Below are 70,866 nucleotides of genomic sequence, written 5' to 3' on the forward strand. Positions count from 1 at the left end.
TGAGCCAGCCAGGTGCCCGTCAGTGCTGTTTAATCTAGGTTATAATTGCCATCCGGGAAGTCAAGATTACCAGTTAATTGGAAATTGCCAGGTTATTTCACATTGACATTTCCTTGATAATGAAGTAATTGTATGCTTACTGTGTGCGTATTTTTGAAAGTGTCTGAAAGGCACAGACAGATCAGCATGGGAGAACATTTGATTTGAGCCCCAAGTGGAGTTTGAACTTCCTAGCCACACAGCTTCCCCCCTTTGCCCTCAGTATCCTGTTGATAGTTCTCTCCTACGGATTATTAAGCATGGGCCTATTGAAACCCAATATCTGATATTTTAGGAATCTGTGACCTTCAAAGATGTAGCCATAGACTTAACCCAGGAGGAGTGGACCCTGATGGACAGGTCCCAGAGGAAGCTGTACATTGATGTGATGCTGGAGAACATCACTCATCTGGTCTCCGTGGGTGAGTCTGCCACCGTCTGTTCGTGCGTCCATTCATCCATTCTTTCATTCATCTTTTTATTTATGAACCACGTAGGGTGTCCAGCTTCCATGTAGTCTAACAGCTCTGCCCTAACTCATGTTCTTTTAGCCCTTCTGTTCTGACTAGATGATATTTATAACTTTCTTTATTTTCATTAAGTGTGTCACATAATAATTTGAATATAGTCGTCTTGCCTACAGTTGTGTATCTTTCTACTGCACTTTCTCCAAGACCCAGGACAATGCTGGGAATACAATGAATTTTTTCTGGATGAATAAGTAAATATCTTAAATGTTTTCTGCTCTGGGCACTATGGTGAAGTCTGAGCACAGTAGAAAATTGAACACCTCGTATCACTTTCCACATAAACTCCACAGAATATTCTAGTGGAGCGTATGTTTATTGTCTCCCTTTGGAAATAGTGTTAACGGCCCCGTGAGGACATTTATCTCTTTCGTTCTGGACGCACACACTGAGCCTCCTGCACTCGTTCAGCCTGGGCAGGAGCATCAGCAGCGAGGGGTCTGGACTGATGTGGGTGCGGCGTCAGGCTGAGAACTTTACTGATGTTTCCAGTGTTGAAGGCGTTACTCTCTGGGCGGTTGTGCAGCGCTCACACTGTTCTTCCTCTGTAGCCTGCAGAGTAGAATATCATGCAAGGTTCTGAGCGCAGAACTGTGAAATCACGTACTGTTCTCCCACTGATCTAGGCTGTCAGTTCTTCCAGTCAGATGTGATTTCCCAGTGGGAGCAAGGAGGCGAGCTGTGGAGGGAAGACAGAGGATTTGCCCAAGGCTGGAATCCAGGTGAGCTGTGGACATACGCGCTCAGTGCGAGAAGTCGAGTGAGTGAGCGAGTGAGTGAGCAGGATTTTATTGATGTCAGCACATGTTTCCTTGAGTGAATGATAGCTTCAGAGGACTGAGTGGCCAGTGACCCCACGTTCCTCAGACTGGGTCATTACTTGTCACACATCAGTTTCTCTGCATGTGTCTGTACTTCCGTTTGACCTCAGAGAAGCAATGCTCTTGTCCTCATAGGAGGTAAGATTTCACATTGTGGTCTTTGTCATGATTTCTGCTCTCTCACTCTCTCTCTCTTTTTTAATGATTTCCATTCATTTTCTGCAACAGCCCATCATTTTTCTTTGTTGAGTTTTTTTCTCATTGATGGTATTCTGATTGATAGTATTCTAAAGTGTATGTCTATTCACCAGTATAATCCTCAGTTTCACATTATTTGGTCATGGCAGCAGTTAGTGTTTGGAACACACATGGGTCTTGTGTATTTTTCAACACTTTAATTCTCTACTCAAGATATTTGTTAGGTTTATTTCTTATTATCTTCAATTATTTCAGGCTTGGAAAACAGCCATAAGAAGGAAGAAACAATATCTATGCAAGATATCTTCAAGGAGGACCCGTCTAACTACAACATAATAGTAAGTTTCATGAGGACAAACGTTTCCTGTGTGTGTTGCAGGCCTGGGAGTCTGATGAGTTAATAATGCAGGAGAACCACACATTGTCACAGAATGTGGTTGAAAATTTAATTTGGGGAAGAAATTAGCCTGGATTTAAACTTTAACGGCTCTGATAAAAGGATAATTGTATAACCGTGGTTTATTTGCACGCAACATAATTATGTCGTCAGAAACACTTTGCCGTCCAATAAAGATGCTACCGAGGTGTTCTGTAACAAGATTCACGGCAGCCGAGCTCTCTATTTCAAAGGGGAAAAAACCTCCATTGATATTGTAAAAATCTAATAGAAACAGAAAGAAGAAAAGGGAGATCCGCGCATAGATGAGGCAGTAGTACGCAGTAAAGGAGAACAAGGCAAAGTTACATCAACTCAGGTACTTAGAACACCATCCTCATCAGCTGGGGAAGCCCCGTCGAGACAGCCAGGCTGGAGTCCCGATGGAGAGGCCTGGGCAGAGTGTCCTCTCCTCAGGCGGGATTTCCCACTGACCATCTCCATAAGGACTGTATTTAGAGGGCACATGACAGGGTCTGAAGTTAAACATTCGTTCGCCTACATGCAGTTTGGAGTGAGCTGCATTTCTGTGTGATCATGTCTTTACATTTTCAAGGAGCCTGGGCTATGTGTGTTTGCCTCCTCTTCCGGATTCCATTCCGGGGGGCCAGCCCAGCCTGGAGCAGGAGGGGATGCAAGGCAGGACTGACAGCTCTCGGCGTCCAGACCAGAAGGGCCAGTTCTGACCTGGAGGCAGCTAATGTCCACTAGCCAGTCTCCCGAGGTCACTCATGCAGCACGAGTCTCACACACAACATTGTTTAGCCTGCATTTGTGCAGGTTGAGGTGGAAGGTTATGCAGGACAAATCACAGAAACCCCCATCCATACAGTGCATTTGGTCCTTGAGTTGTCATGCATGATAAGACACCATATGTACCTGCAAGGCACTTTTGATACATCCACAAAGCCTAACAACGTATAAATAGTATAGTGAATGTAATTATGAGTACAGCATCCTTTAGAAACCCTCCCCAACAGGGTAACCAGTCCAATAAACTAGGGGAAGTATTGATTGGATTAATTAACAGTTGGTAATGGAAAATAAGCACAGGCACAAGCATAGGTTCTCATTTAAAACTGACATCATTGGGAGTTTGCTTTCTCAGTTTTACACATATATTTACCATCATCGGAGAGATGACAGCTATTAGTCCTATAGTGAAATTAGTTTTCTTGACGAGTTTGGTCAGTGAGGTCAAGAAGACGCCCGACATGTTTTTGGGAATAAATCTCATGTCCATCATGACGCCAGCATGTGGGTCCTACATGTAAAGAGTGGTGGGCCCCACAGGGCAGGATCAGCGGTTGTCCTGCTTTGGTGGAGAGAGCCTCGGCTTGAGTGCAGGCGATGGGACAGCATAGAATCCAAATATGATAACGATGTTTTGTGATCAGCATACATGAGGACTGTAGCATCCCCTCCTCGAGCAGTACTTCAGCAGAAGTGGGAATGTTGTCAAGTGCCTCTAAGGTCATTTAGCACCTGAACTAATATTCTAGCATATTAATATTGGCTAGAAGGTTTTGTCATATGGCTTATTTGTAAATTAGGGGACTTCATCTGCCCTAATGGAGTTGCATTTTGACCAATAGGTCTGTTGTTTAGGATTTTTAAAGCCTCCATTAAGTATAACTTCCATTTTGATAAAGAGCCATCCCCTAATTTTTTAAATTGTTGTTTAAACAGTGTGTTTATGTGTGTCATCAGTTCAATCGCCTGGGGGTAATAGGGAATATGATAAATCCATTCAATGTTATAGGAGGAGGCAAAAGCTCTTTTTTTTTTTTTTTTTAAAGATTTTATTTATTTATTCGACAGAGAGAGAGACAGCCAGCGAGAGAGGGAACACAAGCAGGGGGAGTGGGAGAGGAAGGAGCAGGCTCATAGCAGAAGAGCCTGATGTGGGGCTCGATCCCACAACGCCGGGATCACGTCCTGAGCTGAAGGCAGACGCTTAACCGCTGTGCCACCCAGGCGCCCCGGCAAAAGCTCTTTTTAAGTTACCTCTCAAGTGGGAGCCATTATCGTTCTGGATCTGAGTAGGCACATCATAATAGAATAGTCTCTAAGATTTTGATAGTTTTCTTTTGGGTGGCATGGGCAAATGGGCCAACTATTAAATACCCAGAGTAAGTGTCCACTGCCACACAAATATATCGACAGCCTTGGAAGCAGGGTAATGGCCCCACATAATCTGTTTGCCAAATTTGGGCAGGGAGTCTTCGCTGCTGTATCTGCCCTTTGTACCATTGTGGAATTTCTTGCTTTTGCCAAATCTGACAAGTTGGACCTTTTAATATGGTTTCTTTTATTGCATCCTGAGTGAGGGGTATCCCACAGTTCCTGGGCCCACCTGTGAGTAGCCTGCCTTCCCAAGTGTCTGCTTTTGTCGTGTGCTTGTTGCCCCAGTTTTTTGTCGGTCACAGGCTCAGCTGTTTGCCATGATCGGACTAGTGAGTTAGCAACTCTGTTGAAGGTCTGTTCTGTGGAGGTAAGCACACTGTGGGCGTGTACATGGAAAAAAGTAATTTTAGTATTTGAGGCCCATTGCCAAATGTCTTCCTGTAGGCATCTTCAATAAAAACTAGTAACCAGTTGTGAACTGTCACACCAGAATTCTTTGGATGACAGCTTTATGAATCAATTAAACACAAAGCATGTTTATCAGAAGACTCAAATATCCTTAGTTTCTCTGTAATAAGAAGCAGAAGTACACGCCTGTTTCAGTAATCAGTGCTTTAGCACTTTATCCTATTTGAATAGACGTCCAACGAATTCAATCCCAGTTTATCATCCAAGCAAAACTTGAAAGTTCCAGGTTACCAAAGACTTTGAAAGCTGTCTTAACAATTATTGATGAAAACTTTGCGACACTAAATTAACCATTATTTTAAGTCATCCTTTTGATAACAAATTGCAACTGAGATAGCATGGGCTTATTTGACCTTTATTAAAACGTTAGGAATTGCATACAATCTCTAGAATAATTATAGCATTTACCCAAACAACGTAACATAAGGCTTAACATCATTTGTTTGACAGTGCCTTCCAAGTAACTTAACACACTGAATAAAAAGGCCTAGTTGGTGAAAAAGACTTTGTTTGCGATTGAAATCTTGGGATGTTTGTTAAAACCCTAGAAAGTTTTAAAGCACATGCCTTAAATAGGGTTACCGATCCTTAAAGACCCGGTAAAGACAACTCATAGAAACTGGTTTTTCTGAGCAACTGTTTACATCTTCTTATTAGCAAGAGCAAACCAATAATTTGAGAAACTTGGTCTTTTGAACAGAGAAAAAGCAGAATTTTAATCTTACACCATGTACTTTTAAAATCCATTCACTCAAGTTTGTCCTTACCATACTTAAAATTCCAAAGATCTTCACAAATCTTCTACAGCTTTACTTTGCATTCACATTTTGTCCCAAGCCATTACTCTCCAAACAACCTGTCTCATCCAGGACAAAATTACCTTCTTTTACCTTCAACAAAAATACATTCCCATTCCTTATCTTTTTTACATATCTCCTGCTTTTCTGCATACAGGGTTGCTTCCCTTATTTCCATCCATCATAAGGTAAAATGTCTTTGAAACTGCCACAGACGATAGCAGTGTATTCAGAATCCACCTTTTTTTAAACCTTATATAACACAGTATCTTGTATTTGTAACATCTCTTCATGAGGAATTCTTTTCCCAGAGTCCTCAGAATATCTCTTCTCACTCTTGCCAGGTGATTCCCCTGCTGCTCTAGATGGCTCCTTCTGAGAGGCTGGGTCTGTACCCCTCTCATCGTCATCCCAGATGTTGCCATCCCAGGGGTCAGGGCCCCACTCACACCCAGCAGAAGCCATAGTTACGCACACTTTCTTAGTGTCCATCTTCCCTCTTTTATTTCTACCTGGCCACTCATATGGCTGCTTTTTCTGCCACATGCTGATAGGTGTTGACTTGGTAAGTCTGATATTGAAGCATAGCCATTCTAGATTATAAATCTGCTACTTCCTTTTCTAGTTTTAGTTTTTCCTTCTGGCACTTATCACAATGTGATCATTTGTCTATACACTGTTAATGAACACCATCCCCAGCGAGCTAGGAATGACATATCATCAATCCCAGTTACAGTTTGTAAGGTGTCTATGAGCAGTAGCGGCTCAACCGACTTCAGTTTACCTTCCCATTGTTCATGCAGACTGACCTGCTTAGACCGTTCTTTTGCAAGTGAGCAAAACTGGATCTACCTACTCAGGAATATCAACATCAGGGCGGGGGTTTCCTCTTCGAAGCAGAAAAGGCATGTCATGAATCCTGCGTACTACACCAGTTACGTTTTACATAAAAGATTCACAGCAGTCTCGTACTCTCCATTTCAAAGGGGAAAAAACACTCCATTGATATCGTAAAAATCTAATAGAAACAGAAAGAAGAAAAGGGAGATCCGCACATAGATGAGGCAGTAGTAAGCAGTAAAGGAGAACAAGGCAAAGTTACATCAGCTCGGGTACTTGGAACATCCAGCCTCATCAGCTGGGAAAGCCCCGTCGAGACAGCCAGGCTGGAGTCCCGATGGAGAGGCCTGGGCAGTGTCCTCTCCTCAGGCGGGATTTCCCACTGACCATCCCCATAAGGACTGTATTTAGAGGGCACGTGACAGGGTCTGAAGTTAAACATTCGTTCGCCTACATGCAGTTTGGAGTGAGCTACATTTCTGTGTTATCACGTCTTTACATTTTCAAGGAGCCTGGGCTATGTGTGTTTGCCTCCTCTTCCGGATTCCATTCCGGGGGGCCAGCCCAGCCTGGAGCAGGAGGGGATGCAAGGCAGGACTGACAGCTCTCGGCGTCCAGACCAGAAGGGCCAGTTCTGACCTGGAGGCAGCTAATGTCCACTAGCCAGTCTCCCGAGGTCACTCATGCAGCACAAGTCTCACACACAACATTGTTTAGCCTGCGTTTGTGCAGGTTGAGGTGGAAGGTTACACAGGACAAATCACAGAAACGTGCATCCATATAATACACAACGGTAAAAATGTTTGTGCATGCAGGAGGTAAATATCCCATGTGCATGTAAGGAAACTGGGGAAGGTTTTAACTGGATATTGTCACTGAACGGTCAGCCTAGAATTCACATATAGAGAACTGAATGGATGTGTGTTTCTGAGAAGTCCTGTAACAGTCTCATCTCTTTCTCAACAGCAAAAATACCACTCAGGAGAAGACCCCTTTGAACATATTGGGTATGGTGAAGTTTTCACTCAAACGTACACATTGACTCCGCATGTCTTAACTCACACTGGACAGAGACCCTATAAATGGAGTGAATGTGGAAAACATTTCAATCATAGAAGCGACCTTTATAGACACCAGAAAACGTACATGGAAGCAAAACCTTATAAATGTAATCAATGTGAGAAGTGCTTCCATAATAGAAGGAAGCTTTGCATACACCAGAGAATTCACACGGGAGAGAAACCCTATAAATGTGATGAATGTGGAAAAAACTTCAGTCGAAACTCTCACCTTCGTTCCCATAAAATAACTCACACAGGAGAGAATCCGTTTGTCTGTAATCAGTGTGGGAGTCACTTCAGGTATTTTTCATCTTTAACTAGACATAAGCATATTCATTCTGGACAGAAGCCTTATGAATGTCATCTGTGTGGGAAAGCCTTTGTTCAGAGTTCTTACCTTAAACAACATGAGAGAACTCACACTGGAGAGAAACCATATAAATGTCTTCTGTGTGGAAAAGCCTTTGTTACAAGCTCTAATCTTAGAGAACACGAGAGAACTCACACTGGAGAGAAACCATATAAATGTCACCTATGTGGAAAAGCCTTTGTTCAAAGCTCTTGTTTTAGACAACATGAGAGAACTCACACTGGAGAGAAACCATATAAATGTCATCTATGTGGAAAAGCCTTTATTACAAGCTCTTGTCTTAAAAAACATGAGAGAACCCACACTGGAGAGAAACCATATAAATGTCTTCTATGTGGAAAGGCCTTTGTTACAAGCTCTAATCTTAGAGAACATGAGAGAACTCACACTGGAGAGAAACCATATAAATGTCCTCTATGTGAAAAAGCCTTTGTTACAAGCTCTAATCTTAGAGAACATGAAAGAACTCATACTGGAGAGAAACCATATAAATGTCATCTGTGTGGAAAAGCCTTTGTTACGAGCTCTTGTCTTAGAGAACATGAGAGAACTCACACTGGAGAGAAACCATATAAATGTCCTTTATGTGGAAAAGGCTTTGTTACAAGCTCTTGTCTTAGAAAACATGAGAGAACCCACACTGGAGAGAAACCATATAAATGTCCTCTATGTGGAAAAGCCTTCGTTACAAGTTCTAATCTTAGAGAACATGAGAGAACTCATACTGGAGAGAACCCCTACAAATGTCCTCTGTGTGGAAAAGCTTTTGTTGAGAGCTCTAATCTTAAAGAACTTGAGAGAACTCATGCTGGAGAGAACCCATATAAATGTCCTCTATGTGGAAAAGCCTTTGTTACGAGCTCTTGCCTTTGAAGACACGACAGAATTTACTCTTAATGTACTGAAAGAAGATGGGAGAGCCTTCAGCCACAGCTCTAATCTAAAAGAAATCCAAGAACTCATAAGTGGGGGAAATTTATGGCCATATTTATTATGGAAATGCCTTCATTTTAGATTTATCCTTACGCAACATGAGTGAACTCCATTTGAAGGAACCCTGTATTTGTAATCAAGGAGGAAGAGACATTAGCTGATCTCCGATTGTAGGGTGCACAAGAAAATTCAGTATGAATGATAATCTAATCTCCCTAGAATGGGAATTACACAGGAAAATCTTTACAGAAGGAGGTCACTCTAGGAGAATAACAGAAAAATTGATGCTGGGGGAGCTTATTCATTGTAATATGCATGGAAAAAAACCTTTACTAGTAGAAAAACTATCGTAGGCATGTGAAGTTTCTCACTCTGTAGAATAGTGAATGAATGGAAGTCTTCAGTGATTTTTAATTCCTTAGTCAACATGCAATTTCTCACACTGTATATATGCCATTGCTAAAATCAGATGAGAGGTTAGAGTTTGCATCAGAAATCCCTGACTAGGAAAAACATCTATCGAGAATGTCTAATCACACAGTTTAGACATTAATTTATATTTTTGCCTAATGGCCTATTATGAAAATGTAAGAAACATATGTAGGATTGTGACATCATCTGGGAATTCTAAATGCAGAATTTTATGACAATAAACAATGAGTTTTTTTCTTAATGGACTAGTATGTAGAACTGCGTATGAAGCAAAGTTGTCGCTAAAAAATCCATTATGTTGGTCAGGTCTTATTTTTCATACAGCAATAATTACGATGATTGGGTTCAACTAGAAAGTAACTTTGAATATTAACTGAAAAACAGAACACAAGATGATGTATCATTACTACATATTGTTAACCATGTATGTAGATCATAACGATGAATTAAAGATTGATACATAGTTTGTGACTGAATTCTGCATTAATTTTCATTTTAGAAAGCTATTATTGAGACAGTGAAGGGTATTACATGACAATAAGGGGGGGTCAGTTCAACAGCAGGATATAACCTCTAAATGTTTGTGCATCCAATATAGGAACACCTACAGATAGGGGCACCTGGGTGGCTCAGTAGGTTAAGCATCTCACTTCGGCCCAGGTATTGATCCCAGGATCCTGGGATTGAGCCCCTCTTCTGGCTACCTGCTCAGTGGGGAGCCTGCTTCTCTCTCCCTCTGCCCCTTCTTCCCCTGCTTGTGCTCTGTCTCACTCTCCTTGACTCTTAAAATCTTTTAAAAATGAACATCTACATATATAAAAGATAACACGTAAAGGGAGAAACAGTAATACTGTGATAGGTGGAGCGTTTAACACATGTTTTCATCAATGGATAATCATCATTCAGACAAAATCTGTAAGAAAACATGAGCCTTCAATGACACAGTAGATCAGGTGGATCCTGAACACTCCAGCCACAGGCAGCACAATGCATCCTTTTCTCAAGTGCACACGAAAACTCTCCAGGATTGGTCATATGACCCCAGCCATGTAGTTGCCCTTCTATTTCTCATAAAAACCCCTTGCTTTCACCCCCTACGTGGGACACTTCTGGTTACTGCTGGAATCTGTGCTCCCCAACCCGCGATTCTTTAATCCCAAATAAACACTCATCTGTCTCTTGTTGCAGCTCTTGTTTTCAGGTTGGCAGATGTTTGCCTGCCTTTCTTGGCCAGGCGCTACCGAGCGAGAGCTGGGGGAGCTGACTTTGGGAGGAAGTCACCCATTTTCAGGATCCCAGTTGCAGCCCCAGAAGGAGTGTGCTCACTGTGACTGCCCCAGAAGGTCCCATCATTGAGCGCCCAACCTTCAAAGAGAAAGAATGCCCCCTCATCCCTTCTAGGTTCTTGGCTCAGATACCCCACTCCAGATGGGATCAAGGCCATGGAAGGACAACAGGATGGCTGGGGAAGGTTAGGACCCCCGGACAGGAGCTGAGGAAGAATGTTGGAGCAGAGGGGACTGTGGGGCGAAGAGCAGCACCTAGGGGTACAGCACAGAACTGGCCAGTGTTGGGGGCACAGTCAGGGGGAAGGGTAGGGTGGGTGGGGAGGAAGAAGGACTATGGGAAGTTCCTGCGCTGGCGGGAGCAGATGCTCCCATTGGGTGGGGTTGGGCTAGGGGAGCCTGAGATTGTTACCCTTTGAAACCAGTTCAGAGGAATTGAGGGCAAGAGAGGAGAAGAGCCTAGGCAGGGTGAGGGAAGGAATCAACCAGGCAAAACACATTCCCAGAAGACACCAAACAGCAGGATTCTAAGAGAAGTGGGCAAAATAACCAGATGGCCCCCCTTGGGTGCCAGGCCTGTGGAGGGGAGGAGGGCATGGGATGATGTGAGCAGGGGGAAGATGAAGCCCTCGGACGAGAGTTAAGGAGAGGCTGCTGGTTTGTACGTGAAGCAGCTAGCAAGTACTTCGGGGCCAGTACGCTAAAATAAAACTTACAGCGACAAGACACGTGACCTCCCATTTCTGACCTGGGATTGTAGGTCTTTGTTCCTGGTGGAGAACAACGTGGCCCAAGTCACTATAGAAGCTCACACAACTTCCATCACAGTCCCCCCAGGTTTTATATTTTTATGCCTTTGTAAATGCTTCTATTTTAATTTACATTTATTCATTGCTAACAGATAAGTATAATTGATTTATATGACCTTGAATTCTCTGAACTTGATAAGTTTAATAATTTCCCAGCACTTAGTTGGGGTTTCTGCATACAGTCACTTTACGTACAGTCTTTCCCAATTTTTCTGTTCTTTCTATTTTAGCGTTATCGCAGAGCGTAGCTACTGCACTGTAGGTCAGATGTAGAGAGAGCAGGCCATTCCAAGTGGCAATAAGGGTACTGGGGAAAGCAGATGGTCTTGTGGCCCTGATTCTCGTCGGAAAACAGTTTTTCATTACGACTTATGATGTAAGTGAAAGGTTTTCTCATGCACTTTCCAAATGAAGATTTTCTAACATGTCTTCAGTCAGGAGTTGGTCAGGTCTCTCAGGCTGGCAGTGAAGACGGGTCTTGTAAATTTGGGGACATTGGTACTTGCTTGTTTTTTAAGGTTTTATTTACTAATTTTAGAGCTTGTGAGCCAGGGGAGGGGCAGGGAGAGGTACAACCAGAGTGCGGAGCGTGACACGGGGCTCGATCCCACAACCCTGAGATTGTGACCTGAGCCCAAACCTAGAGTCTGCCACTGAACTGACTGTGCCACCCATGCCCTCCTACTTGTTCGATGTGACCCATGCAGGGTTTTTTGTCTGGCATGCGCTCTACAGGCAGTGAGTGAGGAACGGTGGCACCAACGGGGCTTTAGCATGGCTCAGTGACTGCAGAGGGCAAGGCGCTCTCCTGTGGCAGGAGACGTGTCTCCCATATCAGACCACACAAGGATGTCTGCGTTTGTCCCTCACAGGTTTGGTGACTGACCCATAGGACATCAGTTGCTGACCCCTTGGAGGCATTCAAACTGCTGTTCCCATGATCACTGACCCTACAAGACCCCTAAATCACAAACTCTTCAGATCATAATCCCAAACTTACAGGATTTCCACTACACATTTCAATAACTCTTCCCCCAAAGTTCTGTCCAAACTCCCCCACTCAGAGCCCCCATCCGTGGTGCCCACAGCTCCTACATCTCTGAACCATTCAGATCCTGGGTTCTAGTCTTCTCCAGAGCCCCCACGAGTCCCATGGGCCTGACCCCACAATGCTGGTTTCACTTTTCTCAGGCTCCCCAGTGGGTTGTGCTCCGTGGGCCTTGACTGTTGAGCTCTTCCACCTCCTGTGCTCTCTGAAACACAGTCCTCACACACACAAGCCCTAACACGTGCATGTGCACACACAGGATCTGATAACACGTGTCTGTGTTCTGTCACGGATGCACCTCCCACCCTGACCACACTCAACAGACAAGTAATGGCCAACACTCTTCAAGTCAGACCAACCAGGGGAACAACTGTGTGCAGATCCATATACTGGATGCAGATCCAGACAGGACCATATACTGTCTGGCCACACAGATGCACGTAGTCCTTACATGCAGGGAATCTGGCTGTGCATGTGTGTCTTGATCATGAGGCATTTCACATTTGGAGATCAACACAAAAACCCAGGGCTTGGAGGGGAGAGGCTCGAGGCACGGGGACAGACGCATGCTGGCTGCCATCAGAGCCTGGCAGGCTCATTCTTGGCAGATGGTGTAAGAGACAGGTGCAGCCTAAGGATCTGCATACTAGGTGTTTGATACAAACATATCAGCAAAAGATTAATGGAAAAAATGCAGAAAGGGGCCCCTGGGTGGCTCAGTCAGCTGAGCGTCTGTCTGCCTTAAGCTCAGGTCATGATCCTGGGGTCCTGGGATCCAGTCCCGTGTCAGGCTCTCTCCTCAGGGTGGATCTGCTTCTCCCTCTGCCTCTGTCCCTCCCCTCCTCCTGCTCCTGCTCACTCTGTGTCAAATAGATAAATAAAATCTTTTGAAAAAATGCAGAAAATGTAACCAGGATCCCCTGAGAATGCCTTAAGGATTCAGTATGATCGAAATGGTCAATTAGTAGGATTTGTCCTCAGAACAGTCATATTGCTCTTAAAATGTGGGTATAAGAGTTTTGTACATAAAAATATTAAAGCATTCTTTGCTTGAAAATACGAAGTAAAAGAATGTCAGTTTCTACCATGAGTGAGTAGATTTTATTGGTCCAGGCCATACAAAGCAACAGCAAAACCTGGTTAAAATACACAAATCTTTGAAGACCTTGTTATGTAGCTTGTTTAAACAGGAGTTTCTGAAGTATGCTTCCCCGAGACAAGGAAAGTCCAGAGGAAGAGGATTGCCTCATCCACCCTGGTGTTTCTACTGGGGCAATGGAAAATCAGCAGGGAGGGAGAATGAAGTCCCAGAAGAAAAGTGGAGCCTTTCTGGGGTTAGTAGAAATAAGGTGGAATTTTGTGCCAGCAAAATATTGGGGCTTCTGCTTCCTGCTAAGATGTGGTAAGTAGAAGTGAGATGAGAGTAGGAAGTATTCACTTAAAGGGTGTATTTGTGAAACTTTAGAGAGTTGTGCGGCCAGAAAGGATTACCTGAACTAAGATTCCACGCAGGTAAAAAGCCCTCACTGGGGGTGGCATTTCCACACCTGAAGAACTTGCTTAATATGGACGCTGATAATCTTAGGGAGAAAGACTTCATGAGTGAGTGAGTAAAAACAGGCTGATGGCACAGTCCCCCCAAACAGAGCTGCAGGCTACGAGGTGGGCACTGGCAAGAAAGATGGTATAATACCATCCCATGGTTTTTTGGGGATTGCTTCCAACTGCAGGAAGACATAAGCAGTGACTATTTTTTTTAAAGATTTCATTTAGTTCAGGGAGAGGGAGAGAGCACGAGTAGGGGGAAGGGAAGAGGGAGAAGCAGACTCCCCGCTGAGCAGGGAACCCGATGTGGGGCTCGATCCCAGGACCTTGGGATCATGACCTGAGCTGAAGGCAGATGCTTAAGTGACTGAGCCACCCAGGCGCCCCTTTTTACTTTTAAAGCTTTGATGACACTGCTAACTGTCCTTTTAAAGGAAGATAATTGACGTACCATCAGACTTTACTTGATCTTTTAATAAAGAATTTCTGACGAGTTTTCATAAAATAACTTTTCCAGCATGAATTATCTTATGTTCATAGAAGATTTTATCCTTCTGGTGATTTCTTTTTCACTTATTTCCTGTTTTAGCAGTTACCCTACACTAAATTTTCTTGTGCCCACCAAGGTGACATTTAGCCGAATGAGCATGCAGATTGAGTACAAACTTATAGTTTCTGTTCTGTGGAGTTTACTTATTTGTTTGACTAGAACACATTTCTGTAGAATTCTTCCAATATTGTTTTTGCATCTATGAACATGAGCACATAATTTTCTCATTTCTATTAATATGATTGTTTTAATGGATATCCTAAATCTGAATCACATTTGCATCCTGACATAAAGGTCACTTGATCATGGTACAATATTTTGTTAGGTTAATGCAATGTTTACTTATATTTTGTGTAATATTTTAACATTTCTTTGCTTATGTCATATTTGTCTGACATGTATTATATGGGACAATTTATGGAAAGACGTAGGATCAACCTTGTATACACTCTATAAAAACCATTGGGAAAGATCGACTAAAGCAATACTCTGAAATAGTTGAATTGAATTGCTTTTTCAAATAGCTCATTAGCAGAAGTTCCCTCTTGGAGTAGTGCTCTGTGTGTGTTCCCTTTTGTTAATTTCTCCGTTTCTTTTACATAGAACACAAATTCATCCTTTTACTGTTCTGCAATAAGAACAGTAAATCCAAAATGAATCCTTTTTTTTTTTAAGGTCTTATTTATTTATTTGTCAGAGAGAGAGGGAGGGAGAGCACAAGCAGGGGGAGCAGCAGAGGGAGAGGGAGAAGCAGACTCCCTGCTGAGCAGAGAGCCCGATGCGGGACTTGATCCCAGGACCCTGGGGTCATGACTGAACTGAAGGCAGACACTTCACCGACTGAGCCACCCAGGTGTCCCTGACATTAAGTTCTTGTGTACATTCTAAACCCTTGACAAATTCTAACGTTCTTCATGGGATCCCATTTCTTCATTCATCATTAAATGATGGTGCCACTTGGGAATTTGGTGCTTAACAGATAATTGGATTTCGGCATAAGAAACCTCATGGAGGGGTGCCCAGGTGGCTCAGTTGTTAAGTGTCTGCCTTCAGCTGGGGTCATGATCCCAGCGTCCCAGGATCAAGCCCGGCATCGGGCTCCCTGCTCAGCGGGAAACCTGCTTCTCCCTCTCCCACTCCCCCTGCAAGTGTTCCCTCTCTCACTGCCTCTCTCTCTCTCTCTGTCAAAATAAATAAATAAAATCTTAAAAAAAAAATAAAAAAAGAAACCTCATAGAAACAAGCATTTCCTGAAACAGACATGCTTCTTTTCATCTGGGTCTTGGGTTGAGGTCCTCCCCAGATGCTTCTGCTGAGATACCCTTGTAGGGAGAGAAGAAGGGGAAACCTGGAAAACACTTTTCCAGCTCTGACACAGTGCTCAGGACCCTCCTGCCCCTAGTGCTTCTCACTCTCCCTCCAGCCCAGGGGGTCTATGAGAGCGCCATTACCTTTTGTTTGGGGTTTCCTCAACAGTGAGACCAGCCCCACGTTCCTGTTCACCTGCTCCGTGATCTGTACAACGTTCCATGGGGAATCCAGCAGGGGGAGAACTTCTTCTAAGGCTAAGGCTCTTGCTTGTGGTACTACACTAAGTGATTATAGGAATCACGCTTTTGTTTTTGACTTGGTGCTTTGTCTGCTGCTCTGACACCTGGCAACTCAGATCTCGCTCTGCCGGGAGGGCTGAGCTCCTGCATGTGCTGTGTGGGCATGCAGGGAAATGGTGAAGCGAGCTCCATGATGTGGTTGTAGAAAAAGGATGATTAACCATGTTGGCTGGCACAGGGTGCAGGCACAAGGGATGTAGACTTTGGAGTCCTGGCAAGAACTCCTGGCAGAGGGATCAGAAACATGCGATGACAGACACGGGTCACGGGCACAGGGGTTGGAGATGTACAGTGGAAAACATGGCATGGTCATCCTGGAGAGCAGACACGGCTGCGGGCACAGGATTTGAGAAGACGAGAGGGAAGACGTGAGACCCAGCATGATCAGTGCTTAGGGGCAAATCTGTTGACTTACATGCACACCTGTGAATAGAAGAAAGACTGAAATCAGTCACCTCTGTGTCCTCAGGAAGTAAAAAAGGACACAAACACTGGAAGCAGAGAGAAGGAAGAAAATAATAAAGATAAGAGTATGAGATAATGCCATAGAAAAAGACTATAAAAATCAACCATGATAAACGTTGTTATTGATAATAATACCAGTAGTAAACATGCTGAGGAAAAGAAATGGAGAGTAGACCGAAGCGCTGACGTTGGGTGGTGGCCTGCACTCACGGATCAGACGCTGACGGGGCTTCGTGATGCACGTAGGACACATCCTGCCCATAACCTCCCGTGCCCCACTGCCTCTTCCCAGGCCCCAAGCCCACGGTCCCCACGTAACTGAGAAGGTACATCTTTGCCAAGTCCCAGATCTCAGTGGGAAAGCATTCTTTTTCCTTTGCACCACTAAGTGTCCTGTTAGCTAGAGGTTTTTTATTTTTTTTGTAGATGCACTTTTCAGATTACAGGAATTCCCTTCCCGTCTTGGTGTACTCGGGGTATGCACGATGACTGGATTGAAAGGTGCCCTGTGCTTTCCCTGCGTCTCTTGAGAGAATCATATTGATTTTCACTGTTGTGCTAATATGGTGAATTATATTCATTTACAAGTATTGATTGAAAAAAGAAGTACTGGGGCGCCTGGGTAGCGCAGTCGTTAAACGTCTGCCTTCGGCTCAGGGCGTGATCCTGGCGTTTCGGGATCGAGTCCCACATCGGGCTTCTCGGCTGGGAGCCTGCTTCTTCCTCTCCCTCTCCCCTGCTGTGTTCCCTCTCTCACTGGCTGTCTCTCTGTCACATAAATAAATAAAATCTTAAAAAAAAAAAAAAAAGAAAAGAAAAAAAAAAGAAAAAAGAAGTACTGATTCAGCCTTTCTTTCCTGGGAAGATCTCTACATTGTCTTACTGTCTTACCCTTTTTATATATTACTGAACTTTTTTGCTTGTATGTGTGGATATATATGTATATGTAATGTATGTGTACATAATATATATATGTAATATTCATATGTTTTATTTTTTCGCTTTTACTGTAGTATAATTAACAAATTGCATGGAATGTACTTAAATTATAGAACACAATGATTTGATATACATGTACATACATATGCATACATAGTGGTGGATTCCAACAGTCAAGTTAATTAACACATATATCACCAATTGGAAATCCAGGTATAACTTCTGACTTCCCCCAGAACTGAGCTAATAGCCTACTGTTGCCCGGATGCCTTACCGATAATGTAGTTAATTATCACATATTTGGTTTTTAAAAAATGTTTTATTGTTTTTGGTGCAATTATAAACGGGATTGCTTTCTTTCTTTCTTTTTTTTTTTTTTTTTAAGATTTTATTTATTTATTTGACGGAGAGAGAGAGACAGCCAGTGAGAGAGGGAACACCACAAGCAGGGGGAGTGGGAGAGGAAGAAGCAGGCTCCCAGCAGAGGAGGGAGCCCGATGCAGGGCTCGATCCCACTGGGACCACACCCTGAGCTGAAGGCAGATGCTAACGACTAAGCCACCCAGGTGCCCGAATTATCACATATTTGTATGTTGTATGTGTTAGACACTGTACTTTTACAATGAAGTAAGCCAGAGAAAATAAATTATTGACATTCAGAACACATAAGGAAAATACATTTACAGTGTGCTACAGTATTGAAAACAAGGCATGTGTAAGTGTCCTGTGCAATTCAACTGTGTGTACGTATGTACATAAAATACAGACATACGTGTGTACATATATACATTATACATATGTACATAATAATACGTGTGTGTGTGTGTGTGTGTGTGTGTGTGTGTGTGTGTGGTGTCTTCTCCCACAGCATCCAGTCAGGCCTATGCTTGTCTACACAAGCAAGGGGACATGGACCCTGGACCCTCTTCTCACAAGTCAGCTGCTGGGAAAGAAACCCGCTGTGAGATCCATGTGCCTTATAGGGTCTCCCATCAAAAGAAGTGAGCATCACCTCACCTCACAGAGAGAAGATCAGATCGGCTGTCACGAACACTCCTCTGCCAGCATCCAAGCACTTTGGCCAGGACGCTGCCCTCATCATCACCTTGACAGACAGGTCTGAACTTTGCCCCTGGGGTGCTCCCTAGGCCCCCTCTACAACACAGGGCCTGAGCCTGGTCCTAATCCATCAGGCACAAATCAAGTGTCATAATGTGAACTCAAAACTGAACTCACAGCCGGCCACGGGTACATCGGGCCAGGACTTCGAGCTCAGCCTCAAGGCATCGGGCAAGAGATCTGACCGGATGCCCATCCAAGTGCCGCATAAGCCCCCAAATAAACTCAGACCCAGTCCCTTCCAGATCACCCAGGAGAGCACTCAGACACCTGATTTGGAGGCTGTCCAGACTCTCCAGTTTCGGTCCATTGCAACTGCACTTGGACCAGAAGCAACCCCTACGTGATGGGAAGATGCCAGCTGAGATGCTGAGCGCTGACCTCACCTGAGGGCCGTCCATCCCTGCATCGGTCTTCCTCCTTCACCTTCCAGCCGTGTTCTAGGCCAGTCCCTCAGAATGGTTTTCACCAGGTTAGACAATGTGTAATGGAGCTCCAGACCCATGGCAGCTCCCATTCCATCCTCTGGAGAAGCTTACACCTCAATTTCAGAGCCCTCTGTTTTCCGAGACTGTCCCTGTGGCCCCTTGAGCGTCCTCTGTGAAGACCTCTGAGAAGAATGGCTGGGGGCGAGACCCCCTGCAGGAACTGAGCTCGCGTCCAGTCTCCCGTGACGTGAGGTGACTGTTGCTTCCCCGCGGGGAAGGGTAGGAAGTCGCCGTTTCTGGCTCTGTAGTGCTTCCCAGCTACAGCGTCTGTGCAGGTGGTGGGGTCCCAGACAGTGCTCGGGAGACACACGTGCAGACACTGTGTATTTAGTTACGTCAACTTAAATTGTATTTAAAATGGAACTTATTAAACTGGCATATAAACTATTTTTAAATTAATGAATTTTATTAGAAATGAGTGAATTTGTGTGAGTTGGTTTTAAACTATAATGTAAATAGAATACTATGAAATTAACCTGCATTTGGTCTGCAAATGATTAAATTTTGATAAAATCCAGGAAAAGGACCCACCTATCTGGTGTGCATCTTTTAAGCAGTGTCCCATCCAGAGAGAAGAGTTTTTGGCTCTGTTGAAGTGTTTCTGTGGGAACCATTATGGGGAATATTCTATTGTCTTGTATATTTTGGTTATTAAATGTCATTATAAATATGTCTTTTACTTTATTTTTTATTTTTAAAAATATTTTATTTAGTTATTTGAGAGAGAGTGCACACAGGCAGGGGGAACAGCAGAGGGAGAAGGAAAAGAGGACTTTCCACTGAGCAAGGAGCTGGACACGGGGCTCGATCCCACGACCCTGAAATCATGACCTGAGCTGAAGGCAGACACTTCACTGACTGAGCCACCCAGGCGCCCTAAACTAATTTTTGAAAGACTTATTTTCCTGAGCCGAAGGCTCAGGTCATGATCTCAGGGTCCTGGGATCAAGCCCCATGTCGGGCTCCCTGCTCAGCAGAGAGTCTGCTTCTCCCCCTTCCTCTGCTGCTCCCCCTGCTTGTGCTCCCTCTCTCAAATTGCTCTCTCTCAAATAACTGAACAAAATATTTTTTAAAAAAGGGGGGAGTCTGCTTCTCCCTCTCTGTCAAATAAAATCTTTAAAATAAATAAATAAATAAATAAAATTATTTCAATATTAATAAAATTCTCCCAAAGATGATATATAGGTATGTTAACTTTTAAGCAGTGAAGATCATTTTGTAAATTAGTTTTATTCATCAAAATTTATTTATCTGGGAATAAAAAGGAGCTTGATAGGACCTGTGTCTTATTAAAAACACGAAATCTTAGGCACAATTCAGCCCCCCTGCATGAAGATATGCATATAGACAATGTTCTTAAGTGGATCTTATGTATATTAAATTGTGGAAAGCACTGCCTACAGACTGAATCTCTGTTTTTCTCACATTGGAAACAGTTGTTGAGTTTTTGTTTTTGTTTCATAACAGGTGTTGAGTTTTAAGAAATTTTTGATCTCTAGGCCCTACCCCGAAGACACCAATTATGTGTTGTTGTCGCTGTTGTGGTTCGTCGGTTTTGAGGCCTGCGCTTGCGTCTTTAAACACTCTCCAGATGGTGGTAACGGGCAGCAGAATTTGAGAACCACGGAGCTGGTGGCGAAGAGATCACAGTATGCACATGTTGTCTCCATTTTCTAACTTTGGAAAAACTGTATCATCCAGATAGAGTTGGAGGGGAAGGGTTTCCTTCTGAAGAGCACATAACTTCTTCCTCCCGGTCTAGCACTCACCTCAACGGTGTTTCTGTCGACAGGAGTCTGTCCCTTAAGGGCAGGCTGCTCCTTCCTATAGAGCCAGAAAAGGTCCTAGGTTGGACCAGTCCTCCGTGACCATGACATGATCCAGTCTCCATGTAGCTTGGGTCACAGGCTGTTTAGTTTTAGTACTCGGCTCTGGTCTCATGGTCTAAATCCTCCCTCATTACTCTAGCATGGCTCTTCATTTCTGGTAATATTCAAAGGGTCCAGAGAAGCATAGAGAATTCCTCTCCCTTCTGGAATCTTTAACAATGATGGGAGTTAAAAGAATTTTAAGGTCAACCATAAATAGCAATTTGAATTATGGGGTGGGGGGTGAGGAGCGTGCCACATCTCATTTGAAATGTAAACATAGAGATCAGGGTCAGGAGGGGTGAAGGTACTGCTAAAACAGCATTGACGCTAGCTGGGCTCCACTCCAGAACACTGGCAATAATGTCCAGGGTGATTGTATTTCTTACAGCCACCCAAGGGATCCCAATAGGAAGTCAGTACTGAGAGCCATTTAGCTAAATATTGCTTCTTAAACCCTAACATGCTTACAGATCTCTTGGAGATCCAGGACTCAACACCAGGAAATTATAATTCAAGAAGTTTGGGATGGAACCATGAAATTTCACTTTTCAAGTCACTGCTGGTGCTGATGTTGGTCCCCCCAGGCACCACCCCAAGTAGCACGAAACTAAGGACAGTGAGCACAGCACACACCGTCCCTTACGCTCAACCATCATTTCTCAGCACACGCAGATGTGGTTCCAGTGACATCACCTATTACTCCCACTGCCGTTATCTTTTTTGCTGACCTTATTAAATTGAGAGAAGTCGGTAGTGTCTGAGCAAGGCAGTGTTTGAGAAACAACATGCATGCATTCATTAAAGCAAACATGATTGAGCATTTACCATGTGCTCTCAGGTTTGCCAGGATACGCTGTGTGCGAGGCGATGTGCTTTGGACCTCAGTGCGTGGTGTCATTTAACCCACTGTATACCCTGGGCGGACACGGTGGAGAGCCACCGCCATCTGGGTTTAGTGGGTGACTCTGTGTTGCCCAGTGCATGAAGGTCTATCTTTGGAAATGGCTTGAGATCCCCCATGAGGCCAGGGCCTCTGAAGGGTGTGTCTAAGTCTGGACGTGAGGGTCATTCGACAAGTTTTGATCACACACTCATTGTGTTTGTGTTCACCATCCCGCACTTTCTTCTTCTGGGTTGTTGTGTTTCCTTCATTTCCAACATGGCGTTGTTGGAGTGTTAATGAGCGTCCCGATGATCTCAGCACACGCGCAGGACACAGCACAGAGAAACGATTTTAGCACCGGGAAACAGCATAGACACTAACTTAGGGCCTTCTGTCCCCTCATGTGCTTTATGTTCTCATGAGGGGGAATGGGAACCTCCCTTTTTGAGTCATTCTAAGCCAAACACATGAACTGCTTTATTTCACCGGCGTTCTGTACTTTGACTTGAAGCGAGATCTCAGCAAATCTCCGCTCTCTTAACGGGAGGTTCCCTTAGATGTGAGGACACTAAAGTCATGTGATGGGCACGGGTACTAGGACAGGGAGGGACACCTCAACAAGGAGGAATTTTCCCCTCTCAGGGATTGATGTGGACATAAGTTCCCTTATATGCACTGCATTTTTTGGTAAGATTTGATTTGTCAGAGAGGGAGCAAGCACGAGCAGTGGGGAGGGCAGAGGGAGAAGCAGACTCCCCGCTGAGCAGGGGGCCAACACGGGGCTTGATCCATCGTGACCTGAGCCGAAGGCAGACGCTTCACTGACTGAGCCACCCAGGCACCCGTGCATTTTTTTTTTTTTTTTTGCATTGCGTTTTGGAGAGACCACCTCTTCATCAAGGCCGTGTGCACGACCCTCATCAAACTGCCATATCATAACTACTGTGCTGAGGTAGGACTGAACTGCTCTGGAAAAAGAGTTCTTTAGGGAGCTCTTCAAAGGAATGCCTGGAAATTATTTTTAAATTGTAATAATAACAAAAACAATTAAATTACACTTCAGTGTCCTGTCACTTCTTTTTACCCACCAGTTTTCATTGGCTTTAACTCCAGTTAAGTAAATGGACACTCAGAGGTGTGGTGGAGGGACCCTGGCTTTCTCAGACACACGTGTGTGTACCTGTGAACACAGATTTGAGGTAGAGGTGGGCTGGATGGTTTACACAGTCAGAAGAATATCTTCAGTGAAAAGAGAGAAGAATCTGAAGTAAACTTAAATTAGAGGGTTTGGAAACCTGGATTCCTTGACCATCAAGTAATGCACAGACCTCAGTCCTTAATTTGTGTCTACTTTGCTGCAGGTCTGAGCGGAAGTGAACTCGGTCCTGGAGGCCTGGGGCGCTACAGATCGTTTCTCCTCCCCCTATTGTTTCTGCTCTTTTGCGTAAGAGAAAGTTAATTTCTACAGTTTAAACCCAATTTAGTCAATATATTTAAAAATATAAAAAGTACTTAAATGTTGGAGAAACTGGTATTACTTATGGGAATGTCAGAATAGTGCTCCTATTTAGAAATACTCTAAGAAATTTAAGCAGCATGAGGGGCACCTGGGTGGCTCAGTCGGTTAAGCATCTAACTCTTGGTTTCAGCTCAGGTCATGATCTCAGGGTTGTTGAGATCCAGTGGGGCACCGGTGCTCAGCAGGAAGTCGGCCTCCCCTCCACCCTCTCCTCCTCCCTCTGCCCTCTGTCCCTGCCCTCCCTCTTGCAAGCACATGAGCTTTCTCAAGTAAGTAAATAAATAAATATTTAAAGTAAAAACCAAACCAAACCAAACAAAAAAAACCCCAAAAAACAAAAAAGAATTTTTTTAAAAAGATTTTATGAATGTATTTGACAGAGAGAGAGACAGCCAGCTAGAGAGGGAACACAAGCAGGGGGAGTGGAAGAACAAGCAGGCTCCTAGCAGAGAAGCCCGATGTGGGGCTAGATCCCAGAACGCCAGGATCACGCCCTGAGCCGAAGGCAGACGCCCAATGACTGCGCCACCCAGGCGCCGCAAAAAAGAAATTTAAGCAGCATGAATGCTTGGGATTTGATCTTGCCAAAATCCAATCTGCAAGAACTTCAGAATTTTTAGAGGAAATGGAAAAGTAAATAGTAACTCACAGATTTCACATTAAAATTCGGTAAAGGCATTAATAAGGCTATTGAAAACTGAAAATGCAGTTTATTATTATTTTTGAAATGTTCACGTAAAAGAATAGACATCCATAATAAATATGCCTGGAAATATTGAAAAGTTAATTATGGAATGCCATCCTCATTTAGCCCAAAGATACTAGAATTGATAAATTATCTCCACAAGTTCTGAACAGAATGAACTAAATGGAAAGGAAAAAGTCGTACACGTGCATGTGCGGAGCCCAGGGCTGTGTTTCCACCCCCTACGTGGACGCTCAGCAGAAACCACCTCCGCCCCTGCAGTCGCCCTGGGCTGGCCGACTTTCACCGCAGCCCACCTGCTCCATGTCCCTGATGGCCCGCCCCCGCCCGGGTCCCCGGCCACCGCAGCCCAGCCGCACTCCCAGGGAACACGGAGAAAAAGCTTTTTGTAACGTAAGCCCTTTCCAAGTGGTTGGGAAAGAAACATCTCAGCGTTTATTACGTTTATTACTTTATGCTGTAACCTTAAAGTATTTGGATGACTTGCAGAACGGAAGCTGTCCTGCACACGGACGTGCACGCAAGCCTGACGGCCAGCTCCACCCGGAGATTTCTCGCACAGACCGGAAACGCCGGGCCGGTCGGCCGGAAGTGCTGGGACAGCTTCCACTGGCCCCGCCCTTCTCGGGACTCCGCCTCCCCGCGACCTGCACCCGTAAGCGCAGTCTGGAAGCGCCTGTCCCGCCTATGGGTGTGACCTTCCATTTTGTGGGGAGCCGCGCTGCGCGGCCGGGGTAAGGCCCCATTTTACCCCTGAACCCGGAGCTGGGAAGGCCCGCCCTGCCCGGGACACCCCCTGCCCTCTGTCCCTGTGCCTGCCAGGGTAAGTTTACGTTCCGCCCGGCAACGCTTCCTCCCGGAGGCCATCTGGATTAGTCTCTGCGAACGTGGAGGTGGGCGTGGGGGGGGGCGGGACAGGGGAGGGGGTGACGGGTCCGTGTGCACGTGGGGGAGGGGCGAAGAGGGGGTGACGGGTCCTTGGGCATGTGGGGGAGGGGGTGCAGAGGGGCTGATGGTCGGGGAGCACGCTCAGACGGTGAAGGACAGCGACCTGGGGAAGCATCAGGGAGAACACACAGAAGGGGGCTCAGCACAGAGATGGAGGAGGGGCAAGTGACAGAAGGGTAGAGAGCAAAGTCGTCATAGTTTGTTTTTTTATCTTCTACGTTTATAGTGTCATACTCGGATTAGGAAGACTTAGTAGTTTTCTGCTCTTTGTTGTATGCTGAAAATAATTCTTTGAAACTTAATTTTACAGTTTCAGTGTGCATTTGTTAAGGATAGAGATTTTTATTTTTTATTTTGGTATTAACAAAGTGTTATTTAACCAGTTTGTCTAATAATACATTTTCTTTATGTGATCTTTTAACTTTGTGGGCTGTGAACTAAAGTTTCCGACTAATCAATCGTGTGCTCCCTTTATCCTTTCTCAGTGAATGTTCAAGGATGGGCTGAATGATACCGATGTTTTGTTCTAACAGCCCGTCTGTTCAGGATGAATACATCACATAGAGCTGTTTACACGGGTGGCTATCCTTCATGATTTACAGTAATTGCCAGTAATTTCCATATTGCCAGTAATAAGTTCTTAACTTCATATTTTCTGAGTCTAATGTGATGTTTGAGAAAAGAGAACTACTTGAGATGATTATGATTAAAACCATGAAAGAGAAGTTGCTGAGGAGTATGAGATATGGCCTGTAATCTTTGTAGAGTTGGGAAGAGAATGCCTGTTCCTGTGAGGGTACTGGTGGTTGCATCCTGCCGCAGGCTTCTGCTGACCTCCTTGCCTGTCCCAACACACATGAGCTGGGTTCCAAGCAGTTGGGTAGGTGAGGAACAAGACTGTTTACACTAAGCACAGAACATACGTGTCTCTCCCAAGAAGAGGGGCACTTGGCAATGTGTCGTGAGCTTGGGGAAGGAAAAGAAGAATGCAGAAGGGGGTTAAGGACCCGGAGTGGGTGGGACACTGAGAAGCTCCAAAATAGGAGAAATGAACATCTCTGCCCATCTTCACCTGGAGATCTGTGCTCGGCAGATGCTAGTGTCTTCAGTGTCTGATTTCAACCACAAACCCACTGCTTCCAAGTGACATGTGGGTTTACTTAGGAAGACTTTCTGAAGAAACAAAAACCAAACTCGGGGTCTCCGTGTTGAAGTTTATTGTCAGTGCAAGTTCTGAAAAAAAAAAAAAGATTCACGGCAGCCGAACTCTCCATTTTAAAGGGGAAAAAACCGCCATTGATATTGTAAAAATCTAATAGAAACAGAAAGAAGAAAAGGGAGATCCGCGCATAGATGAGGCAGTAGTACGCAGTAAAGGAGAACAAGGCAAAGTTACATCAACTCAGGTACTTAGAACACCATCCTCATCAGCTGGGGAAGCCCCGTCGAGACAGCCAGGCTGGAGTCCCGATGGAGAGGCCTGGGCAGAGTGTCCTCTCCTCAGGCGGGATTTCCCACTGACCATCTCCATAAGGACTGTATTTAGAGGGCACATGAGAGGGTCTGAAGTTAACCATTCGTTTGCCTATGTGCAGTTTGGAGTGAGCTGCATTTCTGTGTGATCATGTCTTTACATTTTCAAGGAGCCTGGGCTATGTGTGTTTGCCTCCTCTTCCGGATTCCATTCCGGGGGGCCAGCCCAGCCTGGAGCAGGAGGGGATGCAAGGCAGGACTGACAGCTCTCGGCGTCCAGACCAGAAGGGCCAGTTCTGACCTGGAGGCAGCTAATGTCCACTAGCCAGTCTCCCGAGGTCACTCATGCAGCACGAGTCTCACACGCAACATTGTTTAGCCTGCGTTTGTGCAGGTTGAGGTGGAAGGTTTTGCAGGACAAATCACAGAAACCTCCATCCATATAATATAGTTTAGGAGTTTCTGTGGGAGGTGTCCCCATGTTTCAGTAGAAAGAGGACTGTCCTGGCCACATGTTGAATTCCTTCCGATGTGTATGGTTGTGGCACAAGATGGTGTATTGATTCCAAGCCCTGAAAGGCATAGTTTCAACAGTCAGGTGTGAGTTAAGATTGATCTTGCCTCGGAATGAAGCTCAGAGAAGAAGGAAGATGAGGAGGAGTCAGGAATGCTTCTTTCTTAGAGAAAAAATTATATTTTCTATTGATCGTTATGTCCTCTCCCTCCTGAAATGCGACTTTAGACCCTACTAATGTTCAGCTCTCAAGTATCCTACCTAACACATTTGCTTACAGTCACTTATGGTGTTTTCTGTGCCCTCTTCCATCTGTAGATAGATTCCATCTCACTGTGAACCACTGACATCAAACTTGTGAAACATTTCCATTTGGGGTTGAATCGTTGGAAGGACTACATGCTCAGATAGGGATTGGAGCTGGGGTGAGTACTATGGTTTCAATGAGGTAGGGTAGCAGGGATTTCCTAGGGACCATAACAGGATGCCCTGCCAATTCTCTGTGAATAAGGACTAAATAATGTGCAGGAATCACGGGAAAATCATGGAAAATGATTGGTAATGGAAAACTTGATCTACCTGACTTTATAATGCATTCCAACCTTAGAAAAGTGAGCCAGTGTGGATCTGGCCTCAAAATGTTAATTACTTGGAATAAAGTGGGAGAATGCAGAAACTGATCATAAAAATCAAGGTTGCATTTAATCCACATGATGGGAGAGGTTTTATTGCACAGTTGCTTTTTTAAAATGAAATCAGGGGCACCTGGGTAGCTAAGTCGGTGAAGCATCTACCTTCGGCTCAGGTCATGATTGGTTCAGGTGATGATGGGGCTCCCTGCTCAGCAGGGAGCCTGCTTCTCCCTCTGCTGCCACTCCCCCTGCTTGTGCGCGCGCTCTCTCTTTCTCAAATAAAATCTTAAAAAAAAAATGAACTCAATCTAAATGTCTAAGAGTAGGAGTTTTAAAAATAGCTTACAACACATATATTCCAGAAACCTTGACATTACTGGATTTGTAAAGAATTGTTTAGGAGGGAGGGAGGGAGCCCCGAGTTCTTAGCTAGGGGGAAGACCAAAGACTAGATTGTAAGAAAAGCAAATAGAAGCCATGTTTTGAAGACCTGTTTTACAGGTATTTCATCAGTTTGTAAGACGTGAGTCTGAAATAGCTAGCAGCTTGGTTCTTGAAAGATCTCTGAACCATGTGCAGCTGCTTGGGCGAGTGGGTCAGGACCCCGTCATGAGACAGGTGGAAGGGAAAAACCCAGTCACGATATTTTCTCTAGCGACGAATGAGATGTGGTGGTCAGGGGAGAATGAAGCATATCAAATGGGTGATGTCAGTCAGAAGACGACGTGGCACAGAATATCAGTATTCCGCCCCGGCCTCAGAGATGTGGCATATCAGTATGTGAAAAAGGGGTCCCGAATTTATGTAGAAGGGAAAGTAGACTATGGTGAATACACAGATAAAAATAATGTGAGGCGACAAGCAACAACAATCATAGCTGGTAACATTATATTTCTGAGTGACCAGACCAAAGAGAAGGCATAGAGTGGACGATTCGCCCTTGGCCATTGTTTGGTACAGTCTCATTTCCAAATCGTGTATAGTCTTTATCGTTCTTAAGGACGAGAATTAAAATATTGTTTTATATATATATATATATATATAAAAGAATTGTTTAGTGGCTGCCTCTGAGCACAATGACTTCTCTGAAGAGAGAGGTCTGTGTCCTCCTATGCTTTGGGCAAGTTGGAGTCCCAAGTGCTGGTTTGAAGTACTCTGCATACATGTTTTGATAGATTCTGGCAAGCTAGCCCCTGCGTAGGGTTGCAGTGATAACCGTCAACCATCACCAAAATGTGGGCTTTTCAAAAAAAAAAAAAAAAATCTTAAAAAAAAAAAATAAGGGGCGCCTGGGTGGCACAGCGGTTAAGCATCTGCCTTTGGCTCAGGGCGTGATCCCGGCGTTATGGGATCGAGCCCCACATCAGGCTCCTCTGCTATGAGCCTGCTTCTTCCTCTCCCACTCCCCCTCTCTCACTGGCTGTCTCTCTGTCGAATAAAAAAAAAAAATCTTCAAAATGTGGGCTTTTCATTCAACTGTAAACAGGACTCAATATGACATTTTTTATTTTTATGTATATAAAGAAAAATAGCTTTTTATTTATATTTCACTGATGACTGGATAAAATTTTTTTTTTAAAGATTTTATTTATTTATTTGACAGAGAGAGAGACAGCCAGCGAGAGAGGGAACACAGGCAGGGGGAGAGGGAGAGGAAGAAGCAGGCTCCCAGTGGAGGAGCCCGATGTGGGGCTCAATCCCAGGACCCTGGGATCACGGCCTGAGCCGAAGGCAGACGCTTAATGACTGAGCCACCCAGGCGCCCCCTGAATAAATGTTATTAATACAGTTGTATTTATAGACATATCCATGTAAATTTTTGTACTTGGCTCATTTTTCATGTAATTTAACAAAATATTTTATATTCTAGTTCTATCACGTGTACACCCGGTTATACATACACATACGTGTGTGCACTTTGATCTGTTTTAGTTAGAATTTTTATACAGTGAAATATAAATCTTCATGCTGTCACCTTTCTAATTTTATTTTGGAAGCCTTCCCCTATTCCATCATTATAAAATAGTCTGTTCATTTTAGTCTGAGTATTATATTGTTTAATATACTTACACATGTTATATCTTCTTGATGAACTCATCTCTGTGTCAACGTATAATGGTCTTGTTTCTTTTTATAACTTCTGAGAGAAAGTCAGTGTTGTCTGATGTAAATATAGCTACCTCTGCTCTCAGGATTTCCACTGGCCTGGAATATGTTTTCCTGTCCCACCACTTTGAGTCTGTATGTGCCTTTAAAGCTGAAGCAGATCTTTTGTAGACAGCGTATATTTGGGTATTGTTTTTAATGCAGTCACGCACTCTGCCTTTTTATTGTAGAATTTAATCCACTCACATTTTACATAACTATTATAGACAAGGACTTACTAATGCCATCTCGTTTAGTTCTTTTCTCGAAGTTCTGCAGTTTTCTTGATCCTCTTTGTGTATTGATGATTTTCTGTAGTTCTATGCTTTTCTTTTCTTTTCTTTTTTTTTAAGATTTTGTTTATTTATTTGACAGAGAGAGAGAGACAGCCAGGGAGAGAGGGAACACAAGCAGGGGGAGTGGGAGAGGAAGAAGCAGGCTCCCAGCGGAGGAGCCTGATGTGGGGATCGATCCCAGGACTCCGGGATCACGCCCTGAGTCGAAGGCAGACGCTTAATGACTGAGCCACCCAGGCGCCCCTGTAGTGGTACACTTTGATTCCTGTCTTTGTATCTTCTGTGTATGTACCGTTGCTTTGTGGTCACCATAAGACTTAGGTAAAACATCATCTAGATATAATAGTCTAATGTAAGCTGATAAACAACTAAACTTTACTCTCTCCCTTTTGTTTCATGTTTTTGATGTCACAGTTTATTTCTTTTCACATTGTATGTCCTTTAAAAATTATGGTAGCTATAGTTACTCTCAGTACTTTTGTCCTTTAACCTTGAGCTGGAAGTAAGTTGTTAATGTATCTGAATTTGGCTATATAACTACATTATATGGTTCATTTGTTTTTTTAAGATTTTATTTACTTATTTGAGAGAGAGAGTGAGTGAGGAAGCACAAGCAGGGGGAGCAGCAGTGGGAGAGGGAGAAGCAGGCTTCCCGCTGAGCAGGGAGCCCAATGAGGGGCTTGATCCCAGGACCCTGAGATCATGATCTGAGCCGAAGGCAGACGCTTAATGACTGAGCCACCCAGGTGCCCCTGAAGGGAAGGTTTTATGTTTGACTGCATGAAAATTATAAGTACAAAATCCAGGAAAACCTGAGAAGTCTGCTATAGAAATGGCTCTATGCAATTTATTAATCATGTTCAGGTCACTGCTCAGGAAGTCAGAAGATCACATAAAGAAAGCAAAGATGCTGCTGGATGTTAGAGTAACTGGTTAAACAAGGTTTTACTGATAAATATAAAAAAAAATCTAGTATCTTTACAAACTACATAATGAAATAATGTAAAATGATTTAACAAAGAGTGAAGAATATTTTTAGTATATAAGACTGAAAAACACTGAGGCCTCATGACAATAAATTTTGAGGGGGAAGTAATTTGGAAAATTTTAAAAAACGTGATGATTATGACATTTGATCTTCCTTTGTGCCCTGTGCTGCTGTTAAGGCTTACTTGTGTTCTCTCCTCCATCTCTCATGATCCCACTGATTCTTGTCTAGATCACTCGTATTTCGCTGCTCGTATGTCTGTCTGAGCCCATTGGACCCACCCACCGCATCCTTTATTTTACTCTCTCTTTCCACCTCACTTTCTCAGACTCGTTCTGTCTCCCTTGTTCTCCCTCTGATGTGTTCTTTCCTCCGTATTCCACACCCAACAAGACATCCATACGGATGTACTGAAGATGCCCTCCTCCTAGGAAGAGCTTACTTCCCAGCAAAACACTGGAACATAAACACACCATGCCAGACATAGCACGGAAGGTGAAATTTGGAATACAAGGAGAGGTTGGCAACCCCCCCTCCCCTGGAACCTCCCTGAGGCAGACTGAAGGAAGGGCCTGAGAAACAGCAGGGTGCAGCTCCCAGAACAGAAAAGGGGTCTCAGGAGAGGACTGGGGTCTGCAGAATGCTAGGACCAGGAATGGCATGGCACCTGGGGGACGGTCTGGAGGGCCAACAGGGTTGATGGAGGTGAAGGGCAATAATCCACTTCCCTAATTGTGACTTTTCACAGCATTGGGACAGGAGACAGCGAAGAGCGCAAAGGCAGAAAGTCCAGACAGGGATAGCTTCCCATCAGTTTTAACTAGAAACAAAATGAGTTAGACCTGACAGCAGAACGACCAGTGTCCTGAGTGTTTCAGGGTGATGTGGGTCTCCTTGCTGATGGTATGGGCAGGTGTGTGGACTGTGCTATCTGTGGGGACTCCTGCCACCAGGTGTGGAGAATGGGTGGGGAGGGGAGGTGCCAGTGAATGCAGGACTTGAGTCTCAGAGACAGGAGCACCTGGTCCACTTGGGTGGTACCTTCGCTCCAGGAAATCTGCTTCTAGCTCAGCAGGAAACTATAAGGCGGGTAGTGTTCATCAAAGAGAAGTGTGACCAAAGAGGGGCCTCCCCCAGAAAGGGGCAGGGGCAGTGAGGCTGGGGTCAGGTGGTGCTGGGCCTTGAGAAACACGTAGCCAGTGTGAGCAGTCCATGCCTCACCTACCCTATTCAGGTGTTTCTGCTCCTGCCCCTTCCTCCAGCTGTATGCATCACCTCACATTTTTGCTTTGGGGTTGCTGCTTCAAAGTAGCTTTGGTCCTTTTCCCTGGTGGAGAATTTAGGATCCTTGATCCCCCAACCTATAGGCTTTCCACCACATAAGCTCTATTACTCGCTCTTCAACATTCGACCCATACTTATCTCTCCCACTCAGAGCCCCCATGTGTGGTGCCCACAGCTCCCACATCTCTGAACCATTCAGACCCTGGATTCTAGTCTTCTCTTCTCCAGAGCCCCCACAAGTCCCATGGGTCTGACCCCACATTGCTGGTTTTGCTTTTCCCAGGCTCCCTGGTGGGCGTGCTCTGTGGGCCTTTACTGGACTGTTGAACTGGTGCCTTCCACCTCCTGTGCTTTCTGAAACACAGTCCTCACACACACAAGCCCTAACACGTGCATGTGCACACACAACATCTGATAACATGTTTACGTTCTGACAGTCAAGTGTGCACCTTCCACGCTGATCACATACTCTCAGACACCATAATGACCTATGCCTTCTAAGTCACAGAAACACCAAGGAAACATGACTGTATACAGGTCATATAATCCCCATATGCCCTCTGACCACACACAGTTGCTAACACAGTGCTTTGATAATAGGGTATTTCACCCTTGGACATCAACACGGAAACCCAGGGCTGAGAAGGCCAGGCATTTGATATAGTAATGAAATGTGTGCTGACCTCCATCAGAACCCAGCACAACTGGTTTGTATAGTTGGCATATGGGTGTTTGATACAAACATAGTACCAAGAAACTACGTTAGGAAAGTGCAGATAATTAAACCAGTTTCCCATGAGAAAGTATCAAAGTTTTAATGTGATTCCAAGTTGTAAACTGGAGAATTTTTCTTATATAAATAGTAACTATTTTCAAAATTCTGACAAATATATTATGCATTAAAAAGAGATGAATCATTCTTTGGTTTAAATGTCTCCAGGTGAATTATTTCCGTTTTGGCCAAGTAGCTTGCACTGGACCAACTAAGCAGTAATAACAGTGAAACCTTAACTAAAATACACAAAGCAACTACCCAAAGGCATTGAAGTGTAACCTGTTCAGATGACTGATACCATCTGAGAAAAGGGAAGCTCAATGATGTAATTATCATACTCATACTGGCTTTTTCTACTGAAGCATCTGGAAATGAACACCACGGAAGGACAGTCCAGAGAAATAGGCAGCTTTTCTTGACTGAAATAAAATCAGCGGGAAATTTGTTCAAGCAAAACATTGAGGCTTCTGCTTCCAGGTAAGATGTTGAGTAGAGACAAGACAGACAACAGGAAATTAAAGATTCAAATAAAAATTGTATTGTTTTAAATTCAGAGATTTGTGAAACCAGAGAGGACTGTAAGAACCATGAGGGGAGACCATCTGATTTCCACAACTGGGGGAATTTGCTTAGTATAGACACTGAAAATCATAGGCAAAAAAACACTACCAGGGAATAACAACAAGTAGATGGATATGTAAACGTGTGGACTGGCCTAGGCTGACTGAAATACAGAGAATCTCCCAATACTGGCATCCTTTTCCCTGTAGGTTTTTTTTTTTTTTTTTTTTTTTTTTTAAAGATTTTATTTATTTAGGTGACAGAGAGACAGCCAGCGAGAGAGGGAACACAGCAGGGGGAGTGGGAGAGGAAGAAGCAGGCTCATAGCGGAAGAGCCTGATGTGGGACTCGATCCCGGTACGCCGGGATCACGCCCTGAGCCGAAGTCAGCCGCTTTAACGACTGCGCTACCCAGGCGCCCCTTCCCTGTAGGTTTTTAGGTGGGGATAAAGAGTAAAGGAAAGCGTTTTGTTTCCTCAGTTTATAGTACTTCGGAAGGTGTCTCCGAGAAATCTAGAGGAATGACCTGACAGATATGAATGAATGAATGAAATCAGAGCTGCCACCTAGCCTGAGTGTATTTCAATTCCTGGATGGATAAAGGGATGTTTCTTCACTCTAAGAGAATAATAAACTTGTCTGGGTAAAACCACATCAAGTTCAGTCTCCTCCTTTTTTTTAAGACAATGTGTGAAATAAATCAAAAAATACAAAAACATCCTTGCAAAGCAACAGTAAAGGTGATGGAAAAAAAAAGAGACTGAACAAATCCACATATATATATATTTAGATTGGAGTTAGGAGGAAAATTTATAATGTTACTGCACAAAATGGAAGTTGTAAAAAACACGAGAAGATGGAGAAATTCAATAGTTCTAGGTTTGGGAAACTGTGTCCTGTTGGTGACATTAATGGGTGAGTTTAAGACTTTACACATAGAAAACAAATTAGTGTGAGGACATCAATAATATTATCAAACCAAAGGACAGAGATAAAGCAGGGATTGAAAAGGGCATTGCATACTCATAACATTATAAATTAGTTACAAGCATCTGCATTCTCTTTTTTGCCACATGTGAACAAAGATGACTAATCGTGTTCAAATGAGTGAGTGCCAACGACTCGGCCTATTGTTAACCCAGCAGAAGAAAAGTGCCAGCTGGTCTGGCTTTCTGCATTTGCATGTGGGGGGAACTGGGACGCACAGGTCTCCTCAGTTGGGTGATTTGTGCATTTGTGGCTGTTGTGACGGGGCTGTGGGCAGGGTCAGATTGTCTCTGCTTCTAGCTGTGCCAAACTGGGTTTTGCCACTAGTAGAGGCAGTGCTTTGTCACTACAGACGTCACTGTAAGCCTGTTAAGCATTCTCGAAATAGGATGCTCCAATGTCCTCAATCTTCTTCAGGTCCTAGTTCTCACTGAACACAACCCTTTGGCAACAAAATTCTCGTCTTCCTAAGGATTTTTTCCCACTTATTTCTTGTTTTAGCAGCTTTCTTCTACATGCCAAATGTGTTGCTAAATTGAATGAGTGCAGTGATTACAGATCTAGAATCTCTCCTACACAATTCGCTTATTTAAAGGATAAATGAAAGTATTTCTGCGTTGATTACATATTTTCTCTGACATGTAACTTCTCCATTTTGTTTGACAGAACCGTGGATGAAAATTCTTCCACACTCACTTCATTTACATTCCTTCATGTCAGTCCATTATCTAAAGGTTTTGTCTTATAGATGACCCACACAGGGATTCTCTCTACTTTGGATTACCTTCAGTTGAGTGAAGTAATAAGGATGAATAAATGCTCTCCCACACCGATTATAAACATAGTGTTTCTTGAGTGTTTGAGCCCTCAAGAATGCTTATAGTTTGAAGCTATAGGTGGTGAATCTTCCACATTTATTACCTTTACATGTATTTTCTCATGTTGTCTAAGGTTAAAATATTTACTGAAGGCTTTCCCGCATACGTAACATTTATATGGTTTCTCTCCAGTGTGGATTCTCTTATGCAATCTAAAGTTATAGCTTCTATTGAAGGCTTTTCCACATATATTACATTCATACGGTTTCTCACCGGTGTGAGTTCTCTCATGTCGTCTGAGGACAGAAGAGTGATTGAAAGCTTTCCCACATATGTGACATTCATACGGTTTCTCTCCAGTGTGAGTTCTCTCATGTCGTTTAAGGACAGAAGAATCAGTAAAGGCTTTCCAACACAGATGACATTCATACGGTTTCTCTCCAGTGTGGGTTCTCTCATGTCGTCTAAGGACAGAAGATTCAGTGAAAGCTTTCCCACATAGATGACATTCGTATGGTTTCTCTCCAGTGTGAGTTCTCTCATGTTTTCGGAGGTGAGAACAGTGAGTGAAGGCCTTACCACAGAGATGACACTCATAAGGTTTCTCTCCATTATGAGTTCGCTCATGTTGTCTAAGGTAAGAAGTTTTACTGAATGTCTTACCACAGAGATGGCATCCATATGGTTTCTCTCCAAAGTGAGTTCTTTCATGTTTGTTAAGGTCAGAACAGTGAGTGAAGGCTTTCCCACATAGATGGCATTCATGTGGTTTCTTTCTAGTATGAATCATCTCGTGTCGCCTAAGATTATAACTCTTACTGAAGGCTTTCCCACACAGATGACATCCATATGATTTCTCTCCAGTGTGAATTCTCTCATGTTTTCTAAGGTCAGAACAATGAGTGAAGGCTTTCCCACATAGATGACATCCATGTGGTTTCACTCCAGTGTGAATCATCTCATGTCGCCTAAGGTTAGAACTTTTTCCAAAGGCTTTCCCACATTCATGACATTCAAATGTTTTCTCTCCATTTTGATTATTATTGGTTGGTCTACGGGCCGAGCTTTGAATAAAGGCATTCCCACGTTGATGACATTCATTTGATTTACATGTAGTGGGGCTCTGCTTATGTATATTAAAAGATGTCAAATAACTGCTGTTTTTTCCACATTCTTTGCCGATATAGGGTTTCTTTCCCATTTTTGGTACCACATATTGAGTCCATGTTAGTATTTCAGTAAAATTTTCTCCGAAATCACTGCATTCAAAAGGATCCTCTTGAGTGTGAGATCTCTGCTTTTTGAAAGGAAATAAGAGACTGTTAAAAATTTCCTCACGTTTATTCCTTCCTTCCTTCACCTACATAGAAATTCTACAGTCATCATTCAGTGGTAGACTCCTACAAAAATGACTCTATATTGGTTACATAAATATGGGGTATTCCTCTCCAGCAAGCATAGATATTTTCTTTTTTGTAGCATCCCAAATGCAGAGGTATCTGATTATAGACATTATTATGGTTCAAATGTTAGGTATATAAGTCATGATCGTGCAGCTGTTTTTTAACAAAACCTCAGGTTATGGTTTTGACTTAAGATTAATTTCTTCCCTAAAATCACACTAACCAAAACTTCCTGTTGTGAAAACCCTTGATTCCATCTTAAATTATGGTTGGGTAATTGTGCCCAATTCCTTATTCAGTACCCACATCATTTGGAAGTACAGGTTCAGTCCCTTAAAGCTTACCATTGCACTGATTAATGTTGTATCCTTCTTGCAGATATGTTGCATGAATATCATTTCTTGTTTTTTAAGATCATCTTCCCTATCTGAAATGATTGGGGAAAAATTGCCATAGTGACATTGATGGAATTAAAATGTTGAAGACACTAAATGCTCATTTGAGTATGTTTCAAATACTGACACAGAGATGGGAAAGAATGTCAAATTAAGGAATACCATAAGGAGAAGAAACACACAGGACATAAACAGTTGACATTTTCAGGACTGAAATAGGAGAAAAATAAGATGGAGATGGCAAGTTGGGGAGGAAAAGAGAGGGACAATCTTCATAGAAAAGAATCATGGAAAGGGACATTCTGTGTATTTTAACTCCAATAAGTACATAACTATTACCTTCCCAAAGACAGACTAGAAACCGACATCTGTTAAGTATAATGACAACATCTGAAAAAAATTTCCCCTATCATATTGTCTCTATTTTTAAAAAGCCACTAAATTTCATTTGATGATTCTTAGGGCCTACTCACTCACTGACTAGGCTATTCCTGTAGCTCACCTAGGCTCTGGCATTGCAGCAAACCTATCCCTTTTGAAAGTTGCTCTTCTGGTTCCAAGTGGGAAATCGTGTCTGACTTGTAGAGTTGTCTGCCTGTTCATAGAAAAAAGATAATTGAATTTTGACTTTTGTGCTCATAACAGTACAGGATCATCAATATAGGGCCAACTAATGAGAAAGAAGAAGGTAATCTCTGAAAGTCATCCCAGGTACGAGTATGTTGAAAACAAAACGGATAGTCCTTCATGAACAGAAGTTTAACTCTTAGCTTTTCCCAAGGACATTAAGGACCTATCATTGTTGATGCCTAAGTTCAGAGACAAACTGTGCAATCTTCAGTATTTTAACACAGAAGATACAAGTTCTCATAGTGTTTGAATATTATATCCTAAATGAATCCAGTAAATACAACTCCACCAGAAAAATCTAGGCTCTAAATGGAAAACCACCATTTGTTTTTTGTTTTGTTTTTTTTTTTAGATTTATTTATTTTAGAGAGACCCGGGTGGGGGGAGGGAGAGGGAGAGAGAAACTTAAGCAGATTCTATGCTGAGCATGGAGCCTGACGCAGGGCTCAATCCCACAACCCTGTGATCATGACCTCAGCTGAAACAGAGTCGGACACTCAGCCGACTGTGCCACCCAGGTGCCATGGTCTGTTTTGTTTGTTTTTTAAATACTGTGGTCTGGTCAGTCCCCACAGGAAAAAAAATAATTTTAAAAAAGTCAATATATTTACTTACCATTCAAAAATAATGAGTTCCCACCACTGTTCAGGTGTTGTGGAGATTGAGTAGCAAGAAAGACATGAAATTATATGAGGAAGATTACATTCTAGTGGGATGACAAAAGTAAAACGTGAAGACGACTGCTGTGAGGTAGTTGTGAGTGAGACAGCAGAGTCTTCAGTGAGAAAGGAGGACTCTTTTCCACACAGCTGTTGAATGAGTGAGGGAACGGATGTATACACACATAATTAAACAGGAAGAGACTCACCAATTGAGACCAGGTGACTGATGTTCTCCAGCATCACATCTCTGAAGAGTCTTCTCTGGGACCTGTCCAGCAGGGTCCACTCTTCCTGAGTGAAGTCTACAGCTACATCCTCAAAGGTCACTGATTCCTAGAAGATTGCGGATGTTCTTTTCAGACAGGGCCATCTCTGCCAATGTTCAGGGGAGGATGGTACAGGTGACGGCACTAAGGAAGGGGGGCTGCGTGTACAGAAAGCTCAAACAGGATGTTGGCTTCAGTCATCCTTTTCAGTGCACACCTGGACATCTGACTTTCAGATACACCCACACATTCAAAATACACACATTTCATTACCAGGAGATATCAGATGAGAAATGATATAATATAACCTGTGGATTTCCCAAAAAACTTGTAAGTAAGACTTCAGAGGGCGCCTCAGTGCCTCAGTTGGTAAAGCGGCTGCCTCCCGCTTAGGTCATGATCCCTGGGTCCCCATGTCGGGCTCTCAGCTCAGTGGGGAGTCTGCTCCTCCCTTTCCCTCTGCCTGCGGCTCCCCCTGCTTGTACTCTCTCTCCCTCTGACAAATAAATAAAATCTTTAAAAAGAAAGATTTCCAGATCATGAGTATAATAGTCTGTCTGGAAAACTTAAAACTAAAACACTATTTGCCACCAATTTCAAGTAAATCTATGGACTCGTTACACAACCTGCCACTTTTTAAGTAGTATGATTAGATTATTCCCCTTTATGACCTGTTTCGTCATCCTTGAAATGGTGTAATGACCTTTTACGAGTTCTTAAACATCCAATGACATAGAAAATGCTAACCAGCAAACATTTCTTAAACACAATAGTTTTATTATTCAGTAACTGTCAGAGTATTGAGGCAATGTCTATAATTCTGCAGAACTGAACAGAATTCACACAGGATATGAGATCAGCAGCACATCCTTTTATCTTCACGTAACAGGTGTTCATTGTAAAGTATAAGGCTAAATGGTTCAAGGCTAAAAGCCTCATGCCAGAGGCTCTGAGACTTCCCTAATGAAGGATAGTAATATCCCGGACCCTTCTATTGCCTGAGGCCCTCCACATATCAGTTATCATTGTGCTTTTCTTTATCTTGTCTCTCTGTTCAAGCATGCTTAAAGCCACTTTATTGTTCTTGTCTCTTCAGCTCATCAAAAATTTCCACAGGTCCCTAGGTTTTATTTTACCTCCTATATGCCTTTTCCTGAATTACATCTGACATGACCATCATTCCTTTTCCCTCACTATTAATTAGCACCTCGCCCCAGCACATATTATACTGGACTAAGCTCACATGTGGGAACATCTGCCTTCTTACTGGGCTGTAAAGTTTTGCTCTTTATTCTTTTTTATCACCTGTATTAACCTGAATCCTAAGCCCATTACAGTCAATAAAATGGTTAATGAGTGAATTTTTGGTGCCAACTAGGGCATAGGATGGATATGGAAAAAAAACTCTCTCTCATCTCTCCTGAAAATATAGGGCATTAACTGAGGCTGAGATATCTTAGCATAGTATTGGGAAAGAGATTACCACGTGGTGAGTCCTTGACCAAACATGACCATTCCACACTTCTTGGAAAGCTTCAAGTTCAGATCCTTGAAAAACTTGAGTGTACTTAGAACATGAATGCTTGTAGGAGATGTATGTCCACATCATGGCAACAGACATGCTATTTCAGTAGAAAGAATATGTCCCTACTCACTTGTGAGTCCATTCTTAGTAGCTCGGTTGCCAAGGGTCTTCTGGGTTTTCACTCATACAGTCTCAGCAACAGGAGGCAAAGCTGAGGAAGGAGAAAGGAGCCATGAAACTCCAAGCTGCCCACAATTTCCATACCCACTTGTTATGAAGCCCCACTCCTTCACCTGGACGTAACCCCCAGCAGAACCGACAGAAACATGCAGTGTGCTCCAAAGGAAACGGGGAGGGGAGGACGGCTCTCCAAAGTTAAGGCTCTGACTATTGTTGCTTGGAGAGAAGATAGAAGTACCCTTGATTTAGGAAGAATGTGAAAAGTCAATTCCCTCCTGATTCCAAAATAGGATTTCTGGCACCTGCCACACATATAAGCATTGTGAAATTTCTCAGACTGAGGTATTAGTTTATTAGCAGTTTCCCTAACTCCTCCTCTGCCCTCTGGTGTTGAGACAGCCCTATTCTTCCCTGTCCCAGCCCTCTGGATACACATATCATCCATCTTTGTCTCCTCCAAGGAAGGTCTGCAGGGTCTCCAGCAATATCACTCCAACACTGACCTTTAGATTTGTTCTGAATGGGTTTGGTTATGAAACAAGATTGTTAAGAATGCATTTTATGGGGGTGCCTGGGTGGGTCACCTGTTGAGCATCTGACCAGCTCAGGTCATGATTCCGGGGTCCTGGGATGGAGCCCTGTATCATCAGGCTCCCTGCTCAGCGGAGTCTGCTCCTACCTCTCCCTCTGCCCCTCCCCCTGCTCATGCTCTAATAAATAAAAAAATTTTAAAAAAAGAATGCACTTTATGGTAAGATTAAGGGATCAAGGACACCCATCTTACAAATTTAGCCCTTAAAATCCCCTGCATCAGAAAACTGCCGGAATATGTGGGTTACAGCACAACTGTCACGTTCAACAATCTTTACAGGGTAGTACTTCCAGAAATTATAGAATGAAAGGATTGTAGGACGACGTTTATTTCCTCCAGCTAAAATTTTAGAAAATTGTCCACTGAAATCTGCATTAGCTGCAACTTCCCTGAATTTCACTGTTTCATTCTGCGTTTTTGTGTATCTGTGAAAGCATTGATCAATTGTAAATCCTCTCCTAAAACATTCATAGTAAGTAAATGTATTTCATGGACAAATGATATGAGTCATAAACAGAAGTAGGTTTAACTTACCCATTTGTATCTCACGACAAGAAAAGATAAAGTTTTATTTTATGTGATTCTGTGCTTGGGAGACATACATAATTTATTCATTTTTTTCCTCAAAAGAATTCTGCTAATTATGGTTTCATTATTAATTTAATACATGCCGTCATCAAAGGTTCAGGAAACTTCAGTAATATGACAAAACTCCATGCATGCCAGCATATACATGCACACAAGCATACGTTAGAAAAATGTCACAGGCAGAATTTGAATTTTCCTTTGCCTTTCTCCTGCTCTCAAATTTTAAGGGTTACACATCACACCTAGATTGTACCTGGAATAGTACCCCCAACATTAACAACCAGAGGCCCCACCCTGTTTTGATAACCTACTGGCCTTGCTTTTTCACAGAATTAGTTCCTGTGTCCATGTTCTCTACTGCATGAGAAGCACAGCATTGCCCCAATTCCCAAACGTCAGCCTCCAGGCCTCCTGATTTTTACTGCCCAGTTTAAATTCAGTTACTCACGTCCATAGATATTTACCCAGACTAATGTTATTTATGTCTTTTTACTATGGCTGCTGATCAAGGCTCCAACAGCAGGTGACTCCACACACCTGCCTATCCCATGACTGTATGTGGCAACACGGGACCAAGACACCGACCCTCCTGTGTATGTGAAGTCACAACTTACAGTGGCTTCCAAATGTGTCTGGCAACACCATCCTTGTTTGGTAACTAATAAATCTTCCATGCTCCTTAAATATTTCAAACCTCCATGCCTTTGAACTCATACATTCTGATTTCTCTCCTCACTTTCCAAAACACGATTTTTTTTCCCCACTAAGTAGATGAATTACATAACTTGACAGATTATTTCTTCTTTTTTGACGGATGATTTCAGAGTGAATGATCACTGTAAGCATTGATTCTACTATAAATAGGATATTTTTCCATTTTATTTTATTGTGGCAAAATACACACAATGTAACATTTACTAATCCTAATGTTTTTTTTTTTAAGATTTTTTTTTTTTTTTTTTAAGTAATCTTACAACCCTGAGATCAAGACACATGCTCCACTGACTGAGCCAGCTGGGCGCCCCCATTCTAAATATTTTTAAGTGTTCAGCCCAATGACGTTAATACATTCATAATGTTGTGCAACTATCATCACCATCTATCTCCAGAACTCATTCCATCTTTTAAACCACTGAACAACTCCTATTCCTCTTCCCACCCTCACCCTTTGACAACCATGGAATTTCTACTTTCTATCTCTAAGTAGTGTTTTAAACTGATGGTAAAAGAATAAAAATTTTAAAATCTTAAGACATTTCTTTATAGAAGAATATATTGTTTCTGAAGAAATATCATGCAATCTATTCTCCTTTTAGGTAGGATGCCATAAGGAATGCCCTGTCATTTTCTTTAACATTTTAATCTTCTGACAGTAAAAAATCTTTCGTATGTATTATTTTAGTAGTAAACCATTAGTTGATGAAATTTTTGCTTTTCATGTGTCTTTGATGTATTTAAGATTTTATTGTATTTATTTGACAGAGACTGAGAGAGAGCACAAGCAGGGGAGGCAGAGAGAGGGAGAAGCAGACTCCCCATGGAGCAGGGAGCCCGACTTGGGGCTCGATCCCAGAGCCCTGAGATCGTGACCTGTGCCAAAGGCAGACACTTAACCCACTGAGCCACACAGGTGCCCTCTTTGATGTGTTCTGTCTTTAACCTATTTACAGCAACATTTGTCACTTGAGAACAAGAGATGATCTCCTTTTGTCATTAATAAATATGTTTCAAGTCAACTCAGAACACAGACTGTACCAGACAGTGAAATTACATGGATGAATAAAAGCAGAGAGATCATCTCTCCTTGTGAAGTTAAGTCTAATTTAAAAGAGATTATTTAAAGAAATAATGACAAGGATATTCTCTGTACAAATACTAAAGCATTTCATTTGTGGAGGTGGGGAAACACTATTAAAATGCACACATAATTTATCTGACACCTTAAAGTTTAGTTGGGAGAGCATTAGAAAGTTTAGCAAAGACAGAAATAGGTTCAGCCCTCACCCCTCCCATGAGGGAGCAAGTGTAACATTGTAGACACATTGCAGAACCTACTGTGCCCCAGAGTGAGAACACGCCAGAAGGTAGTTGAGTAATGGGATGAACTTGAGATGGTGGCAAGCAAGCAGATTTCAGGGACCAAAGCTCACTGTAATTGGATTGTCTTTAATTTTTTTAAAAAAAGATTTTATTTATTTATTTGAGACAGAGTGCATGAGAGAGAATGAACATGGGGAGGGGCAGAGGGAGAAGCAGACTCCCCACTGAGCAGGGAGCCCAATGCAGGACTTGATCCCAGGACCCTGGGATCATGACCTGAGCCAAAGGCAGAAGCTTAAACGACTGAGCCACCCAGGCGGTTCTTTAATTAAATAATTTTAAATACCGCAATAATTAGATCACATCAACAGACCCTTAGAAAAACATCTGACCTTTCAAAATAATTGAGAATCTTAAAAATTCATGTCAAATAGCGGGAAATTCTTTTTGTTAATCAAGAAAACCTCAGCAAACAAATCCAGCAGCAGATAAAGCAGCAGTCCCACTCAAGTGAAGGCTGAGAAGACAGGGCTGGCCACGGCTGCTGCCACTCACCACTGCCTGGGATGCTCGAGACTGGATGAAGAGAAACCATAGAGGAAGTACAAACACAGAGTCAAGGAGTTGGAACTGCAGCTATTCTCCGAAGAGATGACTTCAGATTCCAAAGAACAGGAGAATCCTTTGTAGTGATCATACCTAATACAAATATTTTCAGAAGTGGACAGATCTACACTTATTATACTGAAATCAATACTTTGTTTTGTTAATTTAAAAACTAAGCAAACACATTTTAAAATCTTTACTTATAACAGCAAAATATTATGGCTCCCATTTGAAATCATTTTGTAGACCCATGGAAAAATGTTTTAAGAACTTTTTGAGGACATAAATGACAGGAGTAAAGCCTACCAAACCAACTCTGAAACTAGAGGACACTGTGACATAAAAACCTGTGACTATAGAAATTTGGTGCAATCCAAATTTATAAGTAACACCTGGTATTTCACATAAAAACTGACAATTACCTTAAAAGTCAGTTTTGTGTCGATTTTGATTTTGGGTGAGGATATAGTTAAAACAATTTGGAACAGAAAAAAATGAAGGTAGGTCAAATTACCTCTGAAGATACATTATCTGAAGCTTTAACACAATTAAGTAGTTAAACAATATTCAGTGATACAATATTAGAATTAAATGGAATAGAATATTTTTTAACGTGAAATAGGTGATGCCTTCCACAGGAAAAAGAAAAAGCAAAGGGCATGAAGAAAGGATTTTGGTTTCACCACATAAACACTGTAAGAACAACGTATGTGTCTGTGTATTTATGATTAAACTACAAAAAAAATAGTATGTAAATGCACATGAAAAATAAATTAGAAAAAACATTTAATAACATAGGTGTATAAAATATGGCTCTTAAGTAACTAGTAAAATGGAAATAAAGAATTGTCATTTCATCCAAATCTACACGTATGTATGCATGTATGTATGTACATAATGAATTCCTGGCTTTTGCAGGGGGGAATCCTCGTGAGTTGGTCATGGATAAAGATTTCTTTGTAATTCTGGGGGGGCCATCAGGCCAGAATCTGTCACAACAAGAAAGGTGCCATCTCCTGGTGCAGCAAACTCCCCGCTTACCCAGACGGTAGGAACCCTCAGAAACCTGCAGGGAGGTCGACTCTTTACAGATCCACGAACAGTAATGGCACGTTGGGATCGATGTGCTGTGAACAATTTTAAAATCCTCTTTATGTTAGACATTTAAGTTGATTTTAACTAGCAATTAGTGAATAAAACGCTCATTAGGTATTGAAGTGCCACCTCAATTTGTCACGGCTGTCAGTTTGTAATCTCTCCCTTCTATTGCAAATTATTAATATTTTTAGCTCAAATGCACACATTCACTTTATTAAGCTTCAGATACATTATACAATCAGGTGCAACAAGTTTCCCCTTATGGGTATTCTTTTACAGGATTTTTCAAAGTATTCCTGAGATTAATTCACTTTAATCCTGGTGTGTAAAGCAAACAGTACATCCAGATTTGGTCCTTATACAATACCTACTGACAAACCTCACTGATACTATGGTGCCCAGTCCTTGTCTCTGATCAGTGTCTGGGCATGAAGCACTTCCCATGAAGATCCCCTAAATGGAGCCACTTCACAAGTTCCATGTCAATGGTTCACAGAGAGACGGAATTGGTCTGGAGTCGGGAGAGCACAGAGGGAAAGCCATGGGTGAGTGAGGAAATGTGTTAGGCAGGATACCTGAGAGGCAGAGATTAGTATGTCCTAAAAACAGCATTTCAAGAAGGAGAGGAGAATAATCAACAGAAAAGTGAACTCTTCCAGAGAAAAAGCCATTCCTAAGTCATCATCGTCATCCTTCTTCTACTCTGAGCAACTCTCTCAGGGAAGATCAGTCTTGAGGGGTCACTCCTCAGTTTGGAAAATGTGCCATTCAGGTCTTTGAATAACTTGTCCCATTCCTGGGCTACAACACTCACGTAGGGAGGAAATCAGCATGTGGAAAAGGTGGTCCTCTGCAGTCTACTAAAGCACCAGGGAACAGGGATAATAAACTTGCAGATGGAGAGGAACAAGTGTCTGCCTTGTGCTTCATAATGCCCCCACATCCTGGTGAAGCCCACCTGTCACCTGGCATTCAGAGGAATGGGAGTCTGTGTGACCCTCCCTTTCAAGTCACAATCCTTGCAGTCTCTTGCATTATAGACTGAACACAGGATCACCAAAGGAGGATGTGGAGTTTTCTCTTCTCCTGTCTCTGAGCTCCCAGGCTCTCTCCCATCCATTAACACCCATGGCACTTTGCCCTCCCATCGCAGAACCAAGGCTTACCTCCTCATTGGAGAGATACTTGTTTTGTGCTTATTTTAAAATTTTGGGCATATTTTAAAAATCCCCTTCCCAGCTGCCTTATGCTCTGTGTGTGTGTGTGTGTGTGTGTGTTTTGGGCCAGGCAGAAATGTGAGGAGAGGCTAGTGGAGAGTAAACCGTCATTGGCCTTATGCATGCCTTGGCTTGCAGTCAATAGTGGCAAGGCTTGCCCTTCTCATCCCTGTCCCTGAAGATTCCAGCCCGTATTCCATCCTCCTGAGCAAGAGCAACTTCTCTATTTCATGGTTTTACTCGCAATGATTAAAAGCTTTCAATTTTTTTTCCAGAACATCACATCAATACATCAAAAAACGTATTGTTAAGAAGACCTAATTATTGGCATGGGAAAACATACAAGGTCAGGTATGGAAGTACCTTTGAGTGCTGTGTTTATCATGATTAGATGAGACATGTTAGAATGAAGTTCCAGAATGATGCATTCCATCCTACAATATTTGGTTAAAAAAAAAAAAAAAGGACAGAAGATTTGAAGACATCATATACTTAGTTGGAAACTTTAGTTCTCAGATCATGTAATCAAAGGATCACACAAATGGGGCGCCTGGGTGCCTCAGTCGGTTAAGCATCTGCCTTGGCTCAGGTCATGATCCCGGGGTCCTGGGATCGAGTCCCACATTGGGCTCCTTCCTCAGCTGGCTACTCCCCCTGCTTGTGCTCTCTCTAGATAAATAAAATCTTTAAAAAAAAATCACATAAAAGAAAGGAAGGTGTTGAGTATTAGACTACCTGTTTAAATCAAGTTTTGAACGGGAAGACAAAAATCAGTATCTCCAACAACTGCACACAGAAATACTGTAACATTACTTACTAATCAACAAAGAACACTTTAATAGGGAATGCAATTTAGAACTTTAAAAAACTTATCTAATGCGTCTGCAATATCCCCTTGCATCGCCCGCGGCGATGTTGGTCAGACTCTGTTGGTCAGAGTCTCACTATATGGTCCCCATTCCCGTGTTGACCTGTCTTCACATGCTGTACTGTTCTCCCCAGGCCACATTCTTCCTCACTTTCACCGCTTCTTTCAAAGTCCTCTGTAACCACCCACCTCCCATCCCCCACGTTACTCCGTTTTAAGCCCTTGCCGTCCCTTCTTCGTCCCCTCTCCTTGTCTTTTCTCCTCATCCTCCCGACACACCGCGACCTCTCCGGGACGGAGGCGCTCCCTTTCCAGCGGGAGCGAGCACGCGAACCCCTAGGGGGAGCAGGTCTGGGGGCGCAAGGACATGGGCTGTCACAGGACAAACTCGCTCTCTTCCCTCAGTCCCGGGCTCACGGGCCTCCCCGAGGCGCTGACGGTGCCCCCGGCCGCGGGAGGGCGACGAAGGCGGCAGAGTTTCAGGAGGGGACTGGGTTCTGTGGAAGGCCTCGGGGCGACTTCGACCGGAAACAGACACGGACTACTGGACTAGGGAGCGGAGGGACAGGCGCCCTGAGCGTCTCAGGGCAACGCCGAACTCCCCGTGGGTCTGACGGGCGGCTGCGGGGCCTGTGGCGCCCGCAGGAATCCTCGGACCCCGGACGTGGAGAATGGAGCCAGGAAGGGACTGAGGAGCCCGGGTTTAAACCTCAAAGACCAGAATTCACTTACCAGAGCACGACCTTCGCTTCCGGAAATCCTCTTCCGGGTTAGTAGGAAATTACATGAGAGGGCGGGGCCTTCTCTGGGACGGGGAGGCCAACGTGGGGCGGGGCCGTCCGGGGGCGGGGCGCGACCAGCGACGGACGCGGCCGAGGGAGGGTGAGCGGAGACGGAGCGGCGGCGGAGGGGCGGGGCCGGGGCCGGGGCGCGGCCAGCGTGGGGCGGGACCTGGGGGGGCGAGCGCGCACCGGGGACGGGACTACAGCGGAGGGTGGAGCCAGGGGAGGGCGAGCGCGGAGCCGGGACGGGCGTCGGCGGAGGGGAGGGGCTGCGACCGGCGTGGGGCTGCGGCCGGCGTTGGGCGGGGCCTGGAGAGGGCGAGCTTGGAGCGGGGACGGGCGTCGGCGGAGGGGCGGGGTCGCGGCCGGGATACGGCCGGTATGGGGTAGGACCCGCGCAGGTTGAGTACGGAGGTAGGAAGAGGCGGCCGCAGACCGTCCGGTTGGCTAGTGGTCGCTACTGCGCGCCGGCCGGCTGGCCGCTCGGGTCGGTTGGCGGCTGCTTGGTGTCCGAGGGAGCCTGCCGCTGCTTCCCCACTTCCGGGGAGCTGTTTGGGGCAGTTCCTTAGGGTCACGAGGCCTCTTACCCTGGCGTGCGCAGACGTCTCCCGGTTGGGGTGACCGGTGTGTGCACGGCCCCCGTTGTCTGGACGCGCTGGGCTGGGGGTGCGGGGCCAGCGAGACCCCGGCCGTGGCTGCTGCGCTGGGCGCAGGTTCGCGGAGCGAGCAGAGGTGGCGGAGGCCAACCGGGAGAGAGCGGAGCGTCCTCGGCTGGAGGCAGAGCCGCAGGCACGGGCTCGGTGTCCGGGACTTGGGGCGAAGCGGGGCTGGCCTCCGAGGATCCGTGTAGGTCGTTAAGTGCTCCGTGTATGGCAAGTTCACGTTGTCCGACGTCTGCTGCCGGAGCTATCTGAAAATGTGTAATTGTTTAGGGAAAAAAAAATGACACGTGATACTTTCTTCAGGGTGTGGGGCTATTTCCACATTTGGTGTAGGGACACTGCAATGAGATTTTGCAGTGAGAGGGGGAGATTGGACTCAACTGCGAATACAGTGTGGCAGTTGGTAATTTATAGCCAAAGAGCAGAGTGGTGGTGGTGGTGGGGTCAGTGGATAGCAAATTACTAGCAGGAAATATGAGGGGTTAGAGGTTGTGAGTAAAATGACCTAATAGGCTTCTTGCTGAAGACCATCCAGGGTGATCACACATGAATTGTGGGATAGTGGAGGATAAAGAATCTGCGCAGATATTATGGGGGCTAAGGGCAGGCTGCCCCAAAATGTACAATGACATATTGATCATTTTAAATAAAAATTACTTAAGAGACAGCCTATGCAAGAAGAACACTCAGACTCTCCTCTTTCTCCCTGAAGGCAGGAATTAAATCTGCTACGTGGAGGGTATCATCTCTGTACTGATGAGAGAAAAACTCTCTAAAGGGCTAATATACAAAGGAAGCCGTTTTAGATTTCTAAGTCAACATAACTGTATATAGACTTTATGCAAACTTGATTTATGGCCCCCCCACCCGCATTGTACATCTGCTTTGAGAATGAGCAGTGAATCCTTTCCTAAAGGAAAACGATTTTGTCCTTGTGATATCCATCAATGCTCCCACTCTCTGTATTTCTTTAAGATAAAACTTGTGATTCCTGCCAGTGTGTTAGTCTATAATCTTTTGAGCTTTTACAAGATGTAAAAAGTACATAACCTTGTAAAAACTGTTCATTCTCCCAAGCACATTATTCTCTGTGAAGAGTGTGTTTCCTGGGCAGCCGTCTGAACTTGGACTTGAAAGAAACTCTCTCTTTCTTTCTTTCTTCTAAAAGATACGTTCGCTTTGCATCAGCCTTTCCTGTTGTAGTCAGCAGGGTATCAGAGCATCTGTGAGAACAGCTGCATGTTGTCCAGAACTCGGCACTGGGTAGCAGCTCAGGACCTCTGTGCTCCTCTGACTTCTCAGCACCTCATGGGTTTGTTGGGTGAGTTCTGATATCCCGATCTCCTCAATTTGAGTTGAGGGCCTGACTTTTATTCCAGCTGTTGAAGGGTGTTGGTCATGTCCTTTTTTTTTTTTTTTTTTTTAAAGATTTATTTATTCATTTTAGAGAGTGGGAGAGAGAGTGCGAACAGGGAACGAGGGAGAGAGAATCTCAAGCATACTTCCAGCCAAGCGCAGAGCCCAATGTGGACAGATCTTAGGACCCTGAGATCATGACCTGAGCCGAAACCAGGAATCGGATGTCCAACAGACTGAGCCACCCAGGTGCCCCTACCAGTAATGTTCTTTAGGTGGGAATAACCTAGAGGGGTTCAGTTGTTGGCTTGTTTTAAATTGGCATTATACTACTTGATGTAATTGATAAAAGCCTTGAGTAAATTTTCTGGCTAGAAATATGAGAGACTGAGTCATTCAGCTTGGAAGAGAAAGGACATTCGCTGCTTCTGGACAAACAGCACTTCGGGGAGACTTTCCAGGAGAGAGAACTGGGAAGCCTTGATTGCTGAGGAAGCCCCGGGACCCATAGGGGCAGTCAGTACCAAAGGGGACCAACAGTCCTTAGTGTCAGATGAAGCCTCAGAAGGCTCTTCGGAGTATGGGCCCCCTGCACCCTGAAGGCTATGCCAGTGGGTGGGGTAGGCTAGACCTCCATGGGGGCTGGCATGCCCCCTCCTCACAGGGTGCTGACTGTGCATGGGCAGGTGGGGATGGTCGGGTAAGGTTGGGACCTGGAACTGGGCAGTGTCTGGCCAGGCTGGGTGACAGGAGGACATTGTTGGGGGTATTCATGCCATCTGCCTTTTTCCAAGCCTTAACCTGCATAATTGGGCCTATCCCTCCTTAGGGCAGACCTGGAAGACTTGGATTGCTGTGCCAGGTCAGCGCCTGGCCACTGACTGAGGAGCCGGCTGAACTCAGCGCCTGGGAGCCTATGGGGCAGCCTGTCTGCAGGTGAGCGTCTGTTGCCGGTTGAGAGCTGCCACGTCAGAGAGAGTTTCAGTGGGCGGTCTCCCTCTACCTGGAGGTTGTACAGATAGACGTGGACTCTTACTGTGGTGGAACTTTTTCAGTATTGGCCCCGAAATCTGCCTAATTTGTATTCCTGTATTAGAAAAATATACATATTTCATCCAGAATGTAATGCTATAAATATGTGGCCTGCCTTTCTGCACAGGACTGTGTGGCTGCGAGGATATTCTTCACTAAGATAGCTGGGAGACTGGATTCCTGGTAAGCCCGGGACCCCACGGGCAGCCCTTCAGGTAAAGTGAGGACTGACACCTCAGAAATACTTGGGGATGGGAGGTCTCCTTCTGCCCTGGATGGTGTTGGGGTGGTTACAGTGCGAATCATGGCGCCAGTGGCCTGGAGGGCCTGGACTGGCCCCCCACCCTCACGTGGTGGAAGAGGTGCTGTACTGTGCATATGTGAGCCAAAGCACAGCAAAGCCAGCAACACGGGCACAAGGCAGTGTGTTGGGAGTAGCCCATTAGGAACAGGAGGTATCTGCCTCATTTCATCAGTCATCAGGACCGCTGAACGTATTTGCCTAAGGGCAGAGCTGGAGGAATCTGGGGGGTGGTGTGGGATGTTCTAGGGACCCTCCGAACACAGACCTCTGGGAGCCTTGGGTGTTGGAGGATCCCTGGGCCCAGTGGGGCATCCGGTTCAAGTTGCCACCTTTGAAAGCATTTAAGGGAGAAACCACTCCAGACCGTGGTGGTATGTAGGTTTGGGGGCCCAAGCTGAGCCGAACAGCCCACAAGGTAACCAGCAGACAAAGGTTAGGTAACAGTGAGGGGCTGACTGTGCACCCTCAGGCTGAGCCTAATTGTCAGGGACCCACTATGCATGCACAGCCAGAGGCTGGCTGAGAGGTGTCTGACTGGGCGTGAACAGGCAGCCCAGGCCTGAGGGAATGCATGCAACTGAAAAGACAAATGGGAGGGAGGGAGATCCTGGGCCCTGGAGCAGGCTCCAGATGGACCCCTTTGACCTCAACATAGACCCCAGGGAGTGCTGGTTGTTTGAGAAGCCCCGGGACTCATGAAGCCTCCCAGTTTCAAAAGGGATCTGTCTGTGCCAGTCTGAAGCTTCTGCCTTTGAAACAGTTTCAGGGAGTAACCACTCTCCACCCTGGAGTGGTGCACTTTGGGGCATTGGCCTGAGCCCAGTATTCCATGAGGGGCTTGGCCAACAATGTTGGGGGGGGGGGCAGGTGAATGAGGAGGGCTGACTGTACACTCACAGGCTACTCAGGCCTGGGGGCAGGCCTGGACTTGGAACAGGAGACCATAGGTACAACTCTGACCCCAGTAGCCCACCATGGCCCTGATTGGCAAGGTGTCCTGGCAACTACCAAATGTGCGTGCACAGTTGGACACCAGTGATGGGGGGCTGACTGCATAGATGTGGCTGCCGTAGGCCCTGGAGGGCCTGGATCTTGAGAAGCAGCCATGAGCAAAGCCTAGGCGTGGATGCAAGCTCCTGGTGGGACATGGCGTCTGCAGAATCCAAGCTATATTCTTCCCAGCTGCACGTACCACCCCTGAAGACAGAGCTGCAGGAATCTGGGCTGACTTGACAGGAGGGTCTGGAGGGACAGTCAGGCTGCCCTCTAGAGGGACACCTGGAGAAGCCTGGGACCCCTCAAACAGCCAGTCCACCTGGGGGTGACTGTCACAGGTTGAACCTGCCACCTCAGAAAGATTGTTTTCGTGTGGGCTGCCTCCACCCTGCTGCTCTGGGGTTGACCTGGAGCTCTGCAGTACTGGAGGCCAAGGTGGGCTAGTGGGCTGGCAAAGTGTAGACAGTGCTTCTACAGACCATGCGGGTCAGGGTAGCCACGGACCTGGAACAGGGCAGTTGTAGGAAGAGGCCGTGTCACAGGTGTAGTCTACTTTGTGGGTCCCTGAAGTCAGTCTCATAGGAAGTCTTAGCTCACACAGAGTTACATATTTCCACTGGAGCCAAGCTAGATGCAGTTGCACTCCCTTGTCAGCATGGGTCCAGCGGCTTCCTGGCTGGTGTATCTTCCCACAAAAGACCCCTGGGAGCCTTGATTGCTGGTAAAGCTGGGGACCCCATCAGGCAGGCAGGGTTGCTGGGGGCTGACTGCCACCACTTTCAAACTGCCTCCTCTGAAAAAATTCTCGGGGGTGGGATCCCTCTGCCCAAGAGACTGTGTGGGTGATTGGGGTGTGGGCAGAACTCCACAGGCAGAGAGAGACCTGGCTTCCTCAAACAGGCGAGGGGGTGGCAAGGCATGCAGATGCAGGAGCTGGGACCAGAAGAGGGCAGGTGTGCAGAGAGGTTGGCTCTTGTGAATGGGTCTTTGGCTATCCAAGTCCTCTGCCTAATTCCCAGCTATCTTACACAAAGGAGTCTGTTCTCCCCCCAAGGTAAAGCTGGAGGAGCATGGACTGCCTTGGCCAAACAGGGCCCACGCGGCTGTCAGGGTATCCTTCACGAAGAGACACCTGGGAACCTTGATTCCTGGTAACCCTGGGATGCCATCAGGTACACAGCCAGTTGTGGTAGGGACTGACTGTTGACTCAGAAACATGTTGTAGGGGAGCGTACCTTCTGCCCTGGAAGGTGTTCAGGTGTTTTGGGATCCAATCGAGGCCCCAGAAGCCTGGAGGGCCCCAGCTGGCCCTGCTGCCCTGTAGGGGGGGGGCGGTAGAAGTAAGGGGCACTGTGAGAATTGCACAATGCAGGGGACCCAGAACCCGAGGGACGAGGCAGGTGTTGTGAGTGGATGGTGACGGTATGAAGGATCTGCTTCGTTTTCATCATTGAATCTTGCTCTGAGAGCAGAGCTGGAGGAATCTGGTGAGCCCCCCCTGGATGAGCCTTTGTGGGATTGTGTGGGGGACCCACCAGACACAGACCTATGGGAGCCCTGGATGTTGGATAATCCCTGGGCCCAATCAAGCATGCAGTCCAAAAGGAGTCTGTCTCTGGGCAGTTTTAAGCTGCCACCTTTGAAAGAATTTGGGGGAGTAAGCTATCTTGACCCTGGGATGTGCAGGTCCAGGGAAACTGGCCAAGAGGAAATCAGCAGACTTCTGGGTGCCTTTCACATATGGGCCTGCTGGGCCTCACTTTCCTGCCCACATGGGTTTTTAGGAGACCAGACAGGCTAGGGCTTTTTCTAGGGGCTGGTTTAAGTAGGAGAGCTTGCTTCTTTTCTAAGCAAGGTTATCTCAGAGTGAAGGGTAAATTGTGTCCCCAAAGAGGGATAAGTCCATGTCCTGACGTCAGGACCTCATTTGGAAGTAGGATCTTTGCAGAGTTAAGTAGGTAATAGGAGTCATTAGGGCGGTCCTAATCCTGCCTGACTTGTGTCCTTGTAAAAAGAGGAGAGACACAGACACAGGAAAAGCCGTGTAAAGACAGAGAGTGTTGCAAGAGGCATTGCCACACCCTGGGGATCCCTGGAGCCTCCAGAAGCTGTGGCCCCTATGTGGCGGGTGGGGGGGGGGAGGAAGGGGGTGGACCCTGGACGGTTCCATGTCCCCTGCGTGGTGGTGGGGGGTGGACCCTGGACGGTTCCATGTCCCCTGCGTGGTGGTGGGGGGTGACCCTGGACAGTTCCATGTCCTCTGCGTGGCGGGGGACCCCCAGCCGGTTCAATGTTCCCTGCGTTGTTGGGGGGGGTGACCCTGGACGGTTCCATGTCCCCCGTGTTGGGGGGGGAGCAACTCCCACAGGATGCTCGCAAGTTGGTTCCGTGGGAGACTGCAGGGTGCTGAATCCCCGCACCTGCTTGGCCATCACAGCCTTCTTCTTGGGGCTCCGGTCAGCACGGGATGTCCCTGGGGCGTGGGGGAGCTGGGCCTTCAGCCTCCACATGGGGGCCTTCGGGTGCTGACGAAAAGTGCAAGTTACTCTGCCAGAATGATGGAAGGTGAACTTCTCAGTGGCCACCTGGAATGGGGGCTGCGAGTGGCACTTAATGACTAAATTAGAAGCAGAGAGGGTGAACGTTGTTGGGCTATAAATGGGAGGGAAGGTCTGATCCTGGATACGGAGTGTCCAGGACCCACAGACTGTGGATTCGTGGTTCCTGGGGCACCAAAGGGTAGGGTCACGGGGATTTTCCACAGTGGACGGTGGCGATGGTTGTACCACTCCTGAATATACAAAACACTGAGGTTTATATTTTGAATGAGTTAGTTGTAAGGTGTGTGAATTCTACCTCAGTACAGGTGTTATATCAGAAATAACTCGGGGATTCCAGAGCCACCTCCACAGTCTGTCGCAGGAGCTGTGAGCGGGGTAGGACCGGCGTGTCTGACCGGGCGCTCTGAGCGTGCCGCACAAAATCCCTGCCGCATGAAGCTCTTGGGGGCTGATTTGGACCTCAGCCCGCGAGGCCCAATCTGCGGCCTTGCCATCCTCTCAGGAATGAAGCATCGCCCCCCAGCAGAAGGTGAGTGGACCTGAACAGCCCCTCCTTCTCTCCCAAGAATGGTGACCGCTGAGCTGTACCATAGCAACCAAGGCAAGAGCGTGGTGCACGGAATGACCGAGAAGTTTGCCTCGGTGGGGTGGGCTCTGCGGAGTCCGGAGTCCTTGAGCCCCCGGCCTGAGGGCATGGGAGCTTCCTCCCCAGGGTCAGTGTCTCTGGCCTGGGTCCCTCAAGGGTGGGGGCTGTGCTGTGAGGCCTGGGGGTTGAAGCAGCCAGGGCATTAGCATTTTCCTGGTAGAAATCATGCTACTTCTGGTAGTTTGTTGGGAAGACCACCTTTTTAAAAGTAAAGAGTAACTTTAAACTTTTAATATTAGGAATCATTTTGTATATGTGGAAAATATAAAATTGTAAATACAAAGCAGTCATCCAGACCACGAAACAGCACAGACAGTAAGTGCCCGAAGTGCACTGCCCTGGTCATAACCTCCTTCCCCACCATGAGCTGTCACCCGGAATCTGGTGGTCACAGTATTCTGGTGCTCATGGTTTACCCCACATGTGCACCCAGAAATAATGTAGCCCAGCTCCGCCTGTTTCAACTGTGTGTGCAGGAGGGCCTAGTGCTGTCTGCTTTGTCCTTTTTTTCCCCCCCAGTTTCTTTAAAATTTAAATTCAATTTGCCAAGTTATAGTACAGCATTAGTTTTTGATGTAGTGTTCAGTGATTCATCAGTTGCATATCACACCCAGTGCTCATCACAACATGTGCCCTCCTTAAGACTTGTAAAAATACAAGTTAAAAAGTGAATGTGAAAATTGAGTTGATATAATAGGCATCTAGTTGAAATGAGAAGGCAAAAAGAAAAATACAACAGAGAAAAAATGCATGAGAAAAGGAAAAAAAAGAAAAGGAGAATTATATTTGAAAAATAAACAAGTTGTGAGGCCACACCTGGAGCTCAGTATACAATTTCCCCTGGCGTTGGGATTTTACAGTCTTAGGAGATCCATAGGATGGTCATCCACCTGTTCTTCCAACCTGCCGGCTGCTTCTCAGGTAACCCTGCCTGGGTGGAGTTGCCCCGCCCCTGTCAGGGGGAGGGGCTCAGTGGAAACCAGCCTTCTTCTTTTTTTTTTGAGAATTTAATGACTCTTTATTAATAATATTTTTTAAATTTTATTATGTTAGTGGAAACCAGCCTTCTGTGTGGCTCTTGTTCCCTGGAGGCTTTCCGCTCCTCTTCAGTGGGTCAGAGCATAAATGGCCATGGCCAAACCTCTGGCCCAGAGCAGAAAAATCTCAGTCTCCCTGCCGTCTTTAATAAACCCTCCAGGGCAAACAGTCTCCACTTCTGCCTGCAACGCTGAAAACCGCAGCCTCCCGGCTGTGTGTGCCCACAGCAATCCTCTCAGAAGTGTTTTCAGGGCCTGGGAGAGCCTCGGCCCTTTGCGCTCTTAAAACAGCCAGCGGCTGAGAGCTCCACATACCCGTACCGCCGGAATCAGATCTGGGTTCCACCCTAGGGCCCCTTCCTGGTCACTACTGCTCTGTGAGTCTTTACCTGGTTGTGGGCGCAGGTTCCAGATTTTTTCAGGCTGTTCAAGGAAAGAGTGGTTATCGACTGGCCTGGTTTGCGGTTTATGGCAATCCGAGCTGAGAGTCCCTTCCTGGGCTCGCTGACCATAACCTGCTTCCTGGCTCCAGTGCTCGGGCCAGGAATCTCCTTTTGCTCGCTGGTCCCTCGTAACCTGAGACCACAATGCCCCACCTAGAATTCCGCCTTTTCATTTCCTGAGCCCCTTTCAGATAGGGATGTGTCTTACTACAGCAGATTTCTAAGGGTTCCGATTTTGTGCTCTGGTGTTATATCAGTTTCCAGGCTCCGGCTTATGGAGGCTCCTCCCCCTTCTGTTTATCCTCTGATATCTCTCCGAAGATTCATGACTCCGAGCGTCCTACCTTGCAAAAAGCAGTGCTTTTGCGCTTGTAGAGATCCAGATATATATTCTTACATCTCAGGCTGATTTCATGGGTGTTCAAAATGGTTTGACAAGAAGATGTGGTCCATATATACAGTGGAATATTACTCAGCCATCAGAAAGAACCATTACCCAACATTTGCAGCAACATGAACGGGACTGGAGGAGATATGCTAAGTGAAATAAGCAGAGAAAGACAATTATCATATGGTTTCACTCATTTATGGAACATAAGAAATAGGGAGATGGGTAGGAAAAGAAAGGGAAGAATGAAGGGGGCTAAACAGAAGGGGGGGATGAACCATGAGAGACTGTGGACTCTGGGAAACAAACTGAGGGCTTCAGAGGGGAGGGAGTGGGGGATGGGCTAGCCCGGTGATGGGTATTAAGGAGGGCACGTATTGCATGGTGCAGTGGGTGTTATAAGCAAATAATGAATCATGGAACTTCACATCAAAAACTAAGGATGTACTTTATGGTGACTAACATAATAAAAAATTATTAAAAAAAAAAAAAAACCAAAATGGTTTGACAGATATCCACCTAAATTCAGGGGACCAGTTGAAATGGGGTCCCCTACTCCTCTGCCATCTTGCCTCCTCCCTACAGACCTTTTGAATGGCTCCTTGTGAATGAACCCAATCAAGACTTCTGGCAGCATGTTCATCCCTGGGAAGAGGGATGCCATAGCCCCATGCTTTACAGAGGAAGAAACTGTGGCAGGGCTCGTCTAGAGCTAGAATCAGCTCCGACACTAACTGCAGAGTTAGAGGCAATGCCAGGGTCAGGAGAGGAGCCAGCTGCAGCACTGGCTCGAGCATGAGCTCCAGTGTTACAGCCTGCGCCCACAGCAGGAGGACAGGGGCCTCTGGGACAAGCTGCAGAGGTACAGAAAGCTCCAGCAACAGCACTACCACCAGAACTGGAGGCAGAAAACACTAGTTTCAGCTCAAACACAAATGCCAGAAAGAGAGGCAGTTTTATCCCCAACTCCTGTGAAAGCTCCCACGATACTTCTTTAGCACCAGATCTAGAGCTAGAACGAGGTCGAGTCAGAGGTCCAGAACTCGTGGAGGCGCACCAGTTCCAAGCTGGAACCTGGCCGGCTCCAGAGCCAACACCAGCCGCAACCAGGGCTCTAGTTCCTACACACGAGCTACCAGTAGCTCAGGCAGCACCACCGGCAACTCCAGACACAGAGACTGTCTTGTCCCCAATTCTCGTGTCAACTCCGCCGCCAGCTCTAGAACTGTGACGCCTCTATAGCTCCATCACCAGCTCCAGAGACAGAGCCAGTGCCCCACCTTCGGCTCCAGCATCACCTCCTGACACAGAGCCAGCACTGGCTCCCCCTGCAGAGCTAGAGCTGGTGGGCGCTGCACAGCAAGACCAAATCCAGCAGCAGCCCCAGAGCTCGAGCTCCAGCCCCACTGCCCGTCCCAGGGGATGAGCCACAACCAGGGCCAGTTCCACCGCCAGAGTCTTCATGTCCTCTCCGGGAAAGGCATTCCTTTTCTTTTCGGCTTTTTTTTTTTTCTTTTTATGATTACGTGTATGTTATGTTTCAAACTTAATATAAAATAAACTTTATCTTTTTAAACATTTAAAATTGTACAATTCACTGACATTAACTACATTTCCCATGCTGTGCACCATCACCACTATCCAGTTCCAGAACATTTCCATCACCCCAGAGAGAAACCCCGCACCCACTAAGCAGTCGGTCACTTGCCATTCCCTACCTCCCCTGCTCCCTGGCAACCACTAATCTGGCACCTGTCCCTACTCATTTACCTAGGATGAATTTTTCATACTCATGGGATCATACAGTGTTTGGTACTTTGCATCGAGTTTCTTCCACTCAGTATAACGCTTTCGAAGTTCACCCAGGTGATAGCGAGTACTAATGCTTCTCTCCTGTTATGGCTGAATGAATTCCATTGTATGAACATACCTCGTTGTGTTTATCCATTCAGCTGTGGATGGACATGTGGGTGGTTTTCATCTTTCGGTTACTGTAATAGTGCTGCTATGAATACTTATGCGCAGGCTCTTGTTAGAGTACCTGTATTCAATTCTTTTGGTTAGTGAATGAGTGGAATTGGGTCAAATGATAATGGTGTGCTTAACATTTGGAGGACTTGCTTCGCCCTTTGCCACAGCGGCTCTACCATTTTACATCTCCCCCAGCGATGTATGAGGGTTCCTAGTTCTCAAAATCCTCTCTAATACTTGTTATTTCTGTTTATTCAGTATAGCCCACCCCTGCCCGGGCATGGGAAGTATATCTTTGTGGTGTTGGCTTGCATTTCCCTGCTATCTACTGATCATCATTTCCCATGTGCTTAGTGTACCATCTGTCTATCTTCTTTGGAGAAATGTTTACTATTTTTAATGGGATTGTTTATGTTTTTTTTTTTTTAAAGATTTTATTTATTTATTCGACAGAGATAGAGACAGCCAGCGAGAGAGGGAACACAAGCAGGGGGAGTGGGAGAGGAAGAAGCAGGCTCACAGCGGAGGAGCCTGATGTGGGGCTCGATCCCAGAACGCCGGGATCACGCCCTGAGCCGAAGGCAGACGCCCAACCGCTGTGCCACCCAGGCGCCCCGGGATTGTTTATGTTCTTAAGTTGTAGGAGTTCTTTATATATTCTAGATGCAAGACCCTTATCAGAGTTATGATTTGCAAATATTTCCTACCATTTTTTTGGGTTTCTTTACAGTCTCTTGAGATTGTCCTTTCACTCAAAAAGTTTTTAGCAATGTTGAAGTCCTGTGTCTCTGTTTTTTTCTGTTGTTGCTTGTGCTTCGGGTGCCATATTAGAGACACCATTGCCAAATCCAAGGGAATGAAGATTTACCCCTATGTGCTCTTAGTTTATTTCTCTAGTGTTAAGAGTTTTTGCTCTTAGATTTAATTTTTTATTCATTTGGAGTTAACTTCTTTACATGATGTAACGTAATGCTGTGACTTCACTCCTTTGTATGTGGATATCTGGTTTCCCAACACCAGTTGTTGGAGACACTGTTTTTGCCTCATTGAATGACCTTGGTATCCATGTTGGAAAACAACTGACCATACATGTATGTGTTCCTTGGTTCTCAATGGTATTCCATTGACTCCTAAGTGTTGGTTTTCTCTGCTCATACCTTTCAGGAAATATTATAATCTCAAATAGTTTTTTTTTAATTCTTAGGATTATTTGCATAAAAGATCATGTCATATATAAATAACTTTTCTTTTTCCTTTCCATTTGGGAGCTTTTAATTATGCATCTTGTGTAACTGCTCTGACCAAACTTCCATGACAGCATTGAAATGAAGTGGTGGAAGTGGGCATCCTTGATTTATTTGTCATCTTAAGGAGAAAACTCTCAGTCTTTGACCACTGAGAATGATATACGTATGAGTTGTTTCATAAATATCCTTTATCATAATTTTTAAAAGACTCATTTATTTTAGAGAGAGAGTGCACAAAGCCGAGAGCAGGGAGGGGCAGAGGGAGAGAATCTCCAAACAGACTCCCCACTGAGTGCAGAGCCCTCCCTGGAGCTCAGTCTCACCACCCAGGAGATCATAGCCCAAACCAAGAGTTGGACAATCAACCCACTGAGCCACCCAGGCACCCCTCCTTTATCACAATTTAATCTTCTATTTCTATTTTATTGAGAGCACTTATTATGAAAAGGTTTGTTGAAGCTTGTCCTACATCAATTGAGATGATCATGTTTCTTATTGATGTCGTATATGACATGAATTAGCTACGATGAACAGCCTTTGCATACCTGGAGTAAATCACACTTGGTCATGATGTATAGTCCTTTCAATGTGCTGCTAGAATCTCTTTGCTAGAATTCTGTTGAGGATTTTTGCATCTCTCTTCATAAAGGATTTTGGCCTGCAGTTGTCTTTTTTCGTAAGGTCTTTGTCAGTCTTTGGAATCAGGGCAATGCTGGCATTATAGGGTGACATGGGAAGTATTCCCTCCTCTTGTACTTTTTGCAGAATTTCAGAAGCATTGGTGTTACATCTTCTTTAAAGGTGTAGGACAAATCACCAGGGAAAGCATCGGGGTCTGGGCTTTTCTTTGTTGAGAAGTTCTCATTACTGCTTCAGTCTATTTACTTATTATAGGTCTACTCAGAATCTCCATTTTTTCTGGAGGTAGTTTTGGTAGTTTGTGTGGTTCTCAGCATTTATCTGCTTCATCTCAGTTAGCCAATTTGTTGGTATAAAATGGTTCCATTTTGGTCCCTTTTATCAATTTGGTAAATCTCAAAAAGAAAGAACTGTTGTTTTCACTGATTTTCTTGAGTGCTCTTCTCTTCCATTTATCTCTGCTCTAATCTCCACAATTTCTTTTGCTCTGTTAACTCTTATCTTCTTCTCCTTCCCCTCCCCCTCTTTCCTCTTCTTCTCCTTCTCTTCCTCCTCCTCCTTTTTCTTCTTAACCAGAAAAACCCAATAGCAGTAACAGACACCAGCCAGTCAGAAGGCCACTGTCTAGGTTTGGGTTGTTGGGTAGAGAAGCAATTACAGACTGGAGTGGATCAGGCTACCTGGGCAATTTCTACCTCACCTGGCATTCCAGGCCACCCCAAACTGTAATTTCAGGCTGAACCTCTCCTACTGCAAGGTATGATGTCCAGCAATAGACTGACTGGGCTTCCCATAGACCAATCACAGCCTTGAGCAACTTCTGTGCTCTGGGAACGAGAAGACCAGCTGAATTTTGCCAAGGAGCACTCTCCATGGGCAGGAAACCCTATGTAGTACTGGGCACTGTCTTTTGTGCACTTCCTTCACACCTTCCCGTGTGTGGGTCACTGCCACCTGTGTCCATGGATACCCAGGTTGTCTGAGCCCCAAGAGCACCCATTCACCCAGGGTATCTGATCAGTGCAATGTCAGCCCTTCAATTCCACCACCAGACACCCAACACAGCACCCAAGACCAAAAGGAGTCCTCCCTCCAAGTCCTGTGAGCAGCTCAGATGCAGTGCCTACCTAAGCAGAAGGGACGTTGCCTGCCTGCTCTGCATGCACTCAGCCAGCAACTCCAGCTGGCTGTGGAGGAGATCAACATGGGCTTTGTCCCAGGGTCCCTGATGGCCAGGAAAAGAAGGTGACCTCCTCACCCTTTCTTCCTGACAGCCCTTCCTGGGGCATGGGTCCCCACTCCACATCCACAAGAGGCCAGGAATACTCAGTCTCTAGAAGCCTCCGGGCTATGCTGGCATGGGGTGCCGCGTACAATCCAGTGTTTCTGCTGATCTTGCAATTCCTCTCATTCTGGAGTTGACCTCCCAGTTATCCCTGGAAACCTCAGGCACCAGCTCAGCCTCAGGCAGCACCTCCTCCTCCTCAGCCTCCACCACATCCATGGCAGCCTTCGGCTCACACGAGCTCTGTGTCTCAGGGTCTGCAACCACAGCTCCTTGCTGCTGCTCTCCCTCCAACGGGTGGGCGGTGCTGCCGCATCCGCGTTAGCCTGAATGTGAAGATTGGCCCCAAGTACAAGAGCTTCCTGCTGAACTAGGCAGGTGGGGCGTCCCCATGGTCCCCTCATTCAGACCTCTCTGGGTACTGACTTCACTGGAGCAGCTACTCTGGAAAGAAGCCATCTCTGGACCTTCCGGGCAGCGTGCCCAGGCCTGGGACGAGGCAGACGACCACCACAGACACCACTCTACACTTGAGAAACTGAGGCAGCCTCATCACCCCTGGCTGGTGCTTGGATACCCATGCTTCAGTGGGGCCAATAACATGCCCGCCAAGCTCCTTCCAAATCTAGGATGCAGTGGCACTAATAAGACTGCTTGGATCGTGTCCCCAGTGCCCCTCAACCTGCAGTGACCCCCAACTCCTTGCCTGACATCCGGAGAGCCCTGCGTGATCTGGTAGATGCTCTTCCCAGTGTGCACCCCTCACCCGGACCGGCCTCCTCCAGGGAGCCTGCCAAGCCTTTGTCCCTCAGAGCCCCCTGCCATCCCTCCCCATGGCCCCCATCCAGGATGGACTCACCTCCAAGGCTGGGCTCAGAGGCCACTTCCTCAGGCTTCTGTGCAAGCTCAGGCGTTGGGTCAGATTGACCTGGGTTCAAACCCACAGCAGGGCCATGTCGCAGCCCTGTGACAGGCAAGCTCCTATGGTAACTGAGGAACTCAGTTTTCTACTTTGAAAATGGCTCAGTGACTCCCACCTAAGGAGGGTGTGTTAGGGATTAAAGTAGGGAGATGAGGGTGTTTGAAGTGCTGGACCATGGGGGGCTCAGGGGTGCTGCCAGGAAGACAGGAGGAGGGGATTTAGAGGAGGAAAATGCGGCCTGACCTTCTCCCTGCCCAGACTGGTGTCCACCGCCCCCTCCTCTGACCCAGCCATGCATCGAGAGGAACACTGGAGTGGAACGTGTGGGCAAGGACGGCAGGGTGGGGGGTATATTTCATTTCTCTCTAGTCCCCAGGTCTCCACGTCCACTCAATCCAGGGGCCCTGCCTCGCAGGAGCCTAAAAGGACGTAGGGTCACTGAGCAGGCAGTAGAGACAGGGACACGGACGCCCAACCCCAGAGCGACCCCTTGGTATTGTGTGCGCCTGCGGCGAGGTGGGGTCCTGCGCACGCGCGGACTGCTGGTCCGTGTGTGCGCCTGCGCAGGATCCACCGGCCTCCAGCTGACCGTTAGTGGGAGGATCTCGCCCCACCAGAGTGCTCCTGTGCCACACCCACCCAAGAGGTGGAGCCGACTGGCCACGCTGAGCCACACTAATGAGGTTCCTCCTCCAACCCCTCATGGGACAATTAGGAAACTGAGACAAGAGGTAGGGACTGGCCTGGGACCCATCAGGTGAGCAGAGGCTAGAGGAACAGGGAGGGTTCTGGCTTCCTAGGCCAGGGCTTCACCTTCCCATGCGATTTCCTTTGGGAATGAGAGCCCCTAAGATCCTGGGGGACCCTGCCTACCACTCCCATGTGGGGCCCTTTCCCCTGGGCATCCTCGTGTGGGCACAAGCACACACAAGGCTGTGCACACACTCAGACACACACAGACGCAGACACACACACACACACTCACACTAACTCCCCAGGGCATTGTCTCTTGGGAACATGCCCAGGGCCATAGCATGAGGGGGAGACATGCCAGGCTGATGGCCAGGGAGTCCCCAAGATGCCCAAGGAGCTGCCATGGGCTCCCACATTCTAGAGACAGCCCCCTTTCTACTCAGTTCACTTGGCTGGAGATGCTCCAATGAAAAACCTGTTCTCCTGCTGTATCCCGATGTCCTGAGGATGTGGTCTCAGGAAAGCTGACAGTGAGAGCCCTTTCCTACACTGCAGACTTTGGGTCAGGTGTCACCCCTGGTGCCTCTGGCCATTTGCCCGGAGGGACCCAAAGGCAACACAGGGTGGCCCGGGACCAGCCAGGCCAGGCAGACACTGCTGTGATCCGACTGTGCAGCCCCAGCTCCCCTCCTCCTGTGTGCATGTGTGTAAAGAGGGGTCATGCAGGGTGGGCCCACCCTGAGCAGAAGCAGACTGACGAGGAATCAGAGCCCGGTGGGTGGGTCATGTTCACACCCCAGGTAAAGGCTGGCTGGCTGGGATGGGGTGTGCTAGGGTGGCATCCTTCTCCCCTGGATTCATCCCGAGCCCTGTAGATATATATTGCTGCATCTCAGGGCTGTGATCTCAGAGACGTAGGGGGAGTGGGTAAAGAGCAGTGAGGGCCAGGCCAGGGATATGATGTGTCTGAGCCGGCTACCTGTCCCTGTCTTTGCAGAGTCCCATCGAAGCTGCATTGTTTTCTGCTCCTGCACCTGGCTCTCACAATGGGCGCAAGCGGCGTTTGGCGGTGTCTCCTTCCCCCTGGAGCTGCTGATGAAGGGGTGAGGTGGCTGCAGCTCAGAAGCAGCTGCTGCAGGTGGCCTCCCCCCTGCAGTGGGCTGGCCTCGGCCTCTGAGGGGGCACCGGCTCCCAATCCTGGACAGGGCTCCTCAGACTCTGTGAAAGGGGCAGTTGGAGACGTCTCTGACGGGCCAGATGGGTTCACAGTGGCGACACCCACATGCCTGCCTCTCCGTGTGCCTTTGTAGAGACAGAACCCGCCCAGGGCCCCCCAGAGAAGCCGCAGCCAGGAAGGAGCCCTCACCGGGATGTCTCCCTGACTGCCGTGCACCAGCTGGGTGCTCTGAGCCCAGTCTTTGCTCGTGGCCCCACACCAACCTCTGGCGGCTCCTCCCCATATGGCCAGCCCTGACCCATGTGCAGACACCTCCATACACCCAGCCCCAGTCTTCTCACCCTCGGACTCGGCCTCCATGGGCTCCAGCTCACGGACCACGGTCCAGTGAAGGACCAGCACGGGCAGTGGCCTGGGAGGTGGTGGAGGCCTTCCCAGGCAATCCACAGTTCTTGTTCCTAGAGAGCCCTCTGCAGTCACTTCCTCTGTGAGGGAGATGGAATGGGTGTCTGCCAGCTTCCTCCCAATGTCATCTGCGGTGTTCTGCAAAGACAGGGACCGGTAGCCAGCCCAGAGGCATCACAGCCCTGCCCGGCCATCCTCACTGTCCTCCTGCCCACTCCCCCTGATGCTCCCAGATCAGACACAGACCTGTGCTTGCACAGCCCAGAGCCTCCCAGAGAAGCCGCGGCCAGGAAGGAACCCTCACCGGGACGTCTCCCTGACTGCCGTCCACCCGCTGGGTGCTCTGAGTCCAGTCTTTGCTCTTGACCCCAGCCTCTCAGGGCTTCTCCCGGTGGGGCCCAGCACTGCCCCATCCCCAGACACCCATATACACCCACCCCGTGTCTTCTCACCGTCGGTGGGTCCAGGTCCTCCAGCAGAGTCCAGGGAAGGTGTGTACAGCGCTCCAGGTCGGAACCAGGCATGTTGAGCCCTATGTAGGCCACCAGCTGCTTGAGGCAGGGACTGTCTGGGGCTGAGAGGTGCTCTTGAGAACTGGTCCAGCCACGTGCCCAGAATGGAGGAGATGGCCCTGGAAGTAGGCGGGCAGGCAGCAGAATCAGTGGCCTGGCCCTTCCTCCCACACAGCCCCCTGGGATCCCCTGGGAATACTCCAGAGGCCAGCCCCACCCAGCCCACCCCCATGTGCCATGCAGGCAGGGGCAGGTCTGGTCAGCAGGCAGGGGCTGGCAGTCTCCACGGGAGGGAGCCCTACATCACTGGTGTGAGCATCCCTGCCTTCCTCAGCAGGGCCTGATGCCCTCGTCTGTCTGGGGTCCCTCCCTGCTGCAAAGTAATCTCCAGGAGGGTGGGGGCCAGTGCCGCCCTCCTCTCCAGGAGCCCACCCTACAGCTCCACTCCTGGGAATGTGCCACACTTCCAGAACCTTCGTTTGAGCTCCACTGTGTGCAGAAAACCTAGGCACTCAGTTCCCCTGTCTCCCCAGTCTCTGGTCTGAGAGGTTTTCTTCCTGTGCAAACCCGACACTACCCTTTCTCAACTCCTCTCTCCCTCTTATTTTCTCTCCCCACAGAAAGGGTTCCCTCTCCACCACAGCAGGGCAGCTTTTCTCTCCCCCAATTCCTTTCCAGGGACCTCGCACTGCTCCACTATCTTCCTCCAACAGTGGAGATCCTTTTTATCTTTGCATCGATTTCCTGGGTGTCCCCAGCTGAACCTCAATACAGCTGCGTTTCAGGGACCAGGAAAGCCCAGGGTCACCCTATTTCTCCATCTTAACTTCTCCCATAATTTACAAGATTCCATTTAAATAGAGGCAGACACAGACCCACTCCTAGGGACATTTTGTTTATAGTAAGGAGGCTCTGCAAAGCAGTGACCAAGGGTGCTTCTGCGTAAATGGTCCAGGGTCAACTGGTTATTATATGAGAAAAAATTCATCTTTACTCTTACCTCATACCACGAACAAAAATCAATACCAGGTGGATCTTAAATATAAATGTGGAAGTTTGAGAGAATAATCTTTGTAAAAGATACCTTAGGGAATAATTTCAAGATCTTGGGGCCAGCAAAGATTTATTGGAACATGAAGTGTACTAAACACAAAGGGAAAATGGATTAGTTGGGAATCATTGAAATAATCAAAAGACACCTTTCAGAGAGTAAAAAAGGCAGGCACAGAATGGGGATACACATTTGCCATCTTTTGATTGGACAATGTGATGTGGGAAACAAAGGCAGAAGGAAATGGACATAAAATTAAATGACCCTCTGACCTGCAGCCCATTGACAAATACTTGAGGCAAGCAGAGTATAAGATTCCTCAAGGAAAGTCCCAACTGTCTTAATGTTAATGCCTTGCTAGACGGAAAAACCTTAGCATGACCATAGCAAGGCCTCCAAAATCCTGTGAGTCCTGTTTAGCATATGAAAATCCATTTGTAACTTCCTTTGTCTTTAGATCCCCCCAACCCCAAAGTGTATAATCAGTTGCTCCTCACAATCCCTGGACAGCAGCTCTTCCTGCGCAGGGGTCCTGCCCCCCGATTTAATAAAACTATCCTTTTGCACTAAAGAGGTCTCAAGAATTCTTTCTAGGCCATTGGCTCTGGACCCCTACACCACTACTACAAACCACATCGAAAGGACTCCTATTTAGGGTACATACCTACCATAAATTGATCAAAATATAGACAATTCACCAGAAAACATGGACATAAGATCTGATGAGCTATTTCACAAGAAAGATGACCAAATGGGAAGAAGTGTATGAAAAAGTGTTCCACGGCATTCCTTCTCAAGAAAATGCAAACGGAATCCACAGTGAGACACCTCCACACATAGACCACGTTGGTGAAATACACCCTGAGCACAGCTCGTGTTGCTGAGGATGTGGACCCCCTGAAACTCTCACACCCAGCTGTGAGCGTGAACTTTGGAATCTCTTTGGTACGATCTCCCAAGTTCCCACCATACTTGCTCTCAGACCCACCCATTCCACTTGTAGGCGCACGCCCAACACAGATGTGTACCTGTGTGCGGACAGGGCTCAGAGCAGCATTCTTCTGCCTGTCAGCACAGCGGAAACAACCCAACAGTGCCTCAGTAATGGTGTGGGTAAATAAAATGACATGTTCTATAGTGGACTACTATACGGAAATAAAAATCAACTGAGCCACGTCGAAGAAGAGGCATGACTCTCAGAAGCACCATGAAAGAAACCAGGCACAACAGAAGACGCTCTGATTCCATTTCATGAAAGTCAGAGACAAGAAAATGAATTTGGAAGTTCCAGTGTTGGGTCCCCTTGAGGGGGAGAGGAAAGGGACGTGGGAGGTGTGCATCGGGGGTGCCCAGTGAGTTAGCAGTGAGGTGTCTTGCGGGTTCTGTTTCCCGCTGTGCTCCCGTTGGACGCTTCGTGCAGTGCTGCAAGGATGAGCCCCGGACCATTGGTGTGTGTGCTGTGCTCCAACCTGCAAACCCAATCACACGATGATAAAGTGCTTTTCTGGCTAGTCCCAAGGCTAGACGGCACGGTGCTGGGCCCCAGACTCTGGCATCATGGGGCACAGGTTCATATCCGGGATCTGACCTCTTCTTTCTTGGAGACCGCAGCCACCTAATGAACTCTGGATTCAGCTTTTCCTGGGTCAGATTCGGTACCGGTGTCTTCCTTAGAGGATTAAGTGCTTACTGGTGCTCAGCAGGAACTCCATGAATATGCTCTGGGTTCCTGCTGTCCCTCCCTCTCAGGCTATGGAGGTGGCAGATGGTGGCTTCTGATAGAGGAGCATGACGGGGATTCAGTCCACATGTCTTCCAGGTGAGGGACAGGGAGAAGCGCCCGAGGCCTGTGGCCCAGTACCTTCCCCTTCTCAGCCTCCTCCCCATCTGTAAAGACATGGTGAACTAACTGGGTGATCTCTAGCTGGTTAGTCCTTCTAACTACCACACTGGGGAGCCAAGAGCCTCCTTCCTAGGACACACTGCACCTTAGAATCTGGGATCCCTGCTAAGAAAGGATTCTCTTGTGCCAGTGCCTGCAGAGCAACACAGGGAAGGTGCCCTTTGCAGTTTGGTGACTATGGAGCTGAAGTTGTTCTGTGTCCTTGACCATGTGATTACTCCTAGGAGGGTCTCTGCCCTGCTCGAGAAGAGTCTGTCTGTAGCTTGGCTCTGAGTCTTTGTGTTCCATCTGTTCCACCCAGAGAGTGGGGAGAGACAAGGAATGGCGGGCGATGCAGGTGTCCTCACCCAGAGGGCTCAGTTGATCTAGACTGAGAAGTGCCATTGGCTCTCTCAGAGCCCCTGGGGCAAGGGAGGGGGAGCTGCAGGCTCTGTGGACCATGCAAAGGACCTCCAAATTGTACTTGGCCATCTCTAGAGAACCCAACTGAACACACACGTATCCTGGTTGCACATGCCTTGGGGTTGCCAACTCCAAGCTCCCTGACCGACAAGAAGAAACTGAGGCTGCCTCTGCTCTGGCTGTCCGCACAGATGCAAAGGAGAGTGTAAACAGAACCCCAGAACCTTGAGCTCTTGACCTGGCCTAGGGATGGCCCCAGCTCATTGGCCCCACTGCCATTTTGCATACCCCCTGGCCATCAGCTTGGCAAGTCTCCCCACCTCATATTCTGGGCACTGAGCATGTTGCCAGGAGACTGGATGCCCCTGCCCCATGGCCCAGCTGCCTCTAACCTCTTTCTTCTCTCCCTCTTATCACGTCTGCTGTGTGCACTCCCTTTCTGATCCGCAGCTGGGCATTCAGAGTGTGTGTGTGTGTGTGTGTGTGTGTGTGTGTGTGTGTGTGTGTTTGTATAGCTGTACTAGGTGGGAATGCCCAGAGGAAAGGACCCCCCCCCATGGGAGGGTGTGGGCAGGGGGCCCCAAAACCTCAGGTGCTCCCATTCCAGTGCAAACCCTATGGGATGGTGGAGCCCTGGTCTAGGAGGAGGGAACCCTCCCTTCTTCTTGGACTCTGCTCACTTCGAGTGTCCTGGGCCAGTCTCTGCCTCTCCCCTGGCCTCAGTTTCCCAATTGTCCCCTGAGGAGCTGGCATTGTACTTTGAGCCTGAAGGCATTCTGGGAGCAGAATTCCCTCTTCCTCCAGGAACCTCAGTTTGTTTCCTCGAATGACCTTCCACTGATTGCATGTGGCCCACCCAGGCCACAGAGGGTCAGGCTCACTGATGATGCCGGACTGGTGGCCACAATGAACTAGTAGCTTGTAGGTCAATGAATGAGGGAGCCAGTGAAACCACAGAAGCCAGGACCATGCACTGGGTGCTGTGATTTGGGTGGGGACTGAGGGCATCCTAGTGCGGGCCCCAGATGGTCCACGGGGCACGTCCAGCTGTCCTCTGGACACTGGGCCTCCTTT

General features: G+C 46.3%; 2 protein-coding genes, 2 long non-coding RNA genes and 1 pseudogene across 24 annotated transcripts in view; 4 read left to right on the plus strand and 1 right to left on the minus strand.

Moving 5' to 3' along the window:
- The window catches only part of LOC113262216 (zinc finger protein 596-like), a 21,389-nt gene extending 11,877 nt beyond the window's left edge, over positions 1-9,512 (plus strand). For all 4 annotated transcript variants that reach the window (XM_048226282.2, XM_026508526.4, XM_048226284.2 and 1 more), the window contains 4 exons: positions 335-461; positions 1,193-1,288; positions 1,841-1,923; positions 7,220-9,512. In XM_048226282.2, the coding sequence (XP_048082239.1) occupies positions 335-461; positions 1,193-1,288; positions 1,841-1,923; positions 7,220-8,557 (1,644 nt within the window). In that variant the 3' untranslated portion in view covers positions 8,558-9,512. The remainder of the gene's footprint in view (positions 1-334; positions 462-1,192; positions 1,289-1,840; positions 1,924-7,219) is intronic.
- Positions 9,513-24,560: 15,048 nt separating this feature from the next.
- LOC113262220 (uncharacterized) lies at positions 24,561-42,458 on the plus strand. 4 transcript variants are annotated; one of them, XR_008955968.1, is made up of 4 exons: positions 24,561-24,710; positions 27,141-27,247; positions 29,975-30,146; positions 42,060-42,458. It is a non-coding gene; the product is annotated as an uncharacterized LOC113262220 (long non-coding RNA). The 4 variants fall into 4 exon arrangements; XR_008955969.1 differs by lacking the exon at positions 42,060-42,458 and adding an exon at positions 33,984-34,079 and having other exon boundaries at positions 29,975-33,419; XR_006410541.3 differs by lacking the exons at positions 29,975-30,146; positions 42,060-42,458 and adding an exon at positions 33,984-34,072.
- LOC113262219 (single-stranded DNA-binding protein, mitochondrial-like) lies at positions 27,932-28,490 on the plus strand (annotated as a pseudogene).
- LOC113262217 (zinc finger protein 596-like) lies at positions 34,275-48,280 on the minus strand. Of its 10 annotated transcripts, none has more exons than XM_057303417.1 (10): positions 48,111-48,154; positions 46,874-46,944; positions 45,673-45,804; positions 45,237-45,322; positions 44,145-44,288; positions 40,320-40,400; positions 38,605-38,731; positions 37,609-37,701; positions 37,056-37,138; positions 34,275-36,602 (listed from the first exon to the last, which is right to left on the minus strand). In XM_057303417.1, exons 6-10 carry the CDS (start codon positions 40,329-40,331, stop codon positions 35,358-35,360), a joined length of 1,560 nt encoding a protein of 519 aa, XP_057159400.1. In that variant the 5' UTR covers positions 40,332-40,400; positions 44,145-44,288; positions 45,237-45,322; positions 45,673-45,804; positions 46,874-46,944; positions 48,111-48,154; the 3' UTR covers positions 34,275-35,357. The 10 variants fall into 10 exon arrangements, with proteins under 10 accessions (XP_057159400.1, XP_057159399.1, XP_048082228.2 ...); XM_057303416.1 differs by having other exon boundaries at positions 34,275-36,605; XM_048226271.2 differs by lacking the exon at positions 45,673-45,804 and having other exon boundaries at positions 48,111-48,157.
- Positions 48,131-59,170, plus strand: LOC113262221 (uncharacterized). Of its 6 annotated transcripts, none has more exons than XR_007191662.2 (8): positions 48,131-48,147; positions 49,991-50,143; positions 50,270-50,427; positions 51,008-51,114; positions 51,338-51,425; positions 53,565-53,682; positions 55,372-55,600; positions 58,171-59,170. It is a non-coding gene; the product is annotated as an uncharacterized LOC113262221 (long non-coding RNA). The 6 variants fall into 6 exon arrangements; XR_007191660.2 differs by lacking the exon at positions 48,131-48,147 and adding an exon at positions 48,465-48,574; XR_007191657.2 differs by lacking the exon at positions 48,131-48,147 and adding an exon at positions 48,465-48,574 and having other exon boundaries at positions 55,377-55,600.
- The last annotated feature ends 11,696 nt before the right edge of the window (positions 59,171-70,866 follow it).

The sequence above is a fragment of the Ursus arctos genome, unplaced genomic scaffold, assembly GCF_023065955.2.
Source record: "Ursus arctos isolate Adak ecotype North America unplaced genomic scaffold, UrsArc2.0 scaffold_27, whole genome shotgun sequence".
NCBI lineage: Eukaryota > Metazoa > Chordata > Mammalia > Carnivora > Ursidae > Ursus > Ursus arctos.

Coding starts and splice junctions, on each gene's coding strand:
- LOC113262217 (XM_044387577.3), bottom strand. Junction 37,702..38,604: donor CAGTCACCTGGTCTCAATTG/GTGAGTCTCTTC, acceptor TTCTATGAACAG/GCAGACAACTCTACAAGTCA. Junction 36,606..37,055: donor CAACATTAATCAGTGCAATG/GTAAGCTTTAAG, acceptor CCTTTCAAAAAG/CAGAGATCTCACACTCAAGA.